The sequence below is a fragment of the Acomys russatus genome, chromosome 32 (genome assembly GCF_903995435.1).
Source record: "Acomys russatus chromosome 32, mAcoRus1.1, whole genome shotgun sequence".
Classification (NCBI taxonomy): domain Eukaryota; kingdom Metazoa; phylum Chordata; class Mammalia; order Rodentia; family Muridae; genus Acomys; species Acomys russatus.
This window is the reverse complement of record NC_067168.1, coordinates 29,290,572-29,361,473: the sequence shown is the minus strand read 5'-3', so window position 1 is coordinate 29,361,473 and position 70,902 is coordinate 29,290,572. Positions and strand designations below refer to the sequence as shown.

General features: G+C 48.9%; 1 protein-coding gene across 3 annotated transcripts; it reads right to left on the bottom strand.

Moving 5' to 3' along the window:
* Positions 1-42,049: 42,049 nt before the first annotated feature.
* On the bottom strand, positions 42,050-58,318 carry Amotl2 (angiomotin like 2). 3 transcript variants are annotated; one of them, XM_051140749.1, is made up of 10 exons: positions 57,978-58,124; positions 55,040-55,838; positions 51,698-51,992; positions 50,638-50,782; positions 50,284-50,376; positions 46,918-47,213; positions 46,198-46,508; positions 45,547-45,761; positions 44,712-44,888; positions 42,050-44,022 (listed from the first exon to the last, which is right to left on the bottom strand). In XM_051140749.1, the coding sequence occupies exons 2-10, from the start codon at positions 55,774-55,776 to the stop codon at positions 43,964-43,966; spliced, it is 2,328 nt and encodes a 775-aa protein (XP_050996706.1). In that variant the 5' UTR covers positions 55,777-55,838; positions 57,978-58,124; the 3' UTR covers positions 42,050-43,963. The 3 variants fall into 3 exon arrangements, with proteins under 3 accessions (XP_050996706.1, XP_050996705.1, XP_050996704.1); XM_051140748.1 differs by lacking the exon at positions 57,978-58,124 and adding an exon at positions 57,478-57,962; XM_051140747.1 differs by having other exon boundaries at positions 42,051-44,022; positions 58,113-58,318.
* Between the last annotated feature and the right edge of the window lie 12,584 nt (positions 58,319-70,902).

Genomic DNA, 70,902 nt, shown 5'->3' with positions numbered 1-70,902 from the left:
AGATTAAAACTACATGAGACATGTTCAGACCTGAGACTGAAGCCTGAGACCTAACCAGACACCTCCTCACGTATCCATCCACACCAGAGACAGGACCACACACCACTGTCCCTTTGTTGCTGGCACATCAGATGCTCAGTGTAGCTGGGGGAGTCCAAGAAGAGGAGGCTTTACTGGTAGAGCTGGCCTTTGCATGCAGGCCTGTCCTGAGGATCCAAGTACCGCACAAACAGGCAAGATGCTTTGCCTCTGGTGGAAGCTGTGCCTTCCCAATTCCTTTCCTTCATGGTCCCTGCCCTCCATTGAACCATCCTTTCCCCATGTCTTTACCAAGCCAACCTTAGGTAGAGATGCCTGGCCCTGATCTGGGCCTTTTGTCAAAGACAAATGGGCTTGCTGGTGGCAAGGGAGGGAGGCAGTCCAGTTAGAAAGTACCTCTGATGGTTTGTTTGTTTGTTTTCCTTCTGGCACGGACACACCCATCCGATTGGCATGAATCACAGTAATTCTCCCAAGCCTCCATCTGCCTGGGAACGCCTAGTGGTAATTCCCACAGTCCAGAACCGTCAACCCTGCAAGCCAGTAGGCTTAGCTATCTCACCCAGCCACAAACCGTAACCCTGGGGTGGTCACAGAGAGAACAGCCAGAGGCAGAGGCATCACCTTTGGAAAGTACAACCATTCTGAGATTTTGACCATGGTGGTCTCTGGGCCGAGACCCCTGCCAAGCGAGTGCTCTCTGTAGGCAAGAGAGAGGCTCTGTCTGTCCCGAGAGGTGGGTTGCAAGGCTCTAGCTGCCCCTAGTAGTGTGCTTTCTCTCCTGTCTACTGAGTGCCGAGAGGAAAGGGTGTTCTTGGCTCCGAATGTGAGTGCAGGATTGCATTTCTCAACCATGCCATGACAACATCACAGCAAACTAAGGCTGAGCAGGAATTATTATGTAGAAGGTTCTGGAAAGATGCCTTTAAAGCAGTGGCCCTCAACCTTCCTAATGCTTTGATCCTTCAATACAGTTCTTCATGTTCTGGTGACTCCCAACCATAAAATTATTTTTGTTGCTACTTCATAATAGTAACCTTGCTGCAGTTGTGCATTGTAATGTAAATATTTGATATGCAAGATATCTGATCTGCAACCCCTATGGAAAAAAAAAAATTCAACCCACAGGTTGAGAACCATTGCTTTGTTTATTTATTTATTGGTATTGTTGTGTGGTTGTGTTGTTTTTTTCAAAACAGGGCTTCTCTGTGTAGTCTTGGCTGTCTTGGATTCCTTTTGTAGACCAGGCTGGCCTCGAACTCATGGAGGTCTGCCTGCCTCTGATTTGCGAGTGCTGGGATTATATGCGTGTGCCACCAAGTCCGGCTGAGAACCATTGCTTTAAAGGAAGGTGGACTCCTCTCCTAGACCCTTTCTCTTTTGCTGCCTGTGATGCAGATGGAATAGCTGGAGTTCTAATAACCTTCTTGAACCATGAAGACAGGGTAGAGAGAAGCCTTGACAAGTACCAGTGCTTTGAAAATTAAAAAAGAGAGACATACATTTAACTGCATCAAAACTGTTGAACTCTTTGTGTGAAAAAAAAAAAAGGAGCACAAAGATGACAAACAAACAAATTTGGAAAGTATTTGTAAACCAGAGAACAAAAGGCACACACACACACACACACACACACACACAAACGCATGCACGCACACACACATCTAAAAGCTGATGAATATATAAGCATGACTATCTAAAATTGGAAAAATTAATGACTCAGTAGACATATCGGCAATTGATGTAAGAGCCATCAGCAAGCCAAAAAAAATCGTGAGAACTTACTGGTACTAATATGACTAAGTTTACATGAAAACAAAAGTGCTGGGCGCAGAGTCTCATGCCTGCAACCCTGGTAAGCTAAGGCAGGAGGAACAGGCTCTTGAGAGCAAAGTCGCGATGAGAACCAACTGGGTCTACGTTCGGTAAGTAACTAAATAACTGGAAAGAGAACAGTAGCAAACCAATGAGGGCCAACAAGATGGCTCAGCTTGCTACCAAGTCTGATGACCAGAGTTCAGTCCCAGAGACGCAAGTGGTGGAAGGAGAGAACTGACTCAGCAAGTCCCTCCAGAGGCAGGCATGCCATGGCAAGCACACACCACACGCGTGCCCTACACACACACACACACACACACACACACACACACACACACACACTGAACAAAATGTAATAATTTTTAGAAGAAAAGGAAATACAATGTGTATCGCTGTTACTACTAATATGTTTACAGATAAAGAAGTGTTCAGATACAATGTTTAAGTACAGATTTAGACCATTCAAAAGCCACTCAGTTAAAATTATTACATAAAATGAATAATGGCTTATGTGCTTAAGGGTACATACTTTTCCTGCAGAAGACCTAAGTTCAGTTCCTAACACAACTCATCGCTGCCTGTAACGCCAGGCACTAGCCTCCTTATTGTGCACTTGAATGCACACACCCCTACACACACTTGCGGGCACACACACAGACACACACTTATATAATTAAAAGAAATCTTTAAAATCAGTAGCTAAATACCGGGCATATCTTTTCTTATGCATTAATGCTCAGTGAAAAATCTATCACTGGTTTGACATTATGTATATGCACGGAGCTTTCAAAAAAATAAAGAAATAATATTCTTTGAAATAGAAGAACAAAAATCCATGAGTAGTTTAATTCTTTCATTAATTTTTTTCAAAAAATATATATATTTATTTATTTATTTTTAAATGTGTCTATCTTTTGTCTACATATATCTGTGTGCCACAAGTGTGTCTGTTGCCTGTGGAGGCCAGGAGGAGGCATCAGACCCTCTGCAACTGGAGTGTTACAGGTGTTTGTGAGTGGCCATGTGAGTGCTGGGACTCAAGGCCAGGTCCTCTGCAAGAGCAGACAGTGTTCTTAACTGCTAAGGCATCTCTGTGGCCCCCTTTTCACTCTTTTTAATGGCGCTGGCAGTTTCTTCTCCTAAAAAAATATTTATTTTCTAGGTATGTATTTGTACAGGAGCTCATGAAGGTCAGAAGAGGCGTCAGGTCCCCTGGAACTGGAGTTACAGATGGTTGTGAGTCATCATGTGGGCGCTGGGAACTGAACTTGGGTCCTCTTCAAAAGCAGGTAGTAAGGACTCTTGTGGAGACGGGGTCCAAGAAAAGGTTTTTCTGTGTAGTCCTGGCTGTCCTGGAACTCACTCTGTAGACCAGGCTGACTTCAATCTCACAGAGATCCAGTTGCCTCTGCCTCCCAAGTGCTGGGATACAGGCATACACCACCACCACCTGGCTTGCAAATCATTCTTTTTTTTTTTTTTTTAAAGATTTATTTATTATGTATACAGTGCTCTGCCTGCATATACACCTGCACACCAGAAGAGGGCACCAGATCCCATTATAGATGGTTGTGAGCCACCATGTGGTTGCTGGGAATTGAACTCAGGGCCTCTGTAAGAACAGGCAATGCTCTTAACCTCTGAGCCATCTCTCCAGCCCCTTGCAGATCATTCTTAAACATGGATGCAAGGTAATTTATTTGACTGTAACTCATGAATGGACATTACTTTTAGACACTGTGAAAACTGCTGTGACAATACTACAACCCCTATCAATATCTGCACAATATTATCATTATAGTTGCTGTGGTATTATAAAACATCGATGTAAAACCTCATGTGTGTGCTTCATATTTATATATGTGTATGTGTGTTTTATTGGTTTGCATTCTCCAAGGATCAGTCATCAAGTTGGGGGTTTGAGTTTCAAGACATTTATGGCGTCTGGGAAGGATGGCGCATGCCTTTAATCCCAGCACTTGCGAGGCAGAGGCAGGTGGATCACTGTGAGTTCCAGGCCAGCCTGGTCTACAAAGTGAGTCCAGGACAGCCGAAGATATACAGAGAAACCTGTAGTGGATGTAGTGGCACACTGTAGTGGATGTAAACATGTTTTTGTTTTGATTCCAAGTGTGGGATGGGGAACAGACTTATGAGAGAGCAGGTGATGGTTATCCCCTTAGAAGTTGAACCACTTGGTGAGAATTGCTGGTCTGCTGAAATCCTGCCTACTATGTTAGGGGAATCACTCCCAGGAACTGAATTCAACAAGGTCTACTTCTCCTGTTCCCATTAACCTCTTTTCTTGCCCATCTAGCGTAAGTAGGTTGGAAGGGAAGTATATGCATTAAAGAACCCCAAATAAAGTAGGTTTGGAGAAGGTAAAGCCTACAGAAACTCTGTCTCAAAAAATGAGAGAGAGAGAGAGAGAAGGAGAGAGAGAGAGAGAGGCGAGATTTATTGGGAAAAATTTCTGTGAATGAATAATGGACAGGTTTATTCTTGAGTTTGTGACATATTTAACACATATCTGTGTATATATGCTTGTATATAAATGTATGTGTGAGCATACATGTGAGTACATATGTACAAATATTTCTGTGGAGACATGGAATATGCATAAGTGTGTATCATGTATACAAATAGATTTGCATATCTATATATTCATACATATTTGCATACAGAAATTTAGAGACGAATATGGAAGGAAACACACTTACTTTACAAGGACCTCTTGAGAAGAAAAAAAAAAAAAAGATTGTATTGAAATGCCGTAAATCAGCCAGGTACAGTGGTGCTCATCTTTAATCCCAGCACTCTGGAAGGCAGAGGCAGGTGGATTGCTGTGAGTTCAAGGCCAGCCTGATCTACAAAGGGAGTCCAGGACAGCCAAGGCTACACAGAGAAACCCTGTCTTGAAAAACAAAAATAAAATAAATAAATAAATAAAAAATAAGAGAAAGAGGGGCTGGAGAGATGGCTCAGAGATTAAGAGCATTATATGCTCTTCTGACAATCCTGAGTTCAATTCCAAGCAATCACATGGTGGTTCACAACCCTTTGTAATGCGATCTGGTGCCTTCCTGTGGCAGGCAGGCACACGTGCTGACAATATTGCATGGATAATAGTAGTAGTAATACTAATAATGAAAGAGCCGGGGTGTGGTGACACAAGCCTTTAATGCCAGCACTGGGGAGGCAGAGGCAGGTGGGTCTCTGTGAGTTCCAGGCCAGCCTGGTCTACAAAGAAAGTTCCAGAATAGACAGGGCTACACAGAGAAACCCTGTCTTGAAAAACCAAAAAAAAAAAAAAAAAAAAAAAAAAAAAAAAAAAAAAGAAAGAAAGAAAGAAGGAACTGCTATACATCCCAGGCTGTCACATTCAACTGCCATTTGGATCATCCCAGTTTTAATAAAATGAATTCCTTCCATTATTTGCTGACCATACCTGTGGTCTCAGCTACCCAGAAGGCTGAGGTAGGAGGATGTCTTGAGCTCAGAAATTCAGGCCCAGCCTGGGCAAATTAGCAAGACCATTTCTTTAAAACTAAGACAAAGGAGGTGGGGAGATGGCTCGGCCATCAAAAGCACATGCCATACTTGCAGAGGACTCAGGTTTGGTTCTAGCACCCACACAAAGGCTCACAGCAACTGTAACTTCAGTTCTGGTGGGAGGAGGGCTCCCACAGCCTTTTCTGGCCTTCAGCATACTAGAGACCCACATGATGAATATATATGCATCAGGCAAACCCTCATATACGTGGAAAAAGGATAAACACATCTTTTAAAAATACAATAAAAACTACACACAGACACACCCAGGCCTTGCTCCTGTCTGTCCTCATCTGCTTACCTGTGTGACTTCTCTTATTCTTTATGGCCTTGAGATGGTCCCTTCCAGGATAGAATCTCGACTCTCCTCTGCTTGCTAAGGGGCTGGCACCACATTGCTGTGTACTTTAAACATTTTTCAAATGTCCTTTGATTCTGGGACCCAGTGTCCTTGCCCTAATTCTTTGCTGGGGACGTGTGATGAGGTGTTGTGAGGGGTGTGTTGTGAGGGGCGATTTTCAACCCTTAGTGGGAAAAAGTGTGGAGGGGCTGATGGGGGGCGGGGTGAGTCACCCTCATCATCTGCACTTTTCTAGGGAGGCGACAACGCTACGGTGCCCAGGGCAGCACTGTGATTCAGAGGTGAGGCACGCATGCCACCTGGCCCCACCCGCAAGCCCTACTTTCCAGGTCTAAGTTCCCAGGCAGCCTGCCACACCCAGCACGGGCAGTGGGCAGGACTTCAGTGAAGGCACTGAGGGTTTAAATCTGATTTTTTTTTCTGTTTTGAAAGTATCCAAATATTTTGTAAAACCTTCAAAAATGCTTCACCCCACCCCACCCCTCGAATTCACAGCAGCTCTGCTTCTTCATGGGGGCCACCAGGGCTAGTCTGTCCTGCATTCTTGCAGGGAGATTTTTAATATCAAGAGTGAGGAAAAAAAAGATAAACCAGGTTAAAGGTCCATAATCCCTTATCTGGAAACCACGGGAGCTGTATAGTTTGGAATTTGGAATTCAAGGAATGAACACAGGCGATGTTCTGTGGATTGTGCCACACTCTGTGATAAAACACTAATGTTTCAGCACCAATAAGATAAATCCGTAATCAGCCGCCAGTTGAATTTAGCTTTTGCTGCAAAACATACTTTTGCCATTTTATAAAAAAATTAGAGGTTTTTGAATTTTGTAATTATAGATAAGAGAATTCTGTGTACTTGGGTCTGTACTACCTGTTTGATGTCTCTCTGGTGCTAGGGAGTAAACCTAAGGCCTTGCGTATGCTTCGCAAGTGCACTACCCTTGTGTTGCATTTGTATTATTATTATTATTTTTTTTTTTTTAAGACAGGGTCTCAGGCAGTTCAGACAAACCTTGAGCTCCTGATTAACTGAGCGCCGAGATTACAGGCATGTGCCACTCTGCCCAGCTCTCCCCTGCCTACTTACAGATATTTAAAGCAGCATTCTGTGCATTACGAACAGAATTTTTAAAAAAAAAAAAAAGCATCATTCCTTTCACATCTGGAGAGTTTATTGTTTTACACACACATACCAGAATTAGTCTAGCCGTTTGTGGTCATTTGGATGGGCTCCAATTTTCTGCCCAGCTGTCCCGGCACTTCAGTGAATTACGCCGGACACTCAGCCCTTGTGCAAGGGTGTCTCTAGGGTAGATTGCTAGCAGTAAAACTGTTGTTGGGGCAATTAATAGTAAGGGTCATTAACATTTGCATAGTGTTTTCTGAGAGCTGGGATTTGCTGTAAGTACTTTACAGCAATTGGTGCGTCGTCGTCGGTGTCGGAATGCTTGGAGCCAGCTTGAGGGCCAGGTGTGCTAGCTCATGCCATCTCGCAGATGCGAAGAACCTGGGGCAACAGGGAAGTTGAAATGATTGGCACGGCTGGGACTCAAACCAAGGTGTCTCACTCCAACTCCCATTTTTCATCATCACATTCTTCTGCCTTTTGAAGACCGTGGGAATTGTAACAGGAGGAGCAGTTGCCAAATCCTCTTCCACACAGCGCTGTCAAGTCACACCCCCTCGGCCCAGCCCAGGAGCTGCTGTTTCCCTGCCAATTGCCGGCCAAATCAACCTTTTTGATCTTTGCCGATCTGATAGGTGACTCAACTGGATCCCGATGTAGCTTTGACTTGGATTTCTTTTTTCCCCCCGTGAGTCAAATTGAACAACTTGTTGTTTAAGAGTCAGGTCTTCCTCCCCTGTAAGCCACAAGGGGATCTTTGCCTGCTTATGTCTGTGACTTGTGTTGCCTTTATGTCTTAGGAAGCTTAGCAGCTAGAGCCTCTAGGTACAGATGTTTGATCAGTTTTCTGCTTTGGTTTGGTTTGGTTTGGTTTTTCGAGACAGGGTCTCTCTGTGTAATAGCCCTGGTTGTCCTGGAACCCTCTTTGTAGACCAGGCTGGCCTCAAACTCGCAGCGATCCGCCTGCCTCTGCCTCCCAAGGGCTGGGATTAAAGGCTTGCGCCACTGCCGCTTGGCCTACAGTTTTTTATTTTATTCCTGGTGGGCTTCAGGCAGAGTGGTTTCAAAAGGCAAACAAAAGAACAAGGAAAGGCTAATGCCATACCTCAGTTAATGAAGTACTTACTTGCCTTGTAAGCATTATGCCCAGAATCTATGCTTTTAAACAAAACAAACACACACACAAGCATGATAGACCATGCTTGTGATCCTTGGTCCAGAGAGATGGCGACGGGTAGAATCCTGGGGTTCATTGTCATCCCAGCCTGGCCTACTTGGCCAGGTCCAAGATGGCTAGTGCCTGAGAAATGACACCCATGAGTGTTCTTGATCTCCACACGCACATGTGCACACACACACACATGTGCATTCTCTCTCATACATACAAGAGAAGAAAAAGGACTCTGTGCTGGGAAGTGGAGAGAAGGAAGGGTCACAGGAGAACTCCAGAGAGATGCTCTCCGCCTAGTGAGGTGGCAGGAAAAGGAGGTGATGGGAAGTGAGGGCATGGTGTCCCCTGGTAGAGACCGGCCCGGGGTTCAACCCACAGGGATGGCCTACTTGGCCAGGAGCCCAGGAGGGTCTTGATGACAGACACGAGGACATCTTACTCAGATGCGAACTCAGAGACATCTCCAACCAACTCTTTCCTCCAGAAAAGGACTGCCCATCGCAAGGTTGTTGTTTGCCCACTCTTTCCCCGCAGCCAACCAACACAGGAGTCCTCGCACGGTCGCTGGAGACTGTCAGAGGCTCGCGGGTCTGTGGGGGTTCAATGACTCTAATCCCGCCTTCTGTCCCTTTCATTCATAGGTGTCACCCTCACTCCTTACGTCATCTTGAGTCCCTAACTCCAGCTCAACTGCTTTCTGGAAACCCTAGCAGCTCGAACTCCTAAAATGTTTTAGCTAAAACACGTCTCACGCTAAAGATTCTTTTGGCTGTTCCCTGTTGGGTCATGACTGTCCATACCCATTGCCTTGGTCATAAAGTACAGATGTTGGCCCACATGCAAGGGCAACCAAGGGTGGCCCTTCTGGGAGTGACCTATTCTCACGTCAGTTTAGGAGTTCAGGAGTAGTGAGCTGGGGTGACTCCGGGGTGACTGAGACCTCTGGATGTTTGTCTTGGGTAAGATCTGTGAGAATACTTTTTTTTTTTTTTTGGTTTTTTGAGACAGAGTCTCTCTGTGTAGCTTTGGCTGTCCTGGACTCACTTTGTAGACCAGGCTGGCCTCGAACTCACAGCGATCCACCAGCTTCTGCCTCCAGAGTGCTGGGATCAAAGGCATGCGTCACCACACCCAGCCCTGTGAGAATACTTTCAACGCCAGCCCCAGGCCTGAGAACATACCCCACAGGCCAGGGAGCCCACAAGAAGACCTGGAGGCACGAGCCATCCTTTCCCAGCCTGCTGCAGTATCCTGACTGACTGGTCTTTCAGTCTTTGTCTAATACAGTGTGGTCCCTCACACCTCTTCTCACTCAGGGCTAGGCTTTGGATGGTGGAGCCTGGAATCCACCCTCTTAGTCTGTGACTCAAAGCCATTCAATTACCAGCCCTCGCCCCCCCTCCCCCCCACCGCCCCCCCCCCCCCCCGCTGCCCCCATTCCCAGCTGCCTTCCTCCCCAGCTGCCCCTCCCCTGCTGGCTGCCCCTCCCCTGCTGGCTGCCCCTCCCCTGCTGGCTGCCCCCTCCCGCATCTACGCATCCACGTTGTTCTCTCTCTCTCACCTCTGAATTTACAGGACCATTTTTATCCTGGGGACTATTTGAGTTCTCAGTCGCTTTTTGCCTAGCACATCTGGTCTCCCTCTGGTTTAAGACCATTTTCCCCTGGTCTTAAACAGCCAGCTCATGTATCAGCTTGTTGGGTGCTCTTTCTGAAATAAAGAGAACAGACACAAACAGATGAGTTTGGGATACCACGTTGAAGTTTCTTCAAGTGACTGCAGCAAATATTTGAAGTTCTTTTTTAACAGAAAACACCCTCCATCACCCACACTACCATATGGAACTGCTTTTTTTTTTTAAAACAAAATGATCAGTGCAGAAAGAGGACCACACTAGGGTTTGCTTGTAGGAGTTACACATGTGTTCCCTGGAGAAAGGCCAAGAGACAATCTTGGCCGTTCTTCCTGTATTCCCCCATACCATATGCCCCCATTCCTAGTTCCATAACCAGGGTTACCCATCGACAATACAACTGCTCATTTGTATTAGACATTTTCCCCCCAACTCTCCCGTCAAGATTGCTTGCAATGTCAAAGTGCCCTAGTGTGTAAATCAGCCAAGAAATCTTGAGCATACAATGTGGTGGTATATAGAGGTTGGAGGTAGGTCAGCCAGTGACAAGGCACCATAGTACCTGCCTCAGGGAGACCAGACAGCTCCATTGGACATGCAAATGCCTGCATGGTGGGAAACCTGGGTCCTAAGGGACAGTAAAACTCAGAGGTCTCTGCTCATTGCAGCTGGGTGTTCAGAGCATTAATTCTTCTGCCTATCTGAATATTGTACTGAATATTGTAATTACTAGGGAATATGAATATACACACACACACACACTCACACACACACACACACACACACACACACACAATCCCTGGTTCCACCTTGGAGGAATTGGGCTAAGTTGGTTACTGTGCACAATGGATACTTTAGTCTTTAAAAGATTTCCAGATGGTAGCTGAAGTGTGATAGGGCTGAGGACCTCTGCTTGACAGGAAGTTCAAACTCTAGGGAGGCCAAGGCTCCCTTCAACCCTCTAGCACTCACACCTGCTGGGCTCCCATACTTCTGAGACATGCCTCTCATTCCTCCTTCTGGGCCTCTGAGAGGGCCCCAGGGGTGGAGCCAGGGCCTCTCTGATGCCACTCACACACCTGGCCTCAAGTCCCCTGCCCCACCCCCCCACATCCCCCACCCCACCACCACCCCCCGCCCTGCCCTCCCCCAACACCTCTGCCTGGTTAGCTGTACGTCTGCCCTCAGCGCCTCTCTTCACCAGCTTTCACAAAGCTCCCAGGACTCAGTGGGCAAAGGTTTCTGTGGCATGGTATGTCTGACTTCCGTAGCTGTTTAGCCATTCCCGCCAGCCGGATGGGGGACCTGTGTGCTGGCCGCACAGGCAATACCAGGAAGGAATTCTTCTCCCTCTGCATTTCCTGGTATTGCCTTCTGGCGCTGCCCGCCCCGGACTACTGAGTGGTCTCAGGAACGCTGCTTTCTCAGTTCAGGGAATTCAATAGGTGTGGTTTTTGGCCACCAGCCGCTGTGGCCAGCAGGGAACGCACACCAGTGACAGAGTTGACCACACCTTCCTCTCCATTAGGGTGGCTGATCATGGAATCAACTGCTGGAAAGAGGACATAGGATTTTGAGTTCTTTGTTGAGAAAGATAGCATTTCTGGGGGTTACTATCAAGACAGAAGATAAGACATTTTGACCCTAGGGTCTTTTTACTTTTTTATTTTTAAAAATGCTGTTGTAGACTGCCTGTGACCCAGTAAATAGTAACTTCACACTCATGAGCATGGAGGCCACACTAATTGGTCTCAGTGGTGGCACACCTTTAATCCCAGCACTCGAGGCAGAGGCAGGCGGATTGCCGTGAGTTCGAGGCCAGCCTAGTCTACGAAGTGAGTCCAGGATAGCCAGGGCTACACAGAGAGACCCTATCTTGGAGGGGGAAAAAAAAAATGAAGTTGAAAAGAGGGATGCTGTATTGGGGAGTGGGAGTGAGGGAGGGAGAGGTGAATGTAATCAAGATAAACTATATGCCTATATAAAGCTCTCTACAAATAAAAAATGTTATTGATGTTGATTTTAATGATACATATTCTCAATTAAAAGAAAAAAGCCAACAGCAGTGTACCCAGAAAACAAAACAAAACAAACAAACAAAAAAAAACCCAAACCAACCAACCAGGCTGGATGTGGTGGTACACACCTTTAATCCTAGAACTCAGAAGGCAGAGGCAGGCGGATCTCTGTGAGCATGATCTACAAAGCGAGTCCAGGGCAGTCAAGGCTACACAGAGAAACTCTGTCTTGAAAACCCAAACCCAAACCAAACCAAAACCAACAACACCCCTCCCCCCCAAAAAAACCCAAACCAACCAACCAACCACCACCACCACCAACAACAACAACAACAACAACAACAACAACAAAAACCCTGGAAAATCCCCAGAAATCTCAGCCAGGTGAGGTGGGCCATGACTGTAATCCTAACACCTGGGAGATGGAGGCTAAAGTATCAGAGCATCTTCTTGGCGGTGTGAGGCCATCCTGGGCTACAAGAGGAAGAGGAGGAGAAGATGAGGAAGAGGAGGAGGGGGAAGAGGAGAAGAGAAGAAATGATAATCACCACCCCAGTGGGTCTCTAGTAAACGTTTCTCATTAATGGCTGGGAAGCTAACTTAAGCTTGTCTAGGGTCCGGCCAGGGGCTGTGTAGCTGGTCTTAGAGAGCACTTGGGGCCTGGGCCAGCAGTGATGCTCACAAGTAGACCCTTTAGAGATTCCCTACCATCCTGCCTTCTTGGAAAAAAATATCTAGTGCGTCCCATCTCAGAATCCATCATCCAAGGAGGCATGCCGAGGCCATGGCTCATCTTCCTTAGCTCCCCAGAGGCCTCAGAGCCGTCTTTTCTGTTGCTTCACAGCTCTTGAACTATGCTAAGAATGTGAGCCATTTCCCATGAGGCTGGCAGCCATGAAGCAATTCAGAGCCCAGCCTCCCCAAATATCTGCTTTGCAAACACATAAAGCAGAGAGGCATCCTGACAATGTGATCTCCGGCCCATCACCTTGGGCGTTTGTGCTGGTCTGTCTGCCTACTTCTGCTCCAGAAAACAGTACTTTCTAGAAGGGGCTTTCTCAAGAGAATGGACATCAAGCTTTAGCTACTCAGGGCTCATGGCTGGGAGCTCGCTCCCATCCCAGTGCTGAGAACAGGGCTGACTTAGTGATGTTCTGGTGCTCTTTGGTTCCTGAGATGTCTGGGTGCAGGGCCAAGTCCCAATTAGCAAGACAGTACCTTGGTGGCTTCCAGTTTTGTGGCCTGGGTGGATGGGAGCAGACCATGCCGGGCTCAGGGAGAAGCAGAGAATCTGGGGCCTTCCTGAACACTCTAGAATACCTTGTTGCAACGCAGCAGGTCCAGTCAGGTTCCAGTGACCTACAGAACCTTCCAGACAGTGCAGGTGGGAGCCCTGCTTCCCAGGCCAGGCTTGGGTGGAGACAGTTTACAATGCTGAGGCACTGAGTATTCACTGATGGCTGAGTGAATCATACGTCTACAGGGTGGACTAGTATGTAAAAGTGATTTTTTTTTTTTAATTGACACAGGGACTCACACTGCAGTTCCAGATGGCCTGGAATCCTTTGTAGGACATGCTTACTGAGGACTTGTGGCCAATCTTCCTGCCTCTGTGTCTGGAATGCTGGAATTAGAGGCGTGCACCACTACATTCAGGCAAAAGTGATGATTATAAATACCAACAGCATTATAAACATTTATTGTATAGTATAAGTGAACAAAAATTAAAATGCATGATATTTTTGGCACCAGAACAACAATATGAGTTAGAAGAAATTAAAGGGGGGAAAAAGTTGAGCTGAAGATGTACTTCAAAGCTAGATAATTTGTCTAGAATAGAATACCCAAGGCCCTTGGTTCCAAACCCAGGAATACGCCCCCTTCTCAGTAAAAATTAACCAGGTATATGGTGGCACATGCCTGTAATCTTGGTACTTGAGAGTTTGAGATTGGATTGCCATGAGCTCCGTGCCATCAGGGATACAGAGTCAGTCAGAGCTACAGAGCAAGACGCTGTTTCAAGAAAACAAAAACACTAGGTAGTAGGGTAGCAATGTGCCTCAGTTGGTAGGGTACTTGCCAGGGTACATGAGGCCTTGGGTTTGCTTCCCAGCACTGCATAAAACAGGTATGTGGGTAGTGTGTGCCTGCAATCCCAGCGCCTGGGAGATACAGAGGGATGCTCAAGGTTGTGTTGTGCCAGTCTAAGTAAAATCAAAGCCAGCTCTGGCTCTACTCGATCCGACCTTAATTACATAAATACACACATACATAGTAAACAGAGGTTGCTGTATCTCTGTGCTATGATCAGAGATCTTAAGCTTTTGAAAGAAAACCTCCCCTTTCAAGTCAGACTGATGGGATTTGGTGGCTTGGCTCTTTTTCTGTGTAGCAATGACCTTAGTGGACACCTTGATCTTATTAGCTCAATGGGTACAGCAATTTCTGCTATACAAGATTCCTTCAGCAGTCAGACTGTGCCTTTTTTCCCTCGGCTTCCTCTTTTCTCTCCATTCCTGCCCCCTAGATTCCTTTCACTAATGAGAGAGGCCTTCAGTTACCACCCAAAGGATCCATCACTGAGATGCATTTGAGTCTCACACCCAGAGGGGAGGTGTGTCCTCTGCCTGCATCCCAGCATGGCTGGAACTTGGATGCTTCAGGGTAGAAGGTGCAGATGGCCGAAGCCTAAACACAGCCAGGACAGTCTCCTCTCGTCCTCATTTGCCAGAGTACAGCAACGGCGTGTCCTCCAGCCTCCAGGAGTCCGAAGGCCTTTGGAGTTGACTTGTGGGCTGTGGTTTGGAGGTAGCTTGGCTGACCTTCCCCCAGCCTTCTTCCTGTGACCTGGCCTCAGTGCCCCCTTTTCACCTTTAAAATACTTTTTAATTGGTAAGTACAAATAGTGTACCTATTTATGGCACATGGCATTTGAAAACATGCACATTGTGGCTAAACTGAGCTCATTGGACATATGGACTGCGTCACATCATTAGTTTATGATGGAAACAATTAAAATGAATTCTCCGGGCAGTTTCCAGTATAGGCTACACTGCGACCGGTCGTCATGATTCACTTCTATTGGAGTGGAGCCTTGTAGTATAGGCTAGCATCACCCTGACTCAGCCACCAAACTCTGTTATCACAGGTCCACAGACAGATGAATGGCTTCCCCAAATCTGAGTCATGAAAAACCAGGGAGAAAAGATATCATCCTGATGGCAAGTAGGCATACCCTTTTTTCAAAAAATGCAGTATTTTCACCGGGCGGTGGTGGCGCAGGCCTTTAATCCCAGCACTCAGGAGGCAGAGGCAGGTGGATCTCTGAGTTTGAGGCCAGCCTGGTCTACAGATAGAGCTCCAGGACAGCCAGGACTACACAGAGGAACCCTATGTCAAAAAAAAAAAAAAAAAAAAAAAAGAAACAAAACAAAACAAAAATGTAGACTTTCGTAGTTGGTAGGCAAAGACGAGATGAATCCATAGCTATTATGCAGAGAGAAGAAGGAAAGAGTGTTCGGAGACATGCTACAGAACTAACAGTTCAGGAGGCGTCCCCAGCTACCTTGAGTATGGCACACCGAGCACATACATTTGTGTCAGCTCTCTTTTCTCTTCCAAAAAACAAAACAAAACAAAGCCCGAACATCTAAGAAGGTGACATTTGCAGCCGGGGAGAAACGGGGTGCTTAGAGAGACCAGCGTGATAGAGGCAGAGGGACTCAGAACCCATATAGTCTTCGCAATACAAGTAGTTCTGTGAGTGTGGAGTGAGAACAGGATGGGGTGTTAGAGAGAGAGAGCAAAAATATGGGGGACCAGGGTTAACATATGAAGTCAAACACCAGAGAGAAACAAGAGCCAGGCTAGGGATACACTTCCTTGGCAAGTCCCAAGGCCTCCTGGGACTGACTGTATTCATCTTAAGTCCTGTCACTTCCCAGTTTAGACTGGATGCTCTGGGCTTCCAACCCAACTTTCTGACTGGGCCTCAGAGTCCTCTGCTGTGCAGCCATCTGTTTTTTTTTTTTTTTTTTTTTAAAGACAAGTCTTCTCTCTGTGTAGCCTTGGCTGTCCTGGACTCACTTTGTAGACCAGGCTGGCCTCAAACTCACAGCAATCTGCCTACCTTTGCCTCCGGAGTACTGGGATTAAAGGCATGTGCCACCATGCCCAGCTCTTTGTCTTTTTTTTTTTTTTTAAACAATTTTATTTTGCAGCTCTGGCTGGTCTGGAACTTCCTATGTAGACCAAGCTAGCCTCTCAGACCTCTCCCTGATTCTGCCTCCCAAGTACTAGAATCAAAGGTGTATTCCATCACACTTGTCTTTGTCTTTTTATTTTTTTAAGATTTATTTATTTAAAAAGAAAGATTTATTTATTTATTATGTATACAGTGTTCCGCCTGCACACCAGAAGACAGCACCAAATCTCATTATAGATGGTTGTGAGCCACCATGTGGTTGCTAGGAATTGAATTCATGACCTTTGGAAGAGTAGTCAGTGCTCTTAACCTCTGAGCCATCTCTCCAGTCCCTCTTTGTCTTTTGTTTTGTTTTGTTTTGTTTTGAGACAGGGTTTCTCTCTGTAGCCTTGACTGTCCTGGATTCACTTTGTAGACCAGGCTGGCCTCGAACTCACAGTGATCCACCTGCCTCTGCCTCCCTCTTTGTCTTTTTGAAGGGCTTCTATTAGGCATTCAAAATATTTCCAGGATCCCTTCCTTCTCTGCAATTGTCCTGTTCTCTTTGTAAAGTACTAGTTGAAATGTCCCCTCTATCTTGAGCACCACATTTAATCCTACACCCCTGAGCCCCCTGTTTGCTTGGCTGTCTCCTTGGCTGGATGTGCTTTCTCAGAAGTAGTCTAGGCCAGGTAGGTGCCCAGCACTGCTGTAAATACAACAATGATAGTCATTATTTCTTAGGAACTCTGGGCACACGGTCCAGTCAGTCCTCGCATCCTCCCTAAGGAAAAGAAACTATGGACAGATTCATTTACACAAGGGGAACTGTGGTCCACAGAGAACAATTGACTTGCCATATTGATAATCAGGGAGCCAGGATTTGAACTCTAGATGCCTGACATCTATACTAGGCCTTTGACTACCTCTGAACCTCCATGCCCCACTATCACACTTGTGGGGTGTACCGGGTGAGTTCTGGGTCAGTAGGATTAAAGACTCCTGACCAGCAGAGCCTTGGATTCTGGGCTGCCTTTTCAGGGTCACAAGGGTGGAGGAGGAGCAGGAGGAAGGAGGAAATAGAGTTGAGTCAGATGGCTCGTGGAATCTCTGGCCTTTATTGAATTCTGGGAAGAGGAGGGGAAAAAAAATGAGACTGCTTAGTCCAACTATGTAAGATAATCAGGGGCTCTTTACTGTTTACAGGCAAAAATATCTCAGGCAGCCAGCACCTGCAAGCCAGAGGCCAAGAATCTGTGAGACTCAGCAGCCAGGAGTGGAGCTCCAGGCTCTGAGATGCTACGAGCCTAAGCGAAAGGAGAGAGGACAGGGCGGGCTGGAGGGACTTCTGGTTCTTGGTTGGGGCTTATGGTCCCAACATTTCCTGCAGTGTTTGGTCTCAGTCCCTGCAGCTCTGGCATGTGAGCCTGGCTACACATTCTCCTGAGAATAATGAGATGTGGCCTGCCAGCCTATCTCTCTCCACCGCTGTCACAGCCCCAGGCTTCTACACCCCAGGCTTTACTCTCTTTTGCTTTGAGGATACTGGGCTGTCTAATAGAACCTTATTCCTCAGCAACCCTCTCATTTAGAGAGAAACCCCGCTGGCTCAGAGCTGCCCAGGAATACACAGAGGTGTGCAAGGCAGGCTGCTTCTAGAAACCAGGATATCCCTACACTCTAACTCGGACAGGACACAGCAGGTAAAAACCAGTGTAACCTAAGAAACCAGATGGGGACACCCTGGTAGGGCTTGTGGGTAGATATAGGACAGGAAGAAGCATGGGGCTTCCTGTTCTCCGGAATGTTGCTTCTTTATAATAATTCCAAGTATCTGAGGTTAGGGGTGCAGCCCAGCATTCAGAAGGCAGAGGCAAGTGGAACTCTGTGAGTTCAAGACCAGCCTGGACTACAGAACAAGTTCTAGGGCAGCCAAGGCTGTTACACAGAGAAACCCTGTCTTGAAAAACAAAACAAAACACAACAAAGTCTCTTGGCGTGGTGGCTCACGCTTTTAATCCCAGCACCCTGGAGGCAGAGGCTGGTGGATTTCTGTGAGTTCAAGGCCAGCCTGGTCTACAAAGTGAGGCCAGGACAGCCAGGGCTGTTATACAGAGAAACCCTGTCTTGAAAAATTAAAAACAGAAAAAACAAACAAACAGAAACCAAAGTCAATCACACAATCAATAATGATAATAATATTAATAATCATAGCAACAACAAAAATAATTCTAAATATTTGGGTTGAAAGGGAGTAGAGCAACCAATTGTTTCACTCATGCACATATAAATCTGTGGATTCAGCCAACAGTCATTTATTCATTTATTAAATGTGTGCCCTGGGGCTGGTGATGACACCAGGTGCTGAGTGTTTAGACGTGTCTGAGACTGTCTAGTTAGGATGCTTCTCAATAGGGAGTGGGTGCACATAAAGACCATCTATTTGGGGGCTGGAGAGATGGCCTGGCAGTTAAGAGGACCTGCTGGTCTCCCAAAGGACCAGGGTCCAGTTTCTAGCACCTACACAGTGGCTCCCAGTGATCTGTACCTTCAGTTCCAGGGCAGCTGGTGCTCTCTTCTGGCTTCCTCAGGCACTTGGTGCCTGCACCTAGTGCACAGACACCCATTCAGGCAAAACACTTGTACACACAAGAGAAAACCAAGTAAATCTTAAATAAAATAAAAATAGCGACATACTCACATCTCACATTCTATCCTACTCAGAACCTTCCCACCCTTTAGTTTAAGGATCATGATTGTGGGTAAAGGTCCGTGTGTGAGGACCATGAGAAGCTCCCCACGCATTTAAACACAAGCTCTGGTCCAAATACAGCCTCAGTTGAAGGTATATCTGTAGGCTTCCCCTCTGCCCTATCTCTTTGGAAAAGTAGGAGCATCATTATGCCATTTGTTCATTCATTCCAATGGAAGCTTGGCATTCAGTCTATGTACGTATGAAGACAGTGAGTGGAGTGTGTATACATCTGTGAGTGTGGTATGTGTGTGGTAGGTGTGTGTTGGTGTGTACATATGTGTGGTGTGTATGTATAGTAGGTCTCTGTGTGTGTGGTGTGTGTGAGAGAGTGCGTGGTGTGCGTTGGATGTGTATGAGTGTTGTGAGTGTGTGAGTGTGTATATGTGGGGTGTATTTGTGTGTGAGTGTGCATATGATTGCGTGTATGAGTGTGTGGTGCATTTGTGTGTATTTGTGTGTGGTATAGTAGTATATGTAGTGTATTTGTGTGCTGCGTGTATGCATGTTTATGTGTGTGAGTGTGTGATGCATTTGTGTGTGTGTTTGTATACTGTGTGTATATTTGTGCATGTTTACATGTTTGAGTGTGTGGTGCACGTGTGTGTGTGGTGTATTTGTGTGATGTGTAGTGTACTTGTGTGTATATGTATGTTTATATATATGAATGTGTGGCATGTTTCTGTGTGTATGTGTGTAGTGTATTTGTGTTGTGTGTGTGTGTGCATGTGCAGGTTTATGTGTGTATATGGTGGACTTGTGCGTGTGGACTAGTATATATGTACTCTATTTGTGTGGTGTGTGCATGTATGTGTATGTATGTGTTTATGTGTGTATGTGCTATCTTTCTCTGTGTGTGTGAAGTATTTTGTGTGGTGTGTATGCATATGCATTTTTGTAAGTATGTGATGTATTCATGTATTTGTGTGTGTGTGTGTGTGTGTGTGTGTGTGTGTGTGTGTGGGCATACCCATGTGTGTGCTCTATCACCCTTTGGTCTGCTTCCTTGAGACAGGCTCTCCCACTGAACCTGGAGGTAGAGTGTGGTCAGCAAGCCCTTGTGATCCTTTGCTCCCCACAGCACTGAACTTACAGATACGTGAGAGGGCAGATCTGCTTTCTCTGTGGCACTAGAGGTTCAAACTCACATCTATATATTTGCTCAGCAAGCTCTCTTACCCACTGAGGCATCTCCAGGCCCCAGCCCTTTTGTACTCGTGTCAGACCTTGTGGTAGACATGGAGTGGCAGGCAGATCTCACCTTCCTGGTGCTCTCATGGGAACAAAGGACAAGCAAGGCACTCCCCTCCCCTGCAGTGTTCCCCCATTTCATTCCCTTAACACTTGTGGTGCGCTAACAGAAGTGAGCTCACGCTTCTCCCATGAGCCTCCTCTCCATTCTGCTCCAGTTCTTGTCTGTTCCTGAAAGCCTGCACTCTTGCTGCTCCTTCTGGAATGTTCCACAGACGTCCCCTCTGCTCACTCTCCCCAGCTTCACTTTACCTCGCTTGTCTACCTAGCGCCTATCGCCTTCTATCATTTTCTGCCTTCTCCTTTTACTAGTGATCTTTCCATAGAACACAAGCCCTGGGGGGGGGGGCAGGGAGGGGGGAGGCTCGTCTCTGTTGCCGGATGTAGCCCAAGCATCTAGAATAGTGGGTGTGCAGTAAATGTTTGCTGGGTGAATTGAGCAAACAATAACGCGGGTAAGTCTGAAATGACGACTGTTGTTAAGTGTCGGCTGGAGAGAATAAGTCAAATGGACTCTGAGCTCCTCCCAACTTGCCCGCCCTGTAATGTTACTTTTGTTTTTCCTTGAAACACGCTTCAGGGTTTACAGGTATCCTGTGCATTGAGACCACCCCTTCCGCTTTTGTCATCCTCACGCTTTTCCACGGAGAGGAACCTGCTTTGATGGTGGCCAGCTGCCCAGGGAGCTCTCCTTGGAGAGGAGGATTGGTGGTCAGTCACGTATCCAGCCGTCAGTGGCCACCTTGCGGTCCAGACTGCCAAGATAATGGGATTTTAGAACAATTGTAAAAATACCTCACATGCCATCAGGGACTCTGACAACAGATTAATGAGGCTCTGGGGCCCCAGTCCTTCCTGAAAACCAAAGGAGAGAAGGATTTGTGTAGAGAGAGGGCCTGGTGACCTCGGAATGCTGTACTCAGCTATCGTGAGCTGCCAAGGAGAAGGGCTTTCTCTGGGGCCAAAGGACAAACACATCAAAGGAATTATCCAAACAGACAGAGCCCCAGAGGCCTGGGCGATGTCGGTGTTACCCCAGCCATCCCAAGCACGGGTTGTGGGCAGCGGGGGTTGTTGGTCTGATGGTCTTGGTCAGGCCCTTTCCTCTCTCTCTACCTTCCCTCTCCACTCACCCTTCCTCTGGGGGTGTCCAGCACAGCCTGGGGAGAATGTGCCTGGGCATTCTATTGCTGTGCTCTTTTCCCCAGGAAGAGATGGATGGCTCAGGAAAGCGGGTCTAAGGAGACAGAAAGGGACAACAAGAGGAGTATACCAAAGGTGCTTTTCAGTAGGGAGGTCATCCACCCACACTCTCTCAATGACCAGATATTCCCTGGTGTCTACAGTAGTTACTCTTCTCCAGTTGAGGTCCCAGAAAGATGCCTCATACAGTGGAAGCCAGCCTGATATGAGTTTCTAGGGGAAAAGCAGCCATCTGCAGAGAGGGAACACTGGTGACAAAGACACCCCACCCTGCCAAAGAGGCTTTGGGAGGGGGAGGGAAGGAGGGAAGGGCAGGCAAGATATGGAGTAGTTATGTGCAAATTGACTTCCTGCTAAGAAATGAGACAGAAGGTGAGAGTGCTTGTGGGGGGCGGGGAGGCTTGGGAGTGTGTGTGTGTGTGTGTGTGTGTGTGTGTGTGTGTGTGTGTGTATACTTGCTATGTAGCAAAGAATGTCTTTGAGCCTCTGAGCCTCTTTCTTCTACTTTTCAAGTGGTGGGATTGTAGGCATGAACCAGCACTCTCCGATATGTGGTACTGGGGACCCAACCCAGGTCTTTGTGCATAAAGGGCAAGCACCCTACCAACTGAATCACATCCCTTGAGCTCCTAGATTGCATCAAATGACCTCTACCTCAAGCATCTCCCATAGTGCTTTGCTGCTTCCAAGTTGTCTACCACCAAGAGCAGCTCCATCCCTGGCTTCTCCATCTCCCAGGCCTTGGCTTGCTCTTACTCCTAAATGTGGCTCCTTGCTTTGGGCCTCAACTCTTTGTTTCTCTTCCTCTTAGCCTCCTACTAAAATGTTGCCACTTTCAGAAGTCTCTCCCAAATGCGAGGACGCCCCTGATGCATGAAATGGCTCTTTTCATCTGGCAGTGTCCCAAAGACATGTGTCACCAAAGGTGATCAAGGCCTCAGGCATTGTACATAAAATGAAGGTATCTCTTGCGAAATCTAGGGGCCAGGGGTGCTTGGCTTTCCCACTATCCTTTACCTAAGATTCTTCAAAGTCACTCATTGAAAATCAACGCCTGCCTTATTCAAGTGTAAGGTGGGGTGGGGAGCACAGCTGTAAAGAGCTTGAAGCAGTAGGCCTCTGGTACCTCACCTCTGACCTCACAGGTCAAGAGGTCCTGGAGTGTGCTCTTTAGAGACAGCAGCTCCAACAAGGCCGGGAGAGCATGGCCTAAAGTTTTTCTCCATGCTATGAAAAGAAAAGTGTCTTTTCACTGAACTCAGCATTTCCCAAGTTTACATGTCCAGGGATTCTGTTGAATATATGTGTGACAAGCATATATCAATTATTTACATAACCCTGAGTTTGGATATGGGGCAGACAGGAACCTCCTCTGTGTCTGATGTCTTGTGTGACTTCAGCCAAATTCTTGGGTCAGTTTGAGCTCCAGATGCTTACTTGCAAAATAAGTCCCTTACATGGTCAGGAAAGTGAAGCACACAGGTTTGCCACTTCTGTCCCAGGGGGACAGATTAGCAGCTGATACAGCTCACTCCAGTGGCTCACGGTTCAGTCATGTGGGGTTGGAGAGATGGCCCAGCAGTTAAGAGCACTGGTTGCTCTTGCAGAAGACTTGGGCTCAATTCCCAGCATACAAATGGCAGCTCGGAACTATCTGTAACTGCAGATCTGGGGTATCTGATATCATCTTCTGGCCTCCTTGGGCATTTCACACATATGGTATATAGACATGCATGCAAGTAAAACACCCCGATACATTCAGTACACACACAAACACTCTCTCTCTCTCTCTCTCTCTCTCTCTCTCTCTCTCTCTCTCTCTCTCTCTCTCTCTCTCTCATGGTCTAGGGCTCATCGGTCCAAATCAGGAGTGAGCACTCAGGAGGCTATTATCCTGAGACATGACCAGGACCCTCAATGATAAGCCAGCCATACACCCTCTTTTACCAAATGGCCACTTGGCCAAAGAGCCCTTTTTCAAACAACAGGCATTTGCAGGGGTTCGCCTCTCCTGTTCTAGCCTCTCCTCAGGATCCACTCTAGCTGGTCAGAAATTCTGCTGGTCAGCCTGGTCCAGCTCCCATCCTTGCTGTCCTTCCTTATGTAGTCAGCTCAATCTGCATCCACTGATGTTCTTGCACTGCGGGATCCTCTGGCTGCTCCCAGGTACCCAGCCTCAGCTCTGTGCTCCTACAGAATCTCGGCTTCCTATGTTGGTCACACCTGCTCCTACAACTGTGGGTTTTATCATCTGCCTCCAACCCCAGGGAGCACTGTCAAGAGTTGCTACAGTCCTGTGCCCTACACAACAGTCAGTTAGCTCCAAACTGGTGTGTGGGGCTGGAGAGGTGGCTCAGCAGTTAAGAGCCCTTGTCAGTCTTGCAGAGGACCCAGGTTCAATGCCCAGCACCCATGTGGTGCCTCACAACCGTCTGTAGCTTCAGTTCCAGGGGATCCAATGCCTTCTTGTGCCTTCCATAGGAATGGGGCATGCAAGTGCCGCACAGACATGCAGGCAGGCAAAATACCCATATAAATTTAAAACGTTTATGGGGCTGAAGAGATGGCTCAGTGTCACTCCCCCTCCACTCCCCCTCCCTTAAAGGCGTGATCACTGGTGGGAAATGGAGGTGGGAATGGTGGGGGTGGGGGAGGATGATGGAGACCTCAGGCAGCGAGTGAGCATGACTGAGAACAGACTGTCCGTAGACAAGCTTCATCGAACAGCTTGTTTTATTGGGAGAACAAAGGCTATTTAAACCCTTGGAGAGTTGGTAGAGGCTTTGGGGCGAGTGTATATCATTGGCCAGGACTAAGGTGCTGGGAATGCCTTATCTGCATAAAGAGGAATTTCAGATGCTTGCTGGACATGACCTTATAAGGAGAGGGGGAAGTTTAACCTGGCTGCAACAATGTGACCTCTGGTGGGGGCAAAGGCAGGGGGATGCAGCACTAAGTGCACCTGGACATTTAGGCTTCGGGCAAGGGAGGGAGTGGTCCTTCCTCCTACTGCTTTTGAGATGAGATTTCCGGTTTGCACAGGACTGACCCCACTCTTGCTCCGGACTTGCTCCTCCCGGTTCCACGGTGTTTCTGGCCCCACAACTCAGAGGTGAAGAGCACCAGAAGACCTGAGTTCGGTTCCTTGCACCTATATCAGGTGGCTCACAACCCTCGGTAACTCTAACTCCAGGAGATCTGATGCCTCTGGCTTTGGCAGACACTTGGATTCACATACCTACATGCAGACACACACTCCTACGCATCATTAAAAATAATACAAATTTAAAAATTAATAAAAATATTAAAAAACAAAACATTTTAAATTAAAAAAAAAAAGCTTTGAAGGTTCTGCCCTGCTATCTTGCTCCTCCTAGTCCTGTTGATGATGTCACCTTTCTTCCCTCCTCTGGTGAGGAACTAATTGTGGACTACAGCAGCCTTCTGGAAGTGGTATTACCTGCCCTCGAGTCCCTGTGTCATAAAAATCTTCCTCCTAAGAGCTCAGAGGGAGTCACATACTCTGTGGCTTGGTCTTTGCGTAGGAAACAAGTCAGGGATAGTTGAGGGGTCTCACGTTCCTGCCCTGTGCATGTGATTTGTCTCCACCAACTGGAGCTGTGCAGAGGGGCTTAAGTGTGTCTTGGGAGCCTGCACATCACTGGTCGGTGCTGAGCTAGGCAGTGGTGGAGACAGGGGTGGAGTGGTGGGGGGGGGGTGGGGGTGGGCCGAACTTGGATCAGAAATGCAGCCAAGCCTAATCTGCCTGACAGGTGATGGAGATGGAGATGCCTGAGGTCATTGATGAGGAGCCAAGCCTAGGGTGAGCAAGCTCCTTAAAGCTGGGGTGGAAGGCAGGACGAGCCATTGACGCAGGTATAGGAGAGGGAAGGGCCCAAAATGTGGCCCTGGAGCCTTCTACCTTGGTAGGACCAGCCCAACGGGAAGCCAGGGATGGGAGAACTAGGCAGGGTGGGGCCAGCCTGTAGGCCAGACCCAGCTGCTCGAGAACCCAATAGATTACTAAAGATAATTCCATTCTAGAAAAGGTTTGAGGCTTTCTGGCCATGCATCCTCCTACATCCTGGAACTCTGGGTCTGGAAAAGCCTGGGTTTCAATATCTTTTTAATTACTGGCAAGAAGGGAACGGGCCTTGAGTAAAGATGCCACAGGCTACTTGCCTGCTCCTGTTACTGTTGAGAGTTTGAGTCACAGGTAAAGAAGGGCCATAGTGCATAGCATGGTTGGCTTTGGGATCGCAGATGGTGGGCCTGACCAACAGCCCTTTTCCAGTGTCCCACATAGGATCAGGGCACTGTTCAACTCTGCCTCAACCTTCGGCTTTCTATGATGATCTCAACTCCCTTCTGGCCACACTTGTAACTCGTTCCCTCTACCTCAAGCACCTGAGTGTTTGCCCATGGTACTCACTGCCTGGATGGTCATCCTTCATTTCCTTTTCCAGGACAGGAGGTGCTCTGACCCTAGTCAGACCTGAAGCTCTACCCTGCCTACAGCTCTGCTATTCCGGCTGCCTCTCCCCTACCAACCCAGCACCCAGCTGAAAGAGTCTACACGGCAGCACTCTGACAAGCTGCAAGGACCCTGCCTAGTAGCTCCTGCTCACCTGACTGCAGTGTCTACCTACTCTCCCAGGTCCTAGCTGACTCAGCTTCCTAAGTGTGGCTGTTTGTGGGCTTATACTGAGTCCAGATACAAGGCCTGACCATAGTGAACATTCTAGAAAGGTCGGTACCAGAATGCAGATCTTTTGGTTTTTTGCTGTTTCCATAAAGTGCTCTGTGTGTATGTGTGTGTTTAGCATCACAAGTGTGTGCAGGTGCTAGTGCATCTCCCCCCCGCCCCCTTTTTTAAGGGTGGATTTCTCTCTGGCCTGGAGCTTGCCATTTGCCATGGGCAAGGCTGGCTGACAGGTGACCCCCTCAGGGATCTACCTGTCTCAGCTTTTCCAGCGTTATGGTAACAAGTACATGCTACCATACATAGCTTTCTCCTTCTTCTTCTTCTTCTTCTTCTTCTTCTTCTTCTTCTTCTTCTTCTTCTTCTTCTTCTTCCTCCTTTTCTTCTTCTTCTTCTCCTCCTCTCTCTTTGAGATAGGGTGTCACTGGCTAACTCTGGAACTTACTATGTAGACTAGACAGGTCTCAAGCTCATAGAGATCTGTCCACCTCTGCCTCCCGAGCATTGAGATTAAAAAGGTGTACTGTCATGCTTGGCCCTGTGTACAGCTTTTTAAACATGAGTTTTAGAAATCAAACTCTGGGCCTCAAACTGACTGTGCTATCTTCCCAGGCCCTTGAGCTTTCCTATGATTGCACAGGTCCTAGGTTCCTAGACTGTCTTTAGTCCTTTGCTCAAGAGTTCCTCTTACCCAGAACCACTACCTCCCTGCATCTCTGACCTGACTGCTCAGTACCCTAGTGCAGGCCTCCTGGTTCCCTCCCTCCCTCCCTTGGCTTTGATGTTGCCTCAGCCCATGCTTGCCCGGTCTGAGCTTGCTGCGTCCTGTGGTGCTTTCCTGTAAATGCTGTACCCTAGTCTTCAGGACTTCCTGCTTACATCAGCTGTTAGCACTCTGGGAAGTTCTGAGGTGGTCATTTATGCGCTAGCAACTCCTACTGCCAGCCTCTACCCCATACCAAGCCTAGGCTGGTGCTGGGGCTGCCACAGGAACAAGCCAGGCTCTGTCCTCAGGGCTATCACAGTCTGGCGACTGTCTATTATGGCAGAAGTTGAACAAGGCGTTCTGTGGGTTGGATAGGCAGACAGGGCTATGTCCAGAAAGATGAAGCTGAGCCTCTGCAGGCTTTCTGGCTATTTGTCTTCATCCTTCACCTGTTCACACTGCCTCATGATGGCATCTGTGATGTCCTTGGTCTTTGGCAAGAGACTCTGAGTATATGTGTATAGGTAGCTTCTTTGAATTGACCTAACCACTGGCTCTTATGCCTCCTTCTAATGACTGCATCCTTTTGGCTGCTTTAGATGAAGGGCCATTCTGCTTGGTTCAATAAGTGCCTACTCTGGTGTCTGTCACTCAGGAACTGCTTGAGGAAACAAGGTCCTTGGATCCCTATATGGAGGCTCCCCCCCCCACCCCCATACCTAAGTAGACAGCTTAGGAGTCCTCCGTGAAGGTCCACCCCTCTACATCCTCCGTTTCCTTCCAGCATAGCCTGAAGGGCCCAACTGCTGTTGCCTTTATGATTGTGAGCAGGTATGTTTGTTGCAAAGTCAACCACTCTAAGATGCCAGGGCAGCAGACAATGTCTAGAGTGAAGCCCCACTGACGAGGTGACAGGACCTAGGCGTGTGTGTCCTCAGAAGCTGAGCTCATCCACGTGGCTGAGTTCCATTGTCACCTGCTGGGTCCCCCCCATGGGAAGGTGCCAGGGTACAGAGTGTAGAGATGAGCCTCACTCCTGTACCCAGTTCAGCAATCTCCCACTACTGCCATGTGGGCATGGACCAAGAGGCTAACCCTTGGGGCTAGAGAGATGATTCAGCATTTCAGAGCACAGACTGCTCTTGCAGAGGACCTGAATTTGGATCCTAGCACCCACACTGAGGGGTTCACAAGCACCTGTAATCTCAGCTCCAGGGCATCTAATGCCTTGTTCTAGACTCTTCAATAACCTGCACTTACTCACATAAGCACACACCTACCAGTCCTCCATTCCATACACATAAACTTGATGAAAAGTAAAATAAATCTTAAAACAAACAAACAAACAAACCCAAAACCAAAACACCACAGGGGCTGGAAAGATAGCAAGCACAGCAGTTAAGAGTACTTGCTGTTCTTGCTAGCTCAATTCCAAGCATGCACATGGTACCTCACAACCATCTGCAACTCCAGTTCTGGAGATCCAAAGATCTTTTCTGGCCCCCACAGGCACCAGGCATACATGTGGTGTGCAGACATACATGCAGGCAAAACACCCATATACATAAAGTAAAAAGAAAAGAAAACCCACAAAGCTTTTCAGGTCTTGGCTCAAGATGACCATAAAAAGAAAAACAGGAAAGGTTGATCAGGTCAAAAGGGGGCCTCTGCCTTGTGCAGTAAAATTGTACAAGCTGTAACCAGGGTGTGCCCAAGGACAAGGCCATTAAGAAGTTTGTCACTTAGACCACTGTAGAGGCTGCTGCAACCAGGGATGTTTCCAAAGCGAGTGTCTTTGATGCCTCTGTGCTTCCCAAGCACTGTGTCAGTGAGCGACACCGATCATAGCAAGGTGGTCATGAAGCTCTGAAGGACTGAACCTACAACTATTTAGACTCTTGGTGCTGCCCCATGACCTCCATCAAAGCCCACGAGAGCTGCTCTCATAAACCAGAAGAAGAAAAAAAAAAAATCTGGGGAAACAAAATGGAAAACTGCAAAACAACAACAACCAACAACACATCAAGCCAAAACAAAACAACAATCAAATGACTCTGCCTTTCCTCTACTTGAGCCCAAGCCCACGGGGACACCTCAGCTCCAAGCCAGGCCATGTCTACCCATTTTCTGTGCCCTCACACAAGCTACCAAGGCTTTTCTGAACTGTTCTTGTCTCTGGGCTAAGAAGGTAGCTCTGCATACGACCCTGGGTTTGATACTCAGAATCTTAGAAAATGGTTTTGGGGGCATATGCTTGTAACCCCAGCATGTGGGAGGCAGAGCAGGAAGATTAGAAATCCAAGGTCATCCTTGGATACGTAGAGAACTGGGAGCAATCCTGGGCTACAGGAGACCCTGTTTTTAAGTAAACAAACAAACAAACAAACAAACAAACAAACACACAAAACATTTCCAGACTCTTCTGAGGCTTCTCTCTTTGAACTTCACCACTGCCAGGGAGACTCATCCACAGACTTAAGGCTCAGGGCAGGCACACAAGGCCTTTGCAGACACCCCTAAGTTAAGCACAACATGTGTCAGCCCCTTTCACACTCATGCTGGTTCTGTCTTCATGGGAAAGGATTCAGGGTGTCTGCTGTGTCTCCAAGGCAAGCCAGGTTGAATTGCTCAATAAACTTTGAACAAACCAACTGTCTTAACGAAAATTCCTTTCATTGCAAGTTTATGTTAAGTGGAAGTTTCTTTGGAAATAGTCTTCAGAGACAGCTGGGAGTTGGCCTGACCTGGCCCCAGAATTCACTTGTTTCTTCTTTTCCTGTTCTGACTCCTCCTCAGGATGAGGGGGGAATAACCATCTGGAAAGCTCTGGTTCTAAAACCTCTGATTCTTTACACATTCACATTGAAAAATCTCAAGGAAGAAGGCAGGAACGTGGTTCAGTGTTTGCAGGAGGTCCTGGGATCACACTCCATCTTAGGGGAGTGAGAAAGAAAAAAATGAAAGAAAGGAAGTAAGGAAGGAAAGAAGGAAAGAAAGAAAGAAAGAAAGGAAGAAAGAAAGTCAGGCAGGAGAAAAGACTCCAGAGTAAAACAGAGTACAGTTCTCTTATATTTTTGGTTGTGAGCCTAGCCTTTAATGGCTGAGCCATCTCTCTAGCCCAGAGTTCAGTTCTCAGCACCCACATGAGGCTGCTCATGAAAGACTAAACACAGCGCTTTCCTCTACATTCTGTGGGCACCTGCTCTCACATGCGCTCACTCCTCCACAACCACATACACACCTAATTTAAAAACTAAAAGAAATTTCAAACAATAAAAAAAAAAAACAAAAATTTAATATAGTAAAACTTTTTTCTTTTAAACCTCAGGAGAGAAACCTAAGATCCACAGTGAAGAGGATAATTAAGAAGATGGAGGTTCTCAGCCGGATGTGGGGGAGATCGCCTGTAATCCACACACTCAGGAGGCAGGCAGAGGCAAGAGGATCTCCATGAGTTCAAGGCCAGCCTAGTCTAAGAAGTGAGTTCAGGACTACCCAAAGAAACCTTGCCTCTGGCTGGGGAGTTGGGGGAGAAGGAGGAGGAAGAGGAGGAGGAGGAGGAGGAGGAGGAGGAGGAGGAGGTTTTCATTCAAAGCTCAGGCTAGTCACGGTTGGTAGAGGATGAAGAAGGAAGAGAAAGTCCTAGGAGTGAGAGTATGTTGCTCTCAGCAGACAGAGCTGAATATTGCACAAGTACGTGTATGAATGAATGAGCCAGGGGCTGTGTGGTCCTCACACATGATTGCAGCATTGGCAAAGCATTCTGGGGTCTTACGAAAGCTCCAAGAACCTACATTTCACAGATGAGGAAACAGTCTCAAAGTCACCCAGTGAATAGAGCAGCCAGGATTTCACCTCCTATGACATGGGATGTATACCCTTAGGGTTTTCCTCCTAGTTCTGTGTGGGCTGCCAGACCTCTCCTGAACAGTCACTAGGGAAAGGGGCAAGTGCTGGCCTGGCAAGGAGGGAGGGAGGGGGGAATTTGCCAAGGATTAACGCCAGTCTCATTTCTCTACCAGCTCGTGTCATAAAATATCTTGCCTCAGCGAGCATTGCATATGAATCTGAGCTGTTTCTTTAGGGTTTGAGGTGGTGCCATCCTTGCTTTGTAGTTAAATTATGATCCTAGCAATGATCAGCTTAGTCTGCGATTGGGGCGCAAAAGCCCAGGGCATGGGCGTCTCTATCATGAGCGCCTTGCTTTCTTTTGCACCTCCGTGCTAACTCACAGCACTTTCCCCACAGGATCCTGGTCAGCTGCTACGCTGAGTTCCTACTTATGAGCAAGGTCTGGATCTGTTTACCTTCCCTTCCCAGAACTCTAGGTCTATGGGGATCATTTGCCAAGATGGCTTCAGTGCTTCTTCCACTGTTGTGCGCAGGCGCCTTTGTAATCTGCCCGGGTCACTTCTACAGAGAGGGTGAGGCTTTTGAATCTGAACTTGCCTCAGCTTGCAGGAACCATAAAAATACAGCAGCCCGGTCATCAGCGGGCACAGCAGCTTTTGCTTTTATCCTCTTTCAAGCCTTATGTGTATAGCTGTCATCTGATCCACCAGGTGACCCTGAGAGGCTGTGTGGTAGCAGACAGGCGCCATCACAGTCAAAGCTCGTGTGACTGACTAGAGCCAGGACCAAAAGTTAAATATAAGAAGGCCATCAGCCGGGCGTGGTGGCACACGCCTTTAATCCCAGCACTCAGGAGGCAGAGGCGGGCAGATTGCTATGAGTTCGAGGCCAGCCTGGTCTACAAAGCGAGTCTAGGACAGTCCCCCCTCCCCCCCAAAAAAAGCCATCTTAGACTTTTTATATATTCAGGACAGCCACCAAAAAATATGGTCATACTAACGACTCCAGGAGAAACCAGCTGAGGCCAGCCCTAAGTCTGGAGTATGAAATGTAAGTAAATACAATGGTTATTTTACAAAGCTCAATTTTAGAATGGCTTGCTAGGCAGCAATAGAAAACAGGTACAGTACAGCTGCTACTGGGAGGAAATAGAATGGGTTACTTTTCCAAAAAAGATATTCAAGACCTAAATATTCACGCTCCTTTACCTGTGAATGCTGATTTATTTGGAAATAAACTTTGAAAGTACAATAATGAAATTTAGATGAGATCGTGCCCAGCATACACAAAGCCCTGAGCTCTATCTCCAACAATCGCATAAACTCAGCATGGCGCTACGTACCTGTAATTTCAATGTTCAAGAGGTGGAGGCCTGAGGAGCAAAAGTTCAAAGGTCATCCTTGACCATGTAGGCAATCAAGGCCAGCAGAGGTTATGTGAGACTGGAGGAAGAAGAAATCAGATACGGTCATACTGGATTAGAAAAAGGACATGAGGAAGATTTGGGTATTGAGTCACAGAGGTCAGGATGGGCATGTTTCAGCTGTAAGAGAGGAATACTAAGAATTGCCAGCAGCTTCTACAGCAGTGTTTCCCAACCTGCAGGTTGTGACCCCTTGGGGGTCAAATGACCCTTTCACAGGGGTCACCTAAGACAATGGAAAAACATATTATATTAATATTACAATTCCTCACAAGAGCAACATTACAATCATAAAGTAACAGTAAAACTGTACGGAAGGGTCACAGTATTAGGAGAGTTGAGAACCACCATGCTAGAAACTCACAAGAGGCAGTATATTCAGAGAGGTGTACCCTGGACCACATCTCAGAATGCTAGCCTCTGGAACTGTGGGAGGAAAACCTCCTGTGAGCCACAACAACAAACGGCTACCTGTTACAACCTCCTGGAAATAGACCACCAATTTAGAAGGTGTGTTCAGACAACATAAGCTGCCTGAAACACAGAGCTGAGGGATGGAAGGGATTCCAACCTTCACTCACTATTGTATTCCAGCACTGTATGGAGTTATCCTGCATCTGGGTGCCAGTTTGCAGAGGTCAGAGGCCTGCGTTGTCTGCCCACCCCACAGGGACTGGTTCCAGGTCTGTGCAGACGTAGCAAGCCAGGTCTGTACACAGGGACCCAGGTGTGACATGGAGGGGCTTACTTTTTGAAATGTAAGACTGAGGGTACACTTTGATCTGCATGTTGAAGTAGTTTATTAAGCTTCATGCTTAGAAAAAGCTAGTGAACTAGAAAAAGAGCAAGATAAAGATCACCATTGACTATTTCTTTAAGTGACAGCTGCTGTCCACAGTTCATTTCAGAATCTTTATGGGTTTTTTTGTTTTGTTTTGTTGTTGTTGTTGTTGTTGTTTTGAGACATGGTTTCTCTGTGTAGCCTTGGTTATCCTGAAACTTCCTCTGTAAACCAGGCTGGCCTCGAACTCACAGAGATCTGCCTGCTTCTGCCTCCCAAGTGCTGGGATCAAGGGTGCATGTCACCACTGACTGGCTTCATTTTTTTTTTTTTTTTTTTTTTTTTGAGGCAAGGTTTCTCTGTGTAGCCTTGGCTGTCTTAGACTCACTTTGTAGACCAGGCTGTCCTCAAACTCACAGCGATCTGCCTGCCTTTGCCTCCCGAGTGCTGGGATTAAAGGCTGCCTCTTGTGTGTTGGGATTAAAGGCATGCGCCACCACGCCTGGCAGTTTTTCCACTTCTAAAGGTTTTGAAATAACTTGAGATTGTAAAAAATGAAGGGAATCCTTGGGGGCAATTGTGGTACACATCTTTGATTTATGTTTATTGTATTGGTATGTGTGATACATGTATGTGTCTCTGCATGTGTGTTTGTGTCACATGCATGCCCATGGAAAAGGACATTGGATTTCTTGGGACTAGAGTTACAGACAGTTGTGAGCCACCATATAGGTGCTGCCAGTGGAATCAGGGTCTTCCGCTGGAGCCGCAGGTGCTCTTAAGCACTAAACCATCACTGGGGGGCGGGGCAGGGGAGAAGCATCCAACGTGGCACAGGCACATGCACCCCTGTGGAAGTGGGAATCCCAAGAGGGACACTGACGATTCCGCCCTGTCTTTCCACCTTCTTCTCTTGAGACACGTTCTCCTATGGAACCTAGAACAGTGGTTCTCAGTCTTTGGGTCTTAGGGGTCACATATCAGATGTTTATATTAACCAGACAGCCTTCGTATCAAATGTTGACATTAAGATTCATAGCAGCAGTGAAAGTAAAGGTAGGTAGGAGCAACGAAATAGTTCTATGATTGGAGTCACCACAACATGAAGAACTGTATTAAAGATCTCAGCGTTAGGATGGTTGAGAACCACTGCACTAGAGCTAGGCTAGTGGCTAGAGAAACCCTTCTACCTTCACATGCCCACAGCCTTCCATAGCTCTGAGGTCATATCCTACCTTTTCCTGGGGGGCTGGGATCTGAACTCAGGACTTCACACTTGTGCGGAAAGCCCCCTTTGCTCGCTGAGTCATCCGTCTAGCTAGGGAAGATTATTTCTAGACTATGTGAAAACTATTATTTCGTAAGCCTTTCAGTTATCCGATTTGATGTCCAACGGTGACACTGGTCCTGGAGATGTGCTTCTGACAGTGACTTTGGACTTTCCACATTCCTCCACCATCATTAAGTGGAATGCCTCAGCAATGGAGAGTTGTCACAAACGCTCTCTTAAGTGACACTAATGGAGTTTTACAAGGATGCATTGAGGACATGAAGCAGAGTGACCTAACTCGACACGTGACAGTCAAAAAACTTTCCCTAAGCGGGTAACATTAGTGCTAACTCCTAGAGGGTCAGAAGAACTTAGCAGGACAGAGGGCTAGGGGAGGCATGGAGAGAATGTTCCAGATTCAGGGAATAGCAAGCACGGAAGGTCAGCACCCAGCGCTCACTGAAAAAGGTGAGAGACCCTGGCGAGGCAGAGAACTTGGCAGCCAGAACAGTTTCCTCCTCACCTGGAGGCAGCAGCTTCTTCCTGTTGGGGAAGTCACACCAAGTGGAAACGGGGGCCTAGAATGCCCAGAGTTTTTGAGGAGAAGCTGAACATCTGACTTTTTAAATATTTTTTTTTTGTTTGTTTTGAAATCTTCTAAATGCTGTTTAGTAACCACATGACTTTTTTTTTTTTTTTAAACCACATGAACCTTTAAAGTCCAGACAACCTGTGAGCCAGCAGCCTTTTGCCTCTGCCAAGCTGAACCATAATGTCTTCATCTGTCTCCTTAGTGTTCTTCTTGGTATACAATGCTGGAATGAACGTCCTGAGGTAGACAGCCTCCACACCTTCTCTACCTGTGGAAGTTTGCTTGGGGCTGGAGAGATGGTTCCACGCTTACTACTGCTCTTGCAGAGGATCTGAGTTCTGTTCCTAGCACCTACATCAGGCGGTTCACAATGATCACTCTCTCTAGTTCCAGGACATCTGAGACCTTCTTCTGTCCCTCTAGGGTATCCACACATACATATGCATAAAAAAGAAGAAGAAGAAGGTGAAGGAGAAGAAGAAGAAAAAGAAGAAGGAAAGAAGAAGAAGGCAAAGGAGGAGGAGGAGAAGTCTTTTTAGCAGGGGGGGCAGGGGGAGGAAGCTTTGCTCAGAACAGCCAGTTGTGGTCTCTCTCTCTCTCTAGACCCTATGTTACTCAGCCTCCATAGGCTTTCAAAGTCCCCTAAGATCGTCATTCTCCATTTATTCAGCTTCCTCAAGGCCTCAGTCATCTTTTGCTGGGGCCATGATGAAATCATTTTTAATAATGGCTCTGAGAGGTAATGGGGATTTCGTCCTTCAAAAAGTACTTGGGTCTCACCTGGGAGTAGGCACAGCTGGTCCTGGCTTGAGGGGGCATTTGCAGCCAACGTCTGGCCTTGCTGGCTCTCCTGATCTGAACCCTTGAGGGCACACTGACAAGCAGAGCAGTGACACATCCTTGGTAGATTCATGGTGCAACTCAGATAAAACTGGTGTGGAAGACTCAAGGGCCTAGAGGACTGAAGCCAGAACCCAGAGAATTCATATTGCACAGGGACAGAACCTGAAGTCCACTCCAAGACTGGCAAGCAGGGCCTTGGCCCCAGCTCTCTCCAGTGTTCTTGTGTCACTGTCTTTGCATTGTGTTGTAACTGGAATGTTACTTAGGAGAGTCAAAGGCCAGCTTGACATGATGAGGACAAAGGGTAGAGAGGCAGATTGCTTTCCTTGTCCCCAAGAGAGACAATGCGAAACTTTCCCCTTACTCGTCTTAAATAAACATTTGTCTGGGTGGAAGGTAAAGGGGTGTCTTTGCAGCTGCTCCCGTCATGAGCCAGTTGCTTCATGGGAGGTCTCATGTAGCCCAGACTGACATCAAAACTTGCTATGGAGCTGAAAGTGACCTTGAACTTCTTCTCTTCCTGTCTTTACTTACTTTACAGTGTAGAGATCACAGGCAGGTGCCACCATACCCAGTTTAGATCGGAAAGTTATCAAGAAAATGTAGCTGCAAGAGAGTCTACCAGACTTACTTCTAGTTACTTCTAGAATAATGATTTAAAAAAAAAAAAGCAAAATAGTAATAAGGACAACGTCTCTATAGACTGAACAGTTGCTCTATTCTAGACTTCATGCTAAAGGGTCTTCATATATTCTCCCACTGTCCCCTCCAGTATGGCCTCAGAGTTCAGATTAGTCATCCTACTTCTAAGAGGATCTCAGGGAACCTGTCTCCCTACTATAAACATTTTAAAAATTACATTTATTAATTGTGTATGTGTGTGAAAAGCTTAAGAAGCCCCCGACCTAGAGTGATCTACTGCCACGCCCCCACCCCCAGCTTCAGTTCCCAAGTCTATCAAATGGAAGCAAGAAAAGTCAAGTTGCAGGCCTGTGTCTCACCAGAGCACCCAGGGTAGCACCTAACAGGCAGATGGGCCCAAGAAGTACACAGCCAGGCTGCGACCTCTTGTTCCACCATGCTGGAGCTTCTCCTAAGCTGCCATCCGAGCTCGGTGACAATACCCAGTAGTGTCGTGAAACCAGCTTCCCAGTGCAGCAGACGCCAACTGACCAAACTTCAGCCTGTCTGCAACACCTGGGTTTTCCCCCAAATCTTTCCCAGTAGACCTTAGGTCCCAGTATGTGGGCTGGCAAGGGTGACCTACTTGTCAAGAATGCGTATGGCTGTCTGCTTCTGGTGTTGAGTCAGGACCCAGGAGTTCGGAGGTTATTCCTGTCTAACCTGACCCTGCCTGGCTCTGTGCTCCCTGTAGCTGGTAGAGAGGGGATGAGCTTGCTTGCTGCTTGCCCCTCCAGAGCTATGCTGGGGGTACTGCTTGGACAGATACACGAACTTCATCTCATCCACCTGCTTGTCACTCACTGAAGATGTAGGGGGGGCAGATGAGTGTATCGTTTGGGGGCTCATGTGCTGTAGATGTAGATGCAAGTCCCCCAGAACATGTATGTAAGGGCCAGATGCCTCAGTCATAAAGAACATGGCTTCCTGGTACCCACATGGCAACTCACAATGGTCTCCATTTCTTTTCTTTTCTTTTCTTTTCTTTTCTTTTCTTTCTTTCTTTCTTTCTTTCTTTTCTTTCTTTCTTTCTTTCTTTCTTTCTTTTTTCCGAGACAGGGTTTCTCTGTGTAGCCTTGGCTGTCCTAGACTCACTTTGTAGACCAGGCTGGCCTCGAACTCACAGCAAATCCGCCTGCCTCTGCCTCTGGAGTGCTGGGACTAAAGGCGTGCGCCACGCCACCACACTTGGCTACATTCTCCATTTCTAGATCTGACCCCTTCTTCTGGCCTCTGTGGGCAATGAGCAAATGCGGTACACATGTATACATGCAAAAAACAAAACAAAACAAAACAAAAAAACCAAAACCCCACACCTATACAATTTACTTTTAAAATGATATGTATGTGTGCATGTGTCACCAAAGGGGCAGGAGGCCTGGGGTTCAACCCTGGGTGACACCAAAGGAGCATAATGGTATACCCCTGTAATTCCAGCTCTTGAGAGGTGGAAGCCAGAGGATCAAAAGTTCAAGGTCATTTTCCTTGGCAACATAGTTATTTGACACTGGCCCCAGAAGCAATCCACCCGCATCCCTGCCCCTTGATTTCAGAGGTTCTGTTTCCAGAGAAGCGGGGGGGGGGGGGGGGGGGGGGTGCGGGGGGAGTGGGGGTGGGAGCTCGGCACCTGAGGACTACAGGAGATCTGGGAGCCTGTGTACCTGTCGGCTTGATGTCTTGATGCCTTCTTAATCTGAATTTGGGACCTTAGCACCAGAAGATAACCCTGAGCATTTGCTCCCACCCTACTTCGGGCCTGCATCCAGAAGGATTCCAGGGCTGGCAGAGGCAGGCAGAAGTGGCTCCAGGCAGGAGTAGCTCTCTTGGTGGGGTGGGGGGTGGGGGTGGAGGGACCTGCTGTTCCCACGGCTGGGTTGGCCTAGGTTCACATGGCTGTCAGTGCCTGGGCCTGACTCAGGGGCCAGCCATCCTGTGGGGCCAGTTCTGGGCTCACACTCACAGCTGCCTGTTCATGTACCTCTTTTGGCTCAGCCCAGGCCCTGGGGCTCAGCTTCTCTCTTTCTCTGACCTGGAGAACTCCACCCACAATGTCCCTGTCATCCTCTCACCTCCAGAGAATGACAGGGGTCTAGTTAGCAGGGAGGGGCTTGGGACCTCTGGTCAAAATATCCCCAGGGACTACTGTCTGGATCTTGCTCAGGGCCACATGTGACTGCAGTGCAGACCGGGAGCACACCTTTGCTCAGCTGTGTCAGGTCACCCGAGGCTCCTTCTCAACCAGTCAGGGCCCTAATGAGTATCCACTGACAAGGAGTCCCTCAGCCTCAGTGGGAATGCCACTCTCTTCTGACTTCTGCTCATGTGGGACCACAAAAGGAGCCAAAGAAGGGAAGTGATGCTGATATGGAAGGGAGAAGCATTCCTAGGGAAAGTGGTAACGTGTGAGAGGTTTGGAGCTGAGGACCACCAGGAACTGGGGCCTCTAAGTATTATTTAGATGCTGCCTGTGTGCTGGGGCCTGATGCCTGATCAAATCTGGAGCCAGAGAAGAGATGTGGGCCAGTTCCTTCTAGAAGAGTTACTCATTCATTCTACACTCATGAGCAAATGTAGTACACATATATACACATGCAAAAAACCAAACCAAACCAAACAAAAACCCCACACCTGTGTGTGGCTTGGGAATAGCATACAATGGTCAAACAGATAGTGGGTCAAACAGATATGTTCGGAAACATAATTTGCTTTATTTCGACTGTCCTCCTCAATAAGCATCAGTTCCGTGAATGGATAAGTGAATGAAGGGAGGAGGAAAGGAAGAGATGTCCCAGCCACTTTAGAGAAATAGGATAGAGGAAAGAGGAGTTGGCCACATGAAAACAGAGAACCCCCACGCCTTAAGAAAGAAAGCTATTACTGTGCCTTGCAAATATGAGAACCTCGATTTGTTTCCCTGGAGCCCACGCAGAAAGTTGGGCATGGTCATGGCGTGCCTGCCTGCAATCTCAGCCTTGTGGCATTCAGAGACAGGAGGATCCATGGAGCTGGCTGGCAGGCAGTCTAGCTCTAGGTTCCCTGAGAGACCCTGTCTCAAGGGCATGAGAGATAAAAACAGGAGACACAGTATACTCCTCTGGCCTCTTCACATGGGTGTGTGTACCTGCACACACACACACATACACACACACACACACACACACACACACACGCGCGCATGCACGCACATATTCTACATATAAACATGCCACACATACATACACACATATGAAAATAAAGGTCTTCATAGTTTTCAGGGCAAGCCTTGGAAGTGGCTTGTGCAGTTGTCACTGTGCTGTGGAGAGGCTAGCATGCTTGTTGCTGATGCAATCTGCTCTGAGGATTGCCACAGTACACTGTGTTGAGCAAGCAGAGGCTGCAGAGGAGAGTCTGGACAGTGGCCTCCCCCACCTAGAAATGGCATTGTCATAGAGGGCCAGACAGATGCAGGAAGGGTCAATCCTGACAAGGAAATGACCGTGAGGTTGCCTAATACACTTGGAATGTGTCCTTAGGTAGGAAGGAGCATTTGGACTTGCAAAAGACACCTATCTGAGGACAGATTATAACATTGACCTTGCCCTATATCCAAAGCTGTAGACCATCTGAGTAAAGGAATAACATGTCCCTATAACAACGGACTAGCCGCTGTCAGATGAGCCCCACCCTGCTGCTGCTGGGATCTGGAGGGATAGAGGAGGGCAAAGACACAGGCCAGATATAGTCAGGTCTTGGCAGGCTGGCCAAACTGTCCAGGCTTCCAGACTGCTAGTGCCATGGTAACTGAGGCCTCAGCCTTTCTCCATCTCTACTTCCAAGCCCAACCTTGGAGAGACAAAGGTAAGCCCTAATGGGCATTTCCCAGAACATCATCTCCTTGGGCAAGCATGATGCTTAATGCCCCCAAGTAGAGTCAATGTGAAGTAAATAATAAAGCTATGTCTGAGCACACCCTTAACAGGTCCCTTACAAAGCCCCAGGTAGATTTGAACGTTTGCACCATTTTTCTTAGAAACAATCTTCCCAATTAAATAAGACTCAGACAAACAGACAGACAAAACAAAAACAAAAACAAAACACCTAAACAAACAATAAGGCAACTTTCTGTAGAGTCAAGACTCATTGACCCTTTGGCCAGCCCTCAGGAAGAGCTTATGCCTCAGCAAGCTTGGAATCCATGCTGGAAGGCTCCAGTGGTGGAGGGCTTCTACTTAGAGCAGACAGTGTCCTTTGCAGTGTACCAGAGCTGCTGGATCCAGGATGCAGGGAGGAATCCTGGGAACTAACAGGCCATGTGGAAAGTGGAAAGTGAATCAAATGACACATTTAATGGTGTTCATATGTTCTGCCAAAGGGGGCATTGAGTGCTGACCCATGCTTGACCGGTGGCTTAAAGTAAATTCTGTGACACAGGATACGACTGAACTGTGCACTTTAAAGGGGGAGATTTCATGGTGTATGAAGTCTACCTCTTTCCAAAGGATGCTGAACACTCAGTTGCTATGGCATTTTGCATGGGTTAGACCCAGACATAGTTGGTCCAGGAAGGCATTGCTGTCATAAGGTCTCTGGACTGCCTCCAGCAGGCTTGGTCACCCAGCAAGGTCTATGAAGGAGTCATTACCTATCTGCTAGACCCTCACGTGGCCTAAGAGGCAAGGTGATAGCCCTGAAAACAAGTTTCCTGTCCAGCTAGGGTTCCAAGGGACCATGGAGAGGCTTTGGTTGTCTGAGTTTGGACCTGTTTACTGTCCCTATCTTTAACACGCTGTTAGCAAGCTCTTTGAGCCTGGCATATGCTCATGCCAAGGGAGAGTTAATAATTAACCAGAAGGTGAGAGAGGAGAGAAGCCAGGCAGGTAGCTCACATATGACCCGCACACCCTGAGTCACACCCCTAGCCCTTTTGTGGTGATCCTACAAGGGAGCAAGAAAGTTAGGGCTCAGAATAGGTTGTCCCCTCAAAGCAATTTGGTTTCCAAAGGGCCTAGCAGAGCCACCCAGGTTCTAACATAGGCCCCACTCCTTTGCAGGTGTCCAGACACTGGGCACATACCTCTCTCCTCAAGAGACTCTCCAGCTCCCCACCACCTGTAGCTTCTCTGTTTCCAAGGCCCGGTCGGGGTGGATTGCAGTGTACTCAACAACCGTTTTAGTTCTCCCCTGAGCTGACTTCGAAGGGAGCACCTGTGGCCACGAAGGGACACAAGACCAAGTACTGCTGCCTACACACCTTTCTCTGGGATACATGGCCAGACAAATCCATGCATACGTGTGGATCTACTGGGCACATTGGGGTTCATTTCTTCCCCCTTTTGGTCTACAGGAAGAAAACATGAAGGTGACTATAGACTAGATCACGCAGAAGGCAGACAGCAGGGTCCACGGTCACTTGCAGGACTGCTGGAAAGTCTTTGCATGTTCTGAATTCTCCCACCTGTTCAACTCCATTCTTATGCCAAGGTTTGGCCAAGACATTCTCTTTAGAACCCCAGCCTGGTCAGGGCTGTGTCCCTACACCTGCCCTGAAGACTCTTCACCCATGGCCACAGATTAACTTGCTTTCATGTGCCCTATGGCCCACCTACCTGGTGATCTGCTGCCTCGCGCCAGCTTTTTGCCCACCTGCGTTCTGAACGGGGTGTCAACGCCAAGATTAAGGGAGTAACTTTCTGCCTTTTGGCTTGGAGAAATATGCTTTGTGAAGATTGGAAAGGGTAGTTACAGTATCACAAAGGACTTAACACACTCTTGAATATACCCTGCACGTGTCCAGTTAGAGGGTCCACATAGTACCTGGATCCTTTAACAAGGATGTTGTGTACTAAACGAGAGGATAGAGTGGGTGATGTTTTGACGCCTTTCAACTCACTACCACAATGCAGCAACCAATATCGAAATTGGTTAGGAGTTACCTGAAAACTGTCCTTTCCAGTCTGCTGCACCCTTTCTACCCTTAGAGATGTTCTGTATGAAAATGCACATGTGTGTGGAGGCAAGGACAGCCATGTTATTTAAACTCTGTCCTTAACGCCGCTCCACAAAATCTCTAGTAGGACTTTTCACATGTCCTTGAAGAGAGTGGACATGGATGATCCTTCAAAGTCTTCATTCTCTTTCCTTTTCTCATGCTAGCAGATGACCAAGTCATGTAGTTGGAGATGGTGTCATACCTCTGTAAATCTACCATTAGGGAGCCTGGGGTAAACTTGAGACTCAGACCTAGACAGTGTCTCCACCAACAGATGAATAAACCGATAAACACATCTCCTTATAAGCTTTTTTTTATTAAAATACTGTCATACCTGGTGGAATGCAGCAGCAATCCTGGTACAGGGTGGCGTACAAAACAGCCATGTTTACACTTTAAATATTCATGATAACTTAAACACACAGACACACGTCATGGTCTTTGGCAGAAAACGTTCACAGCACAAAAATACTTTAAAAGAAATACCAAATATTAATCCAAAATATATTAAGTTGTTTTTTTTTCCTTTCACAATATTTTTTTGCCTTTTCCCCCCTCCTTTTTTTTTTTTTAAACGTTTATCTCTGTAAACAATGCACATGAACCAGATGCATTTTTTTTTCAGCTTTACACAGGGGAAGGGGAACTAAAAAAAATATGCAATTGCCCAGCAAATGCAAATGTTGAAAAGGGAAACGCAGAGAATCATGGGAATGAGACAACAAATAGAACTTCAAAACAGTGAAAGAAAAACAAATAAAACAACTGAAGGAGAAAATACAAAAAAGATCTGAAATCCACCGTCCGCTTTTTGAGCTGAGTGGGGGTCGCTTTAAGACCAGAAGTTAACGTTACTGCTGCTGGTAGGCTGCCAAGTGTAGGGCACTTCACCCAGGTCCAAGTAGCTGGCCCTGCTTCAGGGCTGGGGCGTGGAAGGCTTGAGGAGCCAGCCTCATGGGTGCCATTTTGTGATGGGGGTGGGGGGCGGGGGGGCACCATAGTGAGGAAATTCTTTTAAGTCAAGTCTTTTAAGCTCACTGGATTAGTTTTCAACAGCATAGCTCCCTCTCCCAGTCCCTGCGGGTGGGAAACTAACACATTTCTGAGAACACCGTCTCCAGTTTCTTCAAAGAGAACCTGGTACTAGGCATGACAGATGTCCATTTGTGGTGGCTCATTGCATCTGGCTCAGTTTATAACCAAACTGACAGGATGTCCCAGGGACAAGAGCTGTAGAAGCCATTCAAAGAGGCTGGTGACAAGAGTCCCATGGGCACTGAACACAGGGATTTAAAATGGAAGAAAGGCAACCAGTATCAAAATCCATGGCCAAGAACCGGAGGCAGAGAGGGACATCTGGTAGACTTGTCAGATGTTTCAAGAACTGTGGCAGCAGCGGCAGGCAGCACAGCCCTGGCAGGAGACTCTGAGCCAGCATGCGTAGTCAGTCTTCTGTTCCCAAGGAAAGAGAATTATATACAAAACACATTGTTCTGAGGGCCCCTCAGATGGCCTCTAATCTACTCCAAGCGAAGGATGTGCTGACGTCTTACCGAGAAAGACTCACATTCCCAATAGTCCCTCAAAAGATTCAAGTCTCAGTGATCTGAAGAAGGCAGTGAGGGACTGAAGAGCAAATGGGGTTGCCTGGGGCCATGCTTAGCCAGAAACACCATGGCTGGCCCCGATTATCCCAGCAGACGAGCGGTTTGGTGGCCAGCCATCCTCGGAAATCAGAATCCGCTCTCCTTTCCCTTCACACCTGAATACAGACCGGCAGGACGGAGGGGGCTCAGCTCCCTTCTGTTCCAGCAACAGACCTCAGACAGCAGGGGGAATTCTGGCTCTACCTTCCTCATGGACACAGGAGGCAGTCTTCTGGGGGTGCAGACTTTTTTCTAGCTCCGCTGGAGCACTCCTATCTTGAGTTTCGTGCACCACACACACACCATCAATGGTTGGAGGCAGCGAGGTGCAGCCATTTGAAGACGACGGCTGAAATGCCAGTGGGGAGGCCGGGTTTCAAGGCCTCCTTCCTTCAGATCAGTATTTCCACCATGTCTGACAGATCCTGGACTCTGGTTGAAGTTACAGAGTCTGGAGAAAGACAAGAAGACACGTCTACACTGTGAGAATCATCCACTTGCTCATCTCAGCTCCTAACACATTTTAAAGACAGGGTCTTTGTTCATCGGATTTCCCCCTCCCCTAAGCTGCCCCAGGCCTCAGCTGAGCACAGTGCAGTATGTTCCTTCTCCTCCCTGGGTTTAAGACTCTAAACTGGCTAGAGTGATCAGTGGAGGGGTGCCCCAAGGGTTAGAAGCAGGCTGCAGCATTCTTGGCATGCCTGTGGTTTTCTGAGAACGTGGGGCACACACAGGCAGCTATGCAAGGGTGAGTGTAAAGCCAGAGTACAAAGAAAAAAAAAAGCCTTCCCCTAGTTTCTCCTTTCTGGGCTCTTCCAAATAGTTTCCCAACCCAAGATCGCCATCAGGGTCACTTGTCGAGGTCCCAAGTATCTTAGATATTTGGACCAGCAGGAGGATACGTGAGGAAAACTCTGGAGGGGGTGCAATGTCTTCTGGTGGGTTGCTTTCTTTCTGAATTATGGGGCTCTCCTCCACTGAGACAGACCCATGCCTCTGACAACCCTTAGTTCACACTGTGGGAGTTTCCCCACAATGGATGAGTTTTGGGGAAATGCACCCACATGTTCCAGTTCAATTCACACATCCCATGTCCTCAGCCCCCATCTAACACAGGCCAGGGGGAAGTGGGGTGCTTACCCAGAGAGGCTGTCTGCTGGCTACTGCTGCACCCCAGGAGGCTGTCAGGTTCTGAGGCCAAGCAGGCAGAGGTGGTGTCTGCAGGGCCATCAGTTTGGGTGCTCCCATCTCTGCTCCCATGTTTGGTGTGGGTAGGGAGAGGAGCTGTGGCCGGGGGCTCCTCTGCTGGTATATGATCTGTAGGAAAGAAAGGGCGTTGATGAATAAATACAGCCTGATATAGGCCACAAGGTCCTGATGAAGGACACTCTGAGCAAACTTGGTGCACTGGGTTGCTCTTAATTTGCAAGATGTCTATTAGAGTGAAAGGTGATCCTCGGGCTGGAGAGATGGCTCAGTGGTTAAGAGCAGTGCCTGCTCTTCCAAAGGACCCAGGTTCAATTCCCAGTAACCACGTGGCAGCCCACAAGTGTCTGTAACTCCAAGATCTGACACCCTCACACCAATGCACATAAGTTAAGATTAAATAAAATATTTTTTTTTTTAAAAAGAAAGAAAGGCGATCCTCTTTTGAAATGGGAACAAGTGGAAACAGGTAGGCATCAGTGCTTTGCACCCCTTCTTTGTAGCCAAATCTAGGATTTCTTAGGATTCACCGAGTAGGAACAGTAGAGCCTTGCCCAGATCTATCCATAAGTAGCTGGGCGTCCAGAATCCACTTTGTACTAGCAGAACCCCTGTAGGTTTCAGGCTCATGGGAGCCAAAGGCTAAGCCAGGTCCCTTAGCAGAAGAGTCAGGAAGCCCTGGTTTCAGTGGGTGTGCATCCTGAGAGTCTGGTAATGGCGCATTCAAAAGTTCCTATACCTCTCCACCCCACCGCAAGCCTCCTCATACCTACTGTCAGCCGGGCAGGTGTATCAGTTTGCCGTTCGCTGGATGAGAGCCCTTGCCAGCCCTGAGTCCCCACTGCAGCCGCGAAGATGGATGGCACTGATTTGGCGGGCCGCAGTGTGCCCTGGGTGGCCTTGCCAGGGTCTTTCCTGGAGCGCTGCTGAAGGACCTTGATCACTGCGTCCTTCTCCAGGATCTGTGCATGGAGCACCTTCAACCTGTGAGGGAGGAGGGAGACCACACTGTCAGACCCACAGACTCAGCTCCTTCATTTTACCCACCTCACAGAAGTTGAAAGGAAACTGAGGCAGGCAGGACCCCTTGCCCTTTCGAGGTATGTTACTAATGCTCTACAACTGATGATCTCTGAGCCCACTTTATTGCCAAGACGCAGGTCCTCCTGCTAGTACCAGGCACAAAGACCCCTTACAGAGAAGGAATAGTGAGTGGCCAGAGCTTGGCTGGTACCCACCCATCTCCAGCCTGAGCACACTAGGGATTCACTCAGGGAAAAAATTGTTTATAATTTCTGGAATGCCAAACATACTGAGCTGCTGTGGGTGGGGCCTGTTTACCAGGGACAAGGGGACAGGACAGTCTGGATACCGCCATCCCATCCCCAACCCCAGATGACCCTGCCTGACCCTACGGTACCTGCTCTCCATCTCCTGGTGCCTGTGGGTGCCCGCTAGCAGGCCCTCGTTGAAACTGGTGCTGGGCGAGGACTGGGGGGAGTGTCTGATGAGAGTGGTGTCACGCTGGGCAGCCGCGGTGGCAGCCGCATCCATGGCAAACTGCCTCATGGCCCGTTCCTCCAGATATTTCTGTTCCCACTTGGTCATGTCGGCCTCTAGAGCCAGGATCTGCTCTTCTTTCTCTCTCAGTTGTTCCGACAGTCGCAGGGCACTGAGCTCGGTGGACCCACCGTTGCTGCCGCCACCACCGGTGAGGGTGCCCGCCTGTCTCTATAGAGCAACGAAGATCATGGTGAAGGGTGAAGGCTGGGGTGTGGGGGGACTTCTATGACAGGGTAAAGTTGGGTGTGGAGATAGACTCTATACGGTTTGTAAACACAAGAGATGCTTCTGTCCAAGCACAGACTCAGGGTTCCATCCTATCTTGGGAAGATAGGTGAGCGTGGTCTAATCTTCTGCCCAAGCATCATTACTGACTACTCTCTGGTAACGAGGTACCGAATTGAATTTCTGTTACAGTCAAGGTAAGACTTATGCTTTCCTCTACGAGTTGACTGAGAGGGGCCATGCTGCCAATGGGCACACGGAGCAATCATCTTTCCAAGGGGATAAAGCCTAGAGACAAGGGATTCCTTGGGTTCTGCCCAGCTCTGGCAGCTGCGCAAGTCTTCCGGCTCACCTGCTGTGCACGCAAGGCTTTGAGTTCCTGCTCCAGGCGCGTGCGCAGACGCAGCTCCAGCTGCTCGCGCTTCTCACAGGCAGCTTGCAACTGTCCCAGTGCCTGCTGCAACCGCTCCACTTTCTCCACGTAGGCCTGTTTCTTACGTAGCTCCTCTTCAGCTCGGGCGGCACGGCTCTGCGCGTTGCCCAGAGCCTGTTCCAGCAGTTCAGCACGTCTCCTCTGGTCCTCGATGGCACCACGCAGCAGTGCCGTCTCCCGCTCCAGCCTCTCCTGTTCTTGCTGCTGCTCATAGCCTGTGGGCGGGGGGGAGAACAAGACACGACACAAAGGAGGAGTGGTCAGTGAGGTATTGCCTTTCGGGGAGATGCAGGTGAAGAGTTAGTGGCGGCCCCTGACCCTGTGACCAGTACTGTAACAACCCAGCTAAATTGGCCTCTCAGCGGGACACTATCTCAAATTGTGCCAGGCATGGCCCTAAACCCCCCCCAAAAAAAACATATTCAAAGTTTTCCTTAAGCTTCATGATGACGGAACTGGTCAGGCAGGGATTGTGCCAACCTTTTATAGATTAGGGTACTGCAAGAAGGCCTTTGTTCAAGCAGGAAGTGGCCAGGGACTTTTCACATCATATCACACTCCACTCCCAGGTAGGATTTGAGGCTCCAGATTTACAGCGGGAGAAACAACACACAGGAACCAATGGCTAATTGAGAAAAAGCTCCAGCTACCTGGCTGGGCATACAGCCCTTGGCCCAAGTGAGCAGCCTGCAGACTGGAGCCTCTTTGTCCAGCACCTCTTTTCCTTACATGGTACGGGGACCCACATGCAGGCTCTTCAGAACTCAAACCATGCAACACGGGGAAATTTTTTCAATGCCAGTCCAGGACCTGTGTCCAGGATTCCAGCTGACTCTGACCACTTTGCTAGCTGACTAGAGGAGCTCGGCTCAGAGAGCCTCTCCGTCTGGCCGGGCCAAGGGAAGAATGTGGACTTCTCTGACGTTGTAGGCCTACGGTTCACCTTTGAAGCGCTTGCGCTTTGGGAGTCTCAAGCTGGTCAACCATGAGCGGCTGCCTTGGCTCTTCTCTGGAGAGCGGGTAGGGGGAAGGGGGCAGGGGACAGGGCTGTGGAACAGCTCCTCACCAGTGGGGTTTTCTGCTATAGGGGATTGTTCTACATTACCCAAAACAGTAACTAGCAAGGGCCTATTCTGCTATTGAGCTCTTGAAATGTGGCTGGAGAGGCTGTAGAAACGGTGGATTCAGAAAACAGCATCCTCTTTCATGTGGGTTCACAGAGCCCCACAACCTTGTGTCTGAAAAACACCCAGTCCTCACTCCAGCCCTAGCACTGTTTCCCTAATTCAGTCAGCCCAAGGTGACACCTGTCCAAAGTGGGCAGGGCCGGTAGTAGTCAGGCCTCAGAGTCAGCTGCTGGAGGCCCAGAACAGACAATACAGGCAGAACTGGAAGGCTATGACTTGGAAAGGAAGCAGCTTGGCAGATGGGTGCGAGAGGATTCTGTATTCTAAACACACACACACACACACACACACACACACACACACACACACACACACACACACACAGGTCTACCTCAGTTTTCTTAGCTTCCAGAAGCCTTGTACAACTTCTAAGATACCTTTTGTGTGTGTGGAGAGGGGCGTTGAACCTGATTAGCAGGCTCCCCACATTCAGGTCCCAGCCTCCCTTTGTGTTCACCCTCTCTCCTCCCAAAGCCAGGCTGGGCGCTGCCGGGGGCCGAAGGGCGCCGCTGTCAGGCGCACACGGGAGGGAACGGAGGGGGGACGGGCCGGGAGCGGAACAGCCCAGCGGCTCTGGAATGCTAGGCATCCAGGTCACCCGCGGCTGCGAGATTAATGGCTCCAGCAAGAAGCCAAGAACAGCCTGGCGCTAGCTCGCTCCCCGGGGAGCGGAAACGCCTCCCGGCTGCTTCTGCCCCCTCCCCCTCCGCAGGCTTCCAGAAACCCTCCGTAAGACTTCCTTTCTTTGCCAGAGCCTGGACCCAAAAGCCTCCCTTCCCACCAGAGAACCTCCAAACTCTTTTCCCTAGCAGTCGCTCCTCTGCAGACTCCCAAGGGTAACCCCTAAGCGGCACACCTCCTTCCCCCTTCCCCTCTGTTCCCGAGACCTTTAATCACCTTCACCTCATTTTGCAAGGTAGTAGTGGATAGCCCAGCTCTTGCCCAATCTGAGCCAATTTCCTGCCAAAGGCTTATTAATTTGCTCTAAATCGGTGAAGAAAGGTGCACTGACAACCAGAAGGCCATCTTCCCCTCTCTAGGCACCCGTTAACAAAGTACTCTCATACATTTTCTTCCTGACCGCCTTCCTACCTACAATTCTGCCATTCTCCGCCCCCCCCCCGCCCCCCCAGCGTCTGACACCTTCTCTGCTGCGGCTGTGCTTCTGCGGTCGGTTCCCACATATTTCCCCAGGGCCACCAGGGCTTCCTAATCACCAATCTCCTGGATCATTTGAACACTTCTTCCCTTGAACCTGTGGGAACCTGCTCCTGCCTTAAGCTTCTCTCACCTCCCCGCCACAGTCTGTGTGAATTCTCGCCTGCGGCCCGACACTGGCCAGGGGCTTAGTTCAGTTCCACTAAAGGAACAAATGGGGGTTGGAGAGATGGGTCAGAGGTTAACCGCAGGGGTTGTTCTTCTAGAGGTCCTGAGTTCAATTCCCAGCAACCACATAGTAGCTCACAACCATCTATTATGTGATCTAATGCCCTCTTCAGGCCTGCAGATGTACACGCAGACATAGCACTGTATACATAATAAAGAAATACATCTTTAAAAAAAGAGAAAAAAGGAACAAATGGAATAGTCTAAAGCCTCCAGGATGCCTGACCTCCTCGTTTAAAGAGAAACTAATGCCTCCTTTAAACTGCAGCTGCTGACTAAACCCAGGCCCCTCCCCCCACCAATTTGACCATGCTCTACCACTTCTTGTACCTCTAACCCTTCTGTTGCCTGGCATTCCTAGGAAACTCTGAGGATCCCTCACTGTCCTCTATTTAACTATTGTCAGGGCTGTCATGGTCTCCCTGAAGGAGGGACCAATGCTGCACTGAGGGTTAATACTGTGTGGCTTAGCCAATCACTGCCCCTTAAGAGTCCCTGTTCATCTTTGGAAACCACCCCTTCCCACAGCAGCTAGCAGTCATTCAGTCAATCTGTTCCTGAAGCACTACTCTGAAAGAGATTAAGTTAAACCTCAAGGGGGAATGGAGTGTGTGTGTGTGTGTGTGTGTGTGTGTGTGTGTGTGTAGTGTCACAGTGGTCTTATTGCCTGTACACCCAGCCAGGTTTGTTTCTTAGCAGGTCCCCTACTCACTCTGAGCAAGCAGCTTAGCCACCATGTCCTGACTGCCGGCCTGGGCTTCTTGTGTCTTGCTTGCCAGGTGGCGGTTTGCAGATTCCAATCTCTCTGTTTCAAATAAGGAGAAAAGATGTTTTATAATATCAAGGGATGCTGCTGGCCTGGCGTTCATCCTGGGGTCCTAACTGTGAGCTTGCCCAGCCGGGGAGATATATATATATATATCCGAGCTCAGACTAGGGCCCAATGATGGGGACTAACGAGAGCCTCTACAGCCCAGATCAGAGTTTAACTCCCCCCTAAATCAGAGTCCCCCAAAAGTCCAGCAGATGTTCTCCCAATCCTCCAACCCATGGGTCTCCTTCTCACCTCTAAGATCGCGGTTGAAGTCCTGCAGGCGCCTCATCTCGCTGTCCATCTTGTTCCTCATCGTCTTCTCCAGGGCCTCACGCTTTGAAGAGGTCCGCATCAGGCTCTCATGGGCCTCAGAAAGGCGCTGGATTTCATTTTCCAGCTGTAGAAGACAGATAGCAAACTGAGTGACAGGAAGGGTCCTAAGGGAGTGAGGCCAGTGGCTCTAGTGAGAGAGAGAGAGAGAGAGAGGGCTGCGGCCTCTTAGGCAGGCCAGACTGCTGGGACAGCAGTTGCTAAGAAAGGACTGGATGTTGCCTGGACCCTGGGCTAGATGCTCTTCCAGAGGGCTACCTCCAGACTGCACATACCCAGTGTTTAAAAGCAGCATTTCAGTTCTGTCTGGCATGGCTCAAGAATCTGAGCACAACGGACCAGGGATGATTGAGCATAGGAGGTTTGGCCTACCTGGAACACTGTAGACAGACTGTACTGGAAGGCCTGAAGCTATTGCTTCAGTACCCAGCTGGTCAGGCTTCACCAAGAAAGGGGAGTGGGGGGTGGGGCGCCAGACCCCAGCCTGAGCTGCAGCTACCCAGAGCATGTGGCTGCCCCTCCCACTTGGAAGCCACAGGCCTTACGCGTGCTCCTAGCTGGCTTGCTATGCTAACACGTTGCTTTTTCTTTTCCCTAAGAGGAGGGGCTTTCTCTTTGGCCAGGGCTGGCCTGGAACAGACTGGCTGTTGTGTGGGGTGCACAAAGGGTTCTCTGTGGGAGGTGTTCACAGGAGGGGCTGTGCAGGGCAAGGGTACAAGTGTGCAGGAAGCTAGTGAATGAGCCCTTTCTCATCACCACTGGCCAGCAACTGCTCACACACCAGGGCAAGCCTCTCGGCTGTTCCTCAGCTGTCTGGAGTCAGCTTGGGGTGTGTGTGTGTGTGTCTGTGTGTGAGAGAGAGAGAGACAGACAGACAGACAGACAGACAGAATGTGGTGCAAAAGGCAGCCCGATAGGCTCTCCCGCTCCTCGGCCTCCCTCTACACCGCCGGACCCCAGGAATACTCTAAGGAGCCCCTACCTTTTCTATGCGGCTGGCCTTCTCAGCAGTGCTCTCCAGCTCTCTCTGCAACCTCTCATTGTCCCTCTGCAGCCTGGCGTTCTCCCTCAGGACACTCTCCATCTGGGCCAGGTGGGCACTGCCCGAGGTGGCCTGGGCACTTGGCGGTCCTTCCACTGCAGGTGGGCTGAAGGAGCTTGGGGGACCATGGCCTAGAGCGGGTGGATGGAGGGGTGGGGAGTGCTCCTGGGGCTGCTGCAGGTACTGGTACTGCTGCTGCTGAAGGAATACTGGTGGTACCTGGGCCTGCAGGATCCTGGAAAAGAAGAGGCGAAGCTCAGGGATCATCCATCTCTCCCTCTCTCTCTCTCTCATACACACACACACACACACACACACACACACACACACACACACACACTGTCTATTATTGCCAACGACTCAGGCTCCCCAGTGTTAGGAGGCACCAGTGAGGAGGGCTTATGACACATGGGAGAGCAAGACCACTGTGGGGTGCCGTGGTCCTGCATCCAGATACTTGTTGGTTTCACAGCTTCCTCCGCTGTTGTCAAAGCCTTAGGGATCAGCCCAAGCAAGCCTAGGCCTCCTAAGCAAGCACAGCTTAAATAAAGTATCTTGAGAAAATGCAACCTTGACCTTTCGAATGGATAGAAGGTTCTTTAGGGACAAAAGCCACACAACTTTCCAGGCCCCAGGGGGCGGCCACTGACTAGTGGCTGGATCCTGGCAGGTAGAGCAGCGCACTTGAGTTTCCTCCTCCTTGTTTCAGGTCTCCTACCTACAGAAATGCTTTTCTATGACCCCAGCTAAGATTGGAATGAGGAAGCAGGTGCCTGGGGAAGAGTGTGAGCTCAGTCTGAGAAAACAGGGGTGCAGATTTCAGCACCAGCTGCTGGGCCTTCAGCCAATCAATGCCTTGGCCTGTACGGCATCCTCTTTGCTAAATTGCAGGGGTCTCTAGTGACAAAAGCGAGGTCTGACAGAGTGTCTAGCCTCTGTCTCTGCTGTTAGGCACCTCAGTTTATAAAAAACAAGGGTCACCTCTGGATTAGCTCAGCAGAGATGCTTAAGGCAGTGTTCTACTGGGCCCTGGCATAGGTACAACACACCCTCAGGCTCTATGTCAAGAGAACAGAGGGATGAATAAATTAAAATAAATAAATAAATAAATATGAACAAACAGAGGGAGACATGGGGAGTCAAGAGCCTTTCTGGGGCCTTGTGATTGCAAGTACCCTCTCCTCTGTACTTAGAATTTTCTAAATCCTAGAAGCCTCACTTCCGGGACTATTACATTCCCTCCTTGATCCACAGTGCTCAAGATCACTCCTCCAGCCTGTGGCTTCCCTGTTCTTTGAACAGGGCTCAGTCCCCAACAAATACTCCTCAAATCGTCAGCTGAGAAAAAGGCCACCACGTGCTCCTTCCTACCATCAGCTCCAGGGAGGGCAGGGTAGAGGGAGGGTTGCCACTAGATTTACTAAATTGCCTGAGTCGGAGAGCAAGAGGGTGTTAGGGTGCCCTGGTCCTGCACCACATACTTGTTGGGTTCACAGCTTCCCCACTGTTGTCAAGGCCTTAGGGATCAGCCACTCTCAGGGTGGCCTTAGAAATTTTTCATCTCCTCCGCCCCCGCCCCGCACCTCAAGACCAGTCAGACACAACTGACATTCTTTGAATGATTAAGCTTCAAGTAAGAATGGCTACTCCTGGCCGGGCAGGCAGTGGTACCAGGCCAATGACTTTAATCCCAGCACTCAGGAGGAGGCAGAGGCAGGCGGATTGCTGTGAGTTCGAGGCCAGCCTGGTCTACAAAGCAAGTCCAGGACAGCCAAGGATTACACAGAGAAACCATGTCTCAAAAAAAAAAAAAAAAAAAAAAAAAAAAACCACAAAAAACAAAACAACAAAAAACAAAATAAATAAATGAACAAATAAAAGAATAGTTACTCTTTCCCCTCATACTCTCCCCACTCCCCTCCTCCCCATCTTTTTGATCTCCTGCAAACACTCCACTTCCTCGCCTGGATACTATCTTTTCCTGGCAGGGTTCAATAGGGCTGGTCCAAAAGAAGAAACTCTTCCTGAGCACCCCTGAGAAGGGAGATAAGATGGGAGTCCCAGGGTGTGGAGGCTGCAGTAAAGCCATGAGGCTCCATGCCCTGGCCTGCCCCGCCAACCCCCACCCCAAGACCAGGGTCACCAACCACTCTTTTTCAGAGTAAAGAGAACCAGCTGGTGGGAAATAAAGGCTGTAATAGAGATTCAACAAGCATGGAGTGAGCCAGACTTGGACCTTTAGCCCAGGGAGTCTGCAAAGTCTTGGGTCTCCAGGTGGGGGCTTCTTGGAGGCCCACCTCATGCCACCCCATGGGAGATACAGCAATGGTGCCTGTCTCTCTGGAAAAAGGTGCAGGGGCCTCTCATTTCTAGGAACCTGCGCAATGATGTGACCTCCTGCTTCACTCACTAGGCTCCCAGCTTCCACCCTAGCTCTTATGACCCATTCTCTAAGGCTGGCATTATGCTGTATTTCATGTCATCCATCATATCATCCCCTCCCCCCAACACACACACACACACACACACACACACACACACACACACACGACTTCACACTCAGTCAAGCCAGGTCACTACCCTGGTCCAACGGGGGAGGGGCGGAAGGAGGAGGGGGAGGCTCATCTAGACTCAGAATCCTCTCAAGGGGAAACATAATTTAATTAGTGAGTAGACAAGGCAACTGTGACAGGTAAATGGTTTACGTGACCACCTAGCTCTTTCAGGTTCATTAGCATCACCTCCCCATGACAACAACCATGTCCAGGAAGTCCTTCCTACCTTTGGCCTACTTAACTTCGGAGCAGTTTGGTAAGGATTCCTATTGTCTTGGTTCTTTCTAAAAATTCTCACCCTTAAACCCCATTCACATCCCCTGGGAGCCTTCCTTACTTGAATGCTACGGACAATGCTATCTCTATTTTGAGTTAAAACAACAGTGTTAGTTTCTTTTTGTTATGTATTATGTATGTATGCATGTATGTATGTAAGTAAGTAATGTATGTAGCTCAGGCTGATAGTCCTCTTGAGATCCTCCTGCCTCACCTAAGTTTTAGGATTACAGGCATGTGCTACTTAGGACTGGGTCAGCTAAGTCCCCCTGTCCTCTAGCCCCTAGCTCTCCCTTTTCAAGACAGATGGAGAGAAGATCTGGGTCAGACAGCCCCAGGAACTGGTGGAAAGGTACAGTGGTGCTGGGACCATGCCAGTTGGGACCCAAGGTATATAACTTTGGGGCTCTCCTCTTGGGAGACCGACACCCAGGGTTGGTTAGTTAGTTACCTGACTTCTGCATGCTGGAAGTGTGGGCTGCTTCGGGGACGGTATCTCGGGTCAGCTACAGCTGCAGTCGTCTCATGAGCCAGCATGGCATGTGGGTACTGAGGTGGGGGCCCACGAGGCTCTGGGCCCTCAGCTGGGGGTCCTCGGGGTTGCGGACCCTGCTGGCTGCGGGCCAGCTGAGGGAAGCTATGGGAAGAGCTCATGTGGCTAGGGACTCGAGCACCATTTCTTTCCAGGGACAACTGCAGAAGTCGTTCGCTCAGGGAGCGTACGTGGCCGTGCCTCAGCTCCCGCAGAGCCTCATCCTGTCGTCTGCTGCCTCCTGACGGCCCTCTGGGATCCCGGTCCCCAACATGGGGCCTGGACCCTGCCTGCTGCTGCGCGGCATAGTATTGGGAATGGGCTTTGGCCTCCTCATAGGTGGGCAGCTCTTCTCCTTTGCTGGGCTGTGGACACAGCCGGTACAGCCTGTTCTCTGCCAGGTGGGTCTCTCCGCCCTGATGCTCCTGGCCCTGGGGCTCCTGCCTGGTGGCCTGCTGTTGCACCTGACTGTCCTCAGGTGCTCCGATCTCCACGGAGGCCTGGGGGCTCCCCGTGCCCCCAGCTCCAGCCCCGCCCCTCAGGGCCTGCTGCCGGATGGCCAGCAGTGTGCGAGTCTCTGTCAGGTTGCCGTAGCGCAGCTGCTCCTGGATGAGGCGGTGCAGGACCGTTCCTGAGGAGTCTTCCAGTGTCCTCATGCTTCTCTGGCTTGCACACACCTGCCTAGGCAATGGCCAGCAGGCACCTGGTCTCAGAGCACCTATGAGACAAAAGGAACAGCAATCAATGGAAGCATATGGGGCGGGGGCGGGCGCGCGGGGGTGGGGGGTGGGGTGGGGATGGGGTGGGCACTTGCCACATGTAACATTCTGGTTGAAAGAGAAGGGTGCTGGTTAGGGACGCAAGTGCCAGTGTGGTCATCTATCGATTAAGCTTAGTTACTGAGCTTCTGATCCCCCAGTATGTCCATTTAAAAAAAAAAAAAAAAAAAAAAGATGCAGTGGGCATCCTGGAGTTGAAACGTAAGAGGTTGAGGGCCTGGTTATGCTATAAATCCTTGGTATATGCTTTTCATTGTAATGACATTTATGGAGACTTAACTGATCCTACAGAAATACAACGGAAAACCAGAAGGCTATCTAATAGGGATCACAGCTCCCTGCAGTCAGCCGTCATACCTAACAATCTCATGAGCACAGGCTTCCATCAAATTCAACCACTTAGCAGCCTCGACCCCAGTTTATTGGTGGGTGGTTAAAAGAAAGAAAGAAAGAAAAGAAGAAAGTAGAAGGACTCCTAAGCAAACAAGCTCCAAGCTCCGTTGACTCTTCAGAATGAAGACGGTGGAGCTGCAGGTGGTACACCACCCTCCACCCGCTTCTCTTCCTGGAACCAGACCCTGTGCCCAGCTTCTTCAAGGGCTGCCAATAAAATAAATCCGAGTCTCCTTGTCACAGACGACCTTGGAAGTCATTCTGCAAGGTGAGAGAGCAGGCAAGCCAAGCTGCGTGTGAACTGGCAAGTGCAGCTGAAGAAAGGAAGGTAACAAACAATAGGACAATGGTTTCCTGAGGAGCCAGAGATGTGCCTGCAGCAACTGGAGCCATCGAAGCATCCTCCATTTTATGATCATCCCCCTTTTACACACACACACACACACACACACACACACACACCTGCTACTCAGAAAAGCTCTTACTTGTACCCCTAGGCTTATAGGGGGTGGTCCCTCCGCATCTCTATTGACATTAGTAAGAACCACCTGAGCCAACTGATGGGGCAATGAAATGAGAACGCGCGGAAATGTGGCCCCTTTCTGTGTCACAGTGCTAGCCCCAATGCCCTGCCTCAGTTTGGGCGTGCTATGCTGGCAGGACTGAGGTAAGGAAATGAGTGTTGAGAACACCCATGCACCATGCTTCCCGGCACCTACTCCCCTCCTCCCCCCTCCGCCCCCTCCAATGTCTAAGACTTCAGGAGTCTGTTCACAAGACGCAGCTTTTTAACGCGGCATTTCCTAAATTAATCACTGTCTGGGCTGACTCCCGCTAAGGAGGATCCGGGAGCGGCTAGAAGGTATGCAGAGCCTCCCCGACGATTCCAGGCGCGCCAACTATGAGCCAGGCTCCCGGAGCACGGAACATTTCCGAGGTCTTTCAATCGCACACTACTACCAATCTAATCCCCTAGATGCACAATCTTTCAAATACCTATGGTTGAGCCGTTACTAAAAACTAGCTTCCTTACCCCGGCGTTGCACCTGGGCTGCTCTGGCGCGCTGCACTCTGAAAACCGGCGTTGAATGTAAACACGCGCCTTTGGCCTTGGCCTGGACTCCCTCTAGCACAAGGAACCAAAGCTAATCTAAGTCGGCCAGGCTAGGGTTCCGCGTCACCCACCTCCACCGAGAAGGACCACTAGCACCGGTGGCTGCCCGAGTGCCCCGGGCGAGTGTAACCCGCAACCGCGAGGTCTTTAAGCATCGCGGGTCCGCCTCTCTCCCCAGCCCTCTTTGTTTTCCAAATACTCCAGCGCTGACGTCACCGGACTGGACAGCAAGCTGCATTCTTTCTAAGTGAGAGCCAGTTCGTGGCTCCGGAGAGGATTTTCCAAGGAAGACAAAGAGGAATTCTTGAGCTAGCTGAGAGTAAAAGCCACCTGTATCCCCACTCTAGACAAAGCAGCCACGGGGACTGCACGACAAGCCACGGCAAGATATGCCTACAGCCGCTTTCCACTTGTCCCATACGCGAGACCCACACTCTCAAACACGGATCCTCGGTCCCAGTGGGTCGGAGAGTCGTGTCCTCAATCCCCACCCCCAGAAGCCCGAGCAGCCCGGGCTAGACACTAGATAGACGCCCAATCGATCCTTGAAAGGGTGCAATGTCTCCCCTACCCGCTCCCAGGGAGATTTGTCTACTCCAGCTCCGATTTCTAGCAAAGGCCGGGGTGATCGCGATGTCCGAGGTGCCGCTGGGAAGCGTCCCTGCCGGCCTCGCGCGCTACCCGGAGCGCCGGGCACCCTTCTTACCGCTGCGGCCCGCGGCTGCCTGCGCACGCAGACCCGGTTCGACTTAGGTACGGTCAGCAACAGAGGTGTGTACTCGCCGGTGGCGCCGACGCTCTGGTTGCCCGCGCCCCAGTGCGCAGCCCCTGGGTCAGCCCGCGCTGGAGGCGGCTGCTATGCCAGGAATGTGAGAGTTTCAGGTTCCCCCTCGGGATCAAAGCGAACCACAAATAACCTCTCAGCGCGCCGCCCTCCTCCGCCCTCCGCCTCCTCCCGCTCCCCGGCCCGGCCCCCGCCTTCCTCCCGGGAGGCGGCGCTGCGGCTGGCGCTGGGCTGGCCTCAGCCTTGTCCCCTTGCCACCCTGGGCTCTGGCGACCGTGCTGCATTCCCTGCCTCCTGCCTAGCTGCCCTAGCTGTTGGAGGTATCTTAACCAACTCTACCCAAGATCGCCCTACTGCTGTCCGCTCCCGGTTCTCACCCGTCATCCCTACAAACACCAAGGGAGACAGACTTTCAGCGATTTGCCTTGCAGACCCCTCTGGTGGCTGCGGTGGGGTCTCTGGCGTTTTGGAGATGGCGGGAGGACTGCAAAGCAGTACACTTCCGCCCAGCTTTGGCCGGACAGCAGGCGAACAGATGCCTAGGCCCGCAGCTGCCCAGCCTCTTTCCTAACTTCTGCTATTTCACCCCCCAGCGGCAAACTTCGAATTGCAGTTTTATTGTTAGCAAACACCTTCGCCAGCTCTTTCAGGTCCTGCCTCTACAGGACGTGTGAATCTGGTTGAAAATCTCGTGGATTCGACCCACTACCCAATTGAATCACCCTCCACTGGGCACTCATTTCAACTCCTTCTCAGCCCCGCTCACCTTTAAGCCAAGCACAGGACGGGTCACCACTTGCTTTTTACTCCGCCATCGGATTACAGTCACCATCTGACAGTGTTCGGATGTTCTTTCGACATCTCTGTAACAAATAAGAAACCAAGGCTCAGAGTTTAAGCTACTTACCTAGGGTCACACAGAAAATAGTTGATGAAGCCTGGTCTCTTTTCTTGGTCACCAGAATCCGGGGCTACCTGACCAGGCACAGGGCAGGCCCAGGCAGTCTCTGCTCCCACCTCCCTGTCCCGCAGGCAGCAGCTGACCTTCTTCTACCTCCCCAAGGAGACTCTTCAAGCAAGGCCCCTCTGAGTCCCTTCCTCCTCCCTCCTCGGGTAAGAGGTCTGGGTGGCATTCATTCCACAGACCCATCCACCTAGAATCAGGGTTGGTTTCCGCTATTGACTGGCCAGGTCCTCCTCTACTTCCGTCAGCGCAGAGTTCTCAATTCCCAAGTTTGCTGGAGGGGACCAGGGACAAGACATCTTTCAAGCTCTATAGCCAGGGACACAGCTAATTTTTCATAAAGGTCCCCTCCTTTATTTTTATTTATTTATTTATTTATTTTATGTTTTGGTTTTTTTGAGACAGGGTTTCTCTGTGTTAGCCTTGGCTGTCCTGGACTCACTTTGTAGACCAGGATGTCCTCAAACTCACAGTGATGGAGGATGTGCCTTTGGTTCCTGGCACCCACCTGGTGGTCTACAACCATCTGTAGCTCCAGGTTCTCTTCTAAACTATCAGGCACCCACAAGGTGCTGGAACATACATATGAGGAAAACATTCACACATATGAAATAAAATAAAAATCTAAAATCCAACCAAACGCAAAAAAAAAAAAAAAAAAAAAGCATAATGTTTTACTTGAAAGCCAAACATTGCATTTCAGATACTGATCATGATCGTGTCTGAGACCAAGGAGAAAATGGCAAATGTGCCAAGCTAAAGGCCACCTCATAAAGAGAAGCTGTGGTCTGCACACCATTGTCCCCGCTAGCTGTAGTAGGTGGGAGCCTTATGGCAAAGATGAGAGACAGAAGAAGTTCCCAGGTGTCCTCATTTCATGGACAGCATTCTTGGAAACCCTTGGTGGAGACACTTAGGAGAGCGAGTAGGTGCACGGACACATATACTGAATTGCAAAAGCAGGGGAAAGGCCGTGTGGCGCAGTCCTGTGGTTCACTGGTGCTTCAAGGGGCACCTAACAAGATATTTGACAAACAGGCATTCCTGAGATAGTTGGAGAGAGGGGTAGGTCTTAGGCAGCTAGAGTCCAGAGGTACATTTTGGGGTGGGCAAGCCTGCTTCATACCAAGACAAGCCTTGTGTCAGTTTATGCATATAACCCAAAGGGATGGAGTGGGGAGAGGGAGTCCCACATGGAATTTATACACATTTTTCTCGTCTTTGCAAGATAGGAGGTGCCTCTCAGGCAGGGCCAGGCCTGGGGCCCCAGTGGAACCTGCCTGAGCTGGCAGAGGCACCTGGCTCTGCAGGGTGCTGGAGTGAAAAGGTGGCCTCATCTCAAATGTGCCAGGGAGCACATCCACTGGGCTAGCCAACATGCTTGCATACTAGTCTTTGCTGAGAATAGGGAGGAAGTGAGGCTCTAAACAGGGAAACGGGCAGGGGGGCGCGGGGGGAGTGGGCTTCCTGGCTCACCTTTGTCACTGTCCAGGTAATGATTCTTCCCCAGGACTAACTATGTGACTTGCCGGCTTTGGAATCTTGCCCAGGAAAGCTGCAAAGCTGACCCGGATTCTCAGAGAAAGCCATTGCTTTGGAGAGCTTAGCTCACTGGAGGTGTGGCTGCCCTGAGAGGTGTGTAGCTGGGCTTGGCAAATTGTTCAGATACCCACAGCATCCTCTCTCCTCATCCTGATCAAGCAGCTGCAACTCCCAGGCCCCTGCTGCACTACAGTGGAGCCCCCTGCCCTGAGCTACTAAGAAGCTTCCTTACTTCCCAAGTGGTTGATTGGTGAAGGAGGGACTCTGGGCTCACACAGGGACATCAAAGGGAACCAGCTAGTTGTGAAACTCCACTCCCAGCTTCCCTTCACACTCTGCTTGACAGGTTATGGGAACAGGAAGCCCTACTAGAATCTGGGGCCAGAAACAGATCAGTAGAAGAGCCTATGTAAGTGTCATGGAGATAGAAACACCAACCCTTCTCTCTGTTCCAATGGCGGAAGAGCCAAGCAAGAACGTTCTGTGTTTTCCTATGCATCCTCATGGCTTCCCACTACCCCCTCCTCTACCACTGATTCTGGATTTTTATTTCCCAAGCCCCGCCTGCCATCACTGCTGTCCCCTCCTCCTTTTGTTCCCAGGCCTCAGACCAGCAGTCTCACACGGGGTGTTGCTTTGGAAGGAGCTGTGCCCTCCGGGTTAAATCCTTAAAAAGATGGAGCAGTTGTCAATGAAGGCTCCGTGTCTGTGAAGGTCTGGCATTCCTAAGCCTGCAGGAGCCAGACTTTCCAGGCTGTGTGTACTCCTCAAGCCTCTGGCCATCCCTGGTTGGTCTTTGCTCTAGTGATGCTGCAGGGTGGGTGTGTCCATGAAAATGGTAAGGGAGAGGAGAGCTTTGCCCATCACTCTATGCCCAGACCATCCATGAGCTTGGTTCTGAATGGAAGACATGTCTAATGGGTGTTGGCATATAGGAAGAAACTGCCGAAGGGCGCCGTTTAGTTTACTCTTCTCTAGATAACTGCCATATGGAGGAAGGAGAAGGGAGCCCACAGCTGACACCACCTCCCTTCTCTGTGAAACTAAGAATGGTGAGCCCTCTAGTCTTGACAAGAAGCTGCATCCATCGTGTAGAGGTCCTGGGTTTTGAGTCTTTATAGACAAAGGAGGCAGGCTGGGCCAGTGTGACGGAAGAGTGCCCCCTAGTGTTAGGCATCTCAGCTGTTGAAGTAAGGGCTCCAAGGATGAGTCTTGGGTCTGGGCTTGGGTTTTGCTGAGAGGGTAGTGCTTGGGACAAGGTTGCATTCAGGGATAGACGACAGTCTCACTGTGTAGCTCCAGCTGGTCTGCAACAGACCACGCTGGCCTTGAACTCACAGAGATCCCCCCAGCTTCTGCCTCCAGAAATGCTGAAATAAACGAAAAACAAAAACAAAAACAAAAACAAAAACAACCAATGTGCCAAGGTAAAGGCCACCTTATAACGAGAAGCACTGGTGTGCCACCATTCCCAGCACCCAGACCTTAAAAAAAAAAAAAAAAGCAGATTGATAGCTTCAGTTATGTTTTTTGAGTTTTCCTCCCATCCCAGCCTCTTCTGGGTTTTCTCATGATCTTCAAAGGAACACAGCCTTTAACACAAAGAGCTTTGACGTTAGAAAATACCACAGCCACTCACTCACCTGCTCACCTTTCCACGTATGTGTCTTGTCACACATTTCATAAATATGTTCAGATATTTGTTGGGCGTTCCCTGTGTGAGCTGAAGGAATCTCCATCTGTGGTGGTCTAAATGAGAATGGGCCCCGTAGGCTCATGTGTTTAAATATTTGGTCCCCTGTTGGTTGTCCTATTTGAGTAGGTTTGGGAGGCGTGGCCTCAGAGGAGGAAGTATGTCACTCTGAGCAGGCTTTGAGGTTTCAAAGCCTTTACCCCTGTATAGTCAGGCCTGCTCAATCTTCATAGTGCACTCTCTGGAGACCACAGACAGTGGTTCCCGCCAACAGTTGAGATTCTCCCCCTCCGCCTTTATTTCAGGTTTTTATTAATTTACTTATCTTTGGTCCCGTGTTTCTTAAACTCTTTGTCTTCTTCTTTCTGGGTTTGCTGTCTTGTGGGATCCTTAAGAGTGGATCTGGAAAGGTCAAAATTTAAAGACACTGTTCTTAACTCAGAGCACCTTTTAACATGCACACAGACACGCAGACACACACACGCAGACACACACGTACACACACATATTTTTAATTACTTGGCTGCTATTCCTAAAGACTAGGATTCTATTTCCAGCACCCACATGGCAACTCATAACCATGTGTGACTCCAATTCTAGGAAGCCCGGTGCCCTCTTCTGGCCTCTTCATGAACCAGGCTCACATTAGACTCACAGGCATAACAACTGCCATAGGCCTGCCTTTCTTTCTTTCTTTCTTTCTTTCTTTCTTTCTTTCTTTTCAGTTTTTCAAGACAAGGTTTCTCTGTGTAGCCTTGGCTGTCCTGGACTCACTTTGTAGACCAGGCTGGCCTCGAACTCACAGCGATCTGCCTGCCTCTGCCTCCCAGAGTTCTTGGATTACAGGTGTGCTCTATTGCACCTGGCTGCTGTAGGGTGAAGAGACATGGTGACTGTGGTGCCTCTGACAGAGGAAGACATTTATTGGAGGTGGCTTACAGGTTTAGGGGCTTAGTCCATTCTCATCATGGTGGGAAGCATGGAGGCATACAGGCAGACATGATTTGGGAGAAGGAACTCAGAGGTCTATATCTGGATCCACAGGCAACAGGAGAGAGCCACTAGGCCTGGCTTGGGCATTTGAAACCCCAAAGCCAGCTGGGTGGTGGTGGTGATGGTAGCGGCAGTGATGGTGGTGGTGGTGGCAGTGGCTGCACAAGCCTTTAACCGTAGCACTTGGGAGGTAGAGGTGGGCCAATCTCTGGGAGTTCTAGGCCAGCCTGGGCTACAAAGAGAGTTCCAGGACAGCCAAGGCTGTTACACAAAGAAGCCCTATCTCAAAACACACACACACACACACACACACACCAAACAAAACAAAAGCAAAACAAAATCCAAAATCCATTCCCCCAGTGACACAGTTCCTCCAACAAAGCCACACTTCTTAATGACACTTCCTAAACATTCAGATATGAGCCTATGGGGGCCATTTTTATCCAAACCACAGACATTCATTTGCATAAAATACATAAGTACACTTTTACTTATGTATATGTGCGCAAGCCATCTGCATGCTATGTGCCGTGCAGTGCGGTGTGCCGGGTGCCAGCCGCGAGCCATGCACTGCCGTGCCTGCCTGCTGAGGTCAGGATCGAGGCTTTGGATCCCCTGGAGCTGTAGTCTCAGGCTGGCCGTGAGCTGCTTCATGCTGTGTGCTGGGGACGGAGTTCAGGTCCTTTACAAGTTCAGCAAATGCTCTGAATTGCGGAATCACCTCTTCGGTCCCCAAGGCATCTTCTTTCTATTCTCTCACAGTTGTCACACCTAGGAGTCTAGGTTGGAAAATCACCTTCCGTTCATACTTAGTGACAGTGCTTTACTGTTGTCCTTCTTCCAACGTTGCACTGAGAAAAACACCATCCCTGCTGCAGATCTCTTTCCCTGAACGTCCTTGGGATTTCTCGACTTATCTGGTGTCCTGGGAATATGTATGTATCCTTTGTTCTAGTCTTTAATTGGGCCCTTTCATCTGCCACTTCATGTCCTTAGGCAATTTGGGGTTGTCTCATACAGATTTCTCCTCCTCCTCCCTCTTCCTCCTCTTCATCCCTCCCTCCCTTCCTTCCTTTCTTCTTTTCTTTTTCTTTGGCAGAGTCTCACTATCTGGCTTTTTAGCTGCCCTGAAACTTGATATGTAGACCAGGCTGGCTTTAACACAGAGATCTTCCTGCCTCTGACTCCCTAGTGACAGGAGTATTGATATGAGCCACTACATATGGTTGATTGTGTTGCTTTCTTTTTTCTTCTGGAAGTTCAGTATTTGGATGACAGACCTTCCAAAAATAATAGCCTAACTTTTGAGGTTTTTTTTCCCCCTAAACTGGTATCTTTTTTTTCTTAGAAGTTTTCTTCTTTTTACTTCAACTTTTCTATATTTTGCTATTTTCTTACATTTTTGGAATGTTTCCTGTTCCATTCCTTTTTCTAACATGGTCCTTTTTGTTTCATAACTTGTCTTCTTTAGTCCTCTGGGAGTGAAGAGTTTTAGTAGGAGCCCTTCATTCTTCCTGGCCCCCACATTGTCTGTGTCTCCTTGGAGCTCACTTGTTTCTGTTTGTTTGGATCTCTATTTTTCATGGTTGCAGTTTCCCTCAAATGACTTCGATTCTTGGCTGTCTCATCCTCTTTACAAGGAAGGCATTTAGGGGCTGGGAGGTGGCTCAGTAGGTAAAGTTTTCCCACAAAAGCATTATTACTTGTCAGACCCCCCAGCACCCATGTAAAAGTCTGGCAAGGCAACTGGGGTGGTGGGTGGGAGAGAAGAGAAATGTATCTTAAGGGCTTATTGGCCACACACACACACACACACACACACACACACACAGAGTCACACAAAAATGTGATGGGTTTGGCAATGATGGAAGTCTCATATCAGTGCAGTATTAGTCAGTCTCGAAGGCAGAGAACAGAGTAAGGCCATGGTTTTGCTTTGGGGACTCAACCAATAGGAGAACGCACAGGCTGTTTCTCGTTAGTGCCTGATGAAGGCAGTAAGCTTAGAATCTTCTGGAAACTGAGCTGACAGGTGTGGGAGTAGGCTGAGAGAAAGCTGAAGTGGAGCATGCTAGGCAGCCCTCACTACCTCAGTCTCTACTGATTGCTCACTCTGTAGCAACTTGGAATGACATGGCTAAGATTTTGTTGTTGTTGTTTTTGGTTTTTTGAGACAGGGTTTCTCTGTGTAACAGCCCTGGCTGTCCTGGACTCACTTTGTAGACCAGGCTGGCCTCGAACTCAGGGATCTGCCTGCCTCTGTCTCCTGAGTGCTGGGATTAAAGGCGTGTGCCACCTCTCCCCCGGCTGGCTGCATGGCTAAGATGTTTATCTGCCTCTCTATAACGGAAGGAGGGCACCTTGGAGAGCCCGACCAGCCTTTCCTGTTTGTAACCTCCCTTCACCCTTTGCCCCTTGCTAGCACCCACGGCGCCTCCATTTCCTGACATTGTCCTGAGGCTTTGCTGAGTTAGCGCCTTGTCCTCCCTGGACACTCAGTTGTGGAGGGAAAGCGGGAGCCTCTTTCATCCCTTTCCTGATTTTCAGGATGTTCTCATCCCTGGTCCCTAGGCAGGCCTTCTTCTACTGAAGTTTCTCCTGGATTCTTCTTGGGATAGAACTAGGTGAAGGTGTTGCTCTCTCCTCCCTTTTGGTTTTGCCCGCTGTGTTCGCTCATTCCAGGCTTTGTCTGGACAGAAATCTGGCAAGCTCAGGGTGGTGGGGCTGGTTCTACTACCTCAGAGCTTGCTTTCCATGTGTGGACTGGTTTCCGTCCATCTGCCAAGGACAGGCCTGGGGATGAGGTACCTCTGTAAAGTGGGAACCACAGAGGCACGACACTCACTCAGGGTCTCCAGGATTCTGAGGCCAAAGGCATAACCTTGGAAAGAAAGGCTCAGTCAGGCCTGAAATTTTAGAAGCCCAGGGCTGAACCTGCAACTCAGGGAGCTCCTGACACTGCCTGCAAATACCCCTTCTCCTCAGTAAAGCCGTGCAGGAGCAAACTGACCCTCCTGGCTACTCAGGGCATGTGTGTGAAGAGGCAGATGCTTCCCTCAGACTGCCTGCATTCCGTTGCCATCTCCTCAGGGCTGAGCCTCTTTCAACCTCTTTGGAAGCGTTCTGTTGTTTAGCCTGGCTGGGCTGGGGCTGGAGTCTCTTGGAGACAAGATAAGGCCTGGCTTTGTGTGGCGGCTCTCCCAGTGTGTTGTGTGGGTGCTGGTGGGACATGCCAGGGAGACTCCACAGTCAGCATGCCTTCCTGAAAGACTCAGAGGAACACCACTCTGTGTAAAGAGACTGCAACAGCCTGCGGGAAAGAAGCCACATGGGCAAGGATAGGTGGAAAGAAATGAGACTGACCTTAAAAGAAATTAGGGAGTAGAAAAATTGGAGTAAAGCAGCTATCATTGATGGGCGGTGATGGCACAATACACCTTTAATGTCAGCGCTTGAGAGACCCTGAGTTCAAGGCCAGCCTGGTCAATAGAGTAAGTTCCAGGACAGCTGGAGTAACACAAAGAAACCCTGTCTTGAAAAAACAAGCAAACAAACACTCCCCATCATCTTAGTAGAGAATTCAAGATGGTTCCAGAGAGGGGCAGTGAACAGGGAGTGGGTACCCACGTGGAGTCTGGGCCTCGGCTAACCCCTGCAGAAGACATGACAGGTGCCAGGCCCCCAGCCAGTATATTCAAAATCTTTCGGCAGATATTCTCTCAAAGCCAGACTATATTCAAAGTGAATGGCACTGGAAGTGACTTGGAATCTAGCCTTAAAAAAAAAAAAATTTTTTTTAAATTTATTATGTATACAGTGTTCTGCCTGCGTGTACACCTGCACACCAGAAGAGGGCACCAGATGTCATTATAGATAGATGGGTTGTGAGCCACCCCATGGCTGCTGGAAATTGAACTCAGGACCTTTGGAAGAGCAGACAGTGCTCTTAACCTTCTCAGCCATCACTCCAGCCCTGGAACCTGGCCTTTCAACAGAGAAATTGATCTGGGAGAGGTACAGGGGGATTATCCCTAAAAGGGCAGAGAAGAAGAGGGGTGACATCAGAGGAGAGGGGAGAGAGTAAGGACAGACAGATCACTAGTGTGATGCTTGGACAATGCCAAAGCTGCATTTGTAATATGATAGGATGTCGTTTGCTGTCTGGTGGGTGGCCTGGTTCAGCTTCTGGCTGGCGGTCCATGTGCTATCTGCTTCCGGACGAGAACAGATGGACCTCGAAATCAAAGGTCCTGTTTCTCGTTCAGGGGGCGCTTTGAGCACCCAGGGAAAGACTTTTCCACTGGGCACCACAGTTTAGCTCTTTTAGAATGACGTTGCTAGTGTCAGATGGCAGTGGAAACTCGCGCGTTCCAAAGGCCTGTGCTGATACCGAAGTGTTACAGCCCCATGGTTAAGCTGCCGTGCTGAGCATGGCAGAGGAAGTGGGCAGAAGCATGAAACCAACTGGAAGGCAGGTCGAGTGAGACGGAGGCCCGGTGGGTGCTTTACTGGTGGTCAGCACCAAGCTAGCAGCTATGGAACAGGCTTCAGCGGCTGCCAAGGCAGCTTCCCCATCTCTGCCTTGACTGGCAATCAAGCTCTGAATGTCCATCGGCAATCTTCCCCAGAATAAGTGACGAGGCTCAGTCATGGTGGAGGCATGAAGTAAAAAGGCAAGCTAGCCAACTTTATTTTCATGAATAAGGGATTTATAAGCCTTGGGCAGTGGAGAAGGGTTTGAGGGTGAATGTGTCTGGTTCTCTGGGGCTAGAGGTGCCAGGATACTTGATTTGCCTGCAGTGGTACAGTATCTCATTTGCATGCAGTAGCATGGGGTCCTATCACAAGGAAGGAGAACTTAGTACTTAATTATTCTATGGATGTGGGGCGGGGTGGAGGTGGGGAAGACACGGACTTCCAGGTACAATTAAACATCATTTGCTGAAGGCTAGGATCTCCTTAGCATAGGGTGGAGTATTTCCAGGAATCCTCCAAGTGCTTGCTGAGCAGGTTCTGTCAGGAAAGGGTCAGGCCTGTAGTGTTCCCTGCTGGCTATGTGATGCTCCTTAGAGTTTCTAGGGTTCAGAAAGGGGACCTCACTGAGAAAGGGTCCCCTGTCACTGTATACCGACCTCAGAGGCTATCTGGAAGGATCAGACTTCGACCTTTCCAACAGAGTTCCACAATAGAATTTAATATAAAAGCATGTAATAATACAGGAGCTGATGAACTTCGACAATTGTGTAGAGTTATATAACCGTATTCCAATAAAGGGGGTATTTTTTTTTTAATTTTTCTTTGAGATACGATCTCACTATGCAGGCCTAGTTGGCTTTGAACTCACAGAGAGCTGCCCACCTACCTAAGCTTTCTAAGTGTTAGGATTAAAGGCATACACCCAACATGAGCACTCTTTAAATATTTATTTATTTTTATTTTATGTGTGGTTGTTTGCCTGTATAGTGTGTGTGTGTGTGTGTGTGTGTGTGTGTGTGTGTGTGTGTGTGTGTGTGTGTGTGAATAGTGCATGCATATCTAGTATTCTTGGAGGCCAAGAGAGGATGCCTCTTGCCCTGGAACTGTAGTTGCAGATGATGTGAGACATCACACATGTCATCATCCCAGCCCCATATTGTATACCTCCTTGAGTAATGGTACACTCACGTACCATTAAAAAAAAAAAAGCCAAATGTGGTAGCAAATTTCTTTAATCCTTGTACTTAGGAGAAGGAGGCAGAAGCAAGCGGACCTCTGTGAATTCAAGACCAGCCTGGTCTGCAGAGCTAGTTGTAGGACAGCTAGGGCTACACAGAGTATCCCTGTCTTGGAAAATCAAATTAAAAAGTTATTTCTTTATTATTTAGTGTGTGTGTGTGTGTGTGTGTGTGTGTGTGTGTGTGTGTTTGCACATGTGCACACATGCCGCAGTACAGGAGTAGAGAGCAGAAGACAGTTTATAGGAATCAGTTCTCTCCTTCCACCATGTGGGCCCTGAGAATTGAACTTGGGATGTCTGGCTTGTTGCCAGGGGCCTTTACCTGCTGAGCCGTTTTCCTGGCTACCTTGGTTTGTTGTTGATATTGTTTTGTTTTAAAAGGGAGATGGTCCGCTTGCTCTCTGGGCAACCTTGGGCAAGTGACCCTTGATTTAACCTTTCCATAAATAAGTAAGCTAAGAATACAAAGTGTCACTTCTGAATCCTAGAAGCTTGGGAGGTCAGAGGAGTGATGACAGCCAGCAGCTGGCTTCTCAGAGGCCATCGATCATCAATGCCACCACACACCCCACACCTGGTACACTCCCACACCCCAACCACCCCAATATCTGAGGAGGTCAGCTCAGTAGAAGGGACACAGGGGACCTTTAGGTTGTCATCTAAAGGCTCCTGAAAGTGAGGTTAAAAGGGCAGGGCTGGGGTGGGGTTGATGGGAGGGAAGGATCCATCTTCATGGAAGATGCATGGGGGGAGGGGCAGGGGGAGTGTGAATAAACCATTATTAGGTATTCCAGGTTTTCAGGGGAGCAGAAGGAAGCAGAGAGAAGCTAGGCAGCTCGACCAAGGCTACAAAGTAAGCTTGGGGTCCAGAACTCAAGCCCAAGGTTTTCTACCATGCTGTAGGTTTTATTAAGACAATGTAGTAACTCAAATAGGGGAGGCGGGCAGGGGAGAGTGGCTAACGCATAATCTTAAAATGATTTACCTGTAGGAATTGAAAGAACACAGTTCAGCCTCTGGTCCAGCGGAAAGGCTCAGCAGGGAAAGGCGCTGGCTATCAGGTTCCATCCCTAGGATCCACATGGTAGAAGTAAAGATTTGAGTCCCAAGAGTTGTCCTCTGACCTGCACATACACACCACAGCACATGCATAGATACTACTCAGTAATAATAATAATAATAATAATAATAATAATAATAATAATAATAATAAAGCATCTAGTCTCTGATGAAGCAGGAGCAGAGAAAGCTGAGGCTGATAACCCTGCATCCCATCTCCCTCTTCTATGATTATACAGAGGAAAAAAAATTGTTTTGCGACTCACGCAGTCTAGACTGGTCTCAGACTCCATTAGGTACTGAGGATGGTCCTGAACTCGTCATTCTTCTGCCTGCACTCCCTGAGTGTTGGGATTAGATGTGTGTGTGCCACTACACATGGCTTAGACAGTGCTGGAGGATTGAACCCAGGGCCTGGAATATGCACTCTACCAACTGAGCTAAATCCACAGCCACTGAAGAGTAATTTACGGCAATGATTTGGTAAAGGACCAGTTCTTTAGTAAGTTAGTAGCTCTAGAAGTATTTTAAGAAAAACAAAAAACAAACAAACAAAAAAACAAAACCCAGAATCTGACCTTGTCACATTTGTTAAATATAAATCTTTCTTAAAAAATTTTTAAAAGATGTATTTATTTATTTATTTTGTATACAGTGCTCTGCCTGCATGTAGACCTCCAGGCCTTCAGAGCATCAGATCACACTATAGACGATTATGAGCTACCATGTTTACTTTTGGGTAGGC

Bases quoted from the DNA above. Each gene is read 5' to 3' on its own strand.
- Amotl2 (XM_051140747.1), bottom strand. From the start codon at position 55,776: ATGAGGACACTGGAAGACTCCTCAGGAACGGTCCTGCACCGCCTCATC. The intron at 46,509-46,917 runs GTGAGCCGGAAG...GTTGCTCTATAG, and splicing joins AAGCCTTGCGTGCACAGCAG to AGACAGGCGGGCACCCTCAC. The intron at 45,762-46,197 runs GTACCGTAGGGT...CCTCCCTCACAG, and splicing joins CACCAGGAGATGGAGAGCAG to GTTGAAGGTGCTCCATGCAC.